Genomic DNA, 70,823 nt, shown 5'->3' with positions numbered 1-70,823 from the left:
TGCCGTTGGGATTTTGATTGGCATTGCATTAAACCTATAGAGAACTTTTGGTAATATCGCCATTTTGATGATGTTAGTTCTGCCTATCCATGAACAGGGTATATTTTTCCATCTTCTAAGATCTTCTTCTATTTCTCTCTTTAGGGTTCTGTAGTTTTCATTGTATAAGTCTTTCACCTCTTTTGTTAGGTTGATTCCCAAGTATTTTATTTTTTTTGAAGATATTGTGAATGGAGTGGTTGTCCTCATTTCCATTTCAGAGGATTTGTCGCTGATATACAGGAATGCCTTTGATTTATGCGTGTTGATTTTATATCCTGCCACTTTGCTGAATTCATTTATTAGCTCTAATAGTTTCTTTGTAGACCCTTTTGGGTCTGCTAGGTATAGAATCATGTCATCTGCAAATAGTGATAATTTAAGTTCTTCTTTTCCTATTTTGATGCCTTTAATTTCTTTCGTCTGTCTAATTGCTCTGGCCAGTGTTTCAAGAACTATGTTGAACAGAAGTGGTGAGAGAGGGCATCCCTGTCTTGTTCCAGATTTTAGAGGGAATGCCTTCAATTTTTCTCCATTCAGAATGATGCTAGCCTGAGGCTTAGCATAGATTGCTTTTACAATATTGAGGTATGTTCCTGTTATCCCTAGTTTTTCTAGAGTTTTGAACATAAAGGGATGCTGTACTTTGTCGAATGCTTTTTCCGCATCTATCGAGATGATCATATGGTTCTTATTTTTAAGTCTATTGATGTGGTGAATAATAGGGTTTTTTCCTTCACAGTCTTAAGAAAGTCATCTCGTGCTGCTATATCTCAATGAGGGAAAAATAAAATGATGGCCAAAAGTCTTCCTTTTATAAAAAATAACAACACCTTTCAATGTTACAACCAACATAACAGGACTAACCCAAATTTCTCCATGACAAAATCCCTAAATAGCATATATAGGCGTATCACTTATACTGTGATCATCTGTAGTACATCAAAAGTAAAATATTGAGCTCGGCCTGGCAGTATATACCTGTAATCCCAGCAACTCAGGAGGCCAAGGCAAAAGGATCGAAAGTTTGAGGCCAGTCTCTGCAACTTAGTAAGACCCTCAACAACTTAGTGAGACCTTGTCTCAAAATAAAAAACTGAAAAGGACTGGGTTGTGGCTCTATGTAAAGTGCCCCTGGGTTCAAGTCCCAATACCAAAAGGAAAGTACAGTATCAAATTATTTTATTTTTGAAGAAACATAGGCTAAGAAAACAGTCAAGTTAAATCACTAGTTCTCTAGTTGAATCATCTCATCAAGTAGAATTTTTAGGATAAGTTTAGAATTCACATTTGTTTTAAAATTTCATAAGAAAAAGAGATTTTAGGTAGGCTTAAAAGTATTCATAACAAGAATGGGCCCCTCCCCTCTACCTCAGAGCTAAGATTTTCAGACAGAAGAGTAAGGTGTATATTTTTATTCAATGCACCTTTGCTAATTTCAGTATGTCCTTAAGTAGCTCACAGTAAGAACTTTAATTTTTCAAATTGTTTGGGATTTTAGTATCACATTAACAAATACCACACAGATGAATTACTTAACAGATGCTGGCAATGGTGCTGAGATGCACTGGTGGACAACATGAGGCACTGTAAAGCTTAGACGTCTCACTCTACCAAGGAGAGGATTTCGGAAAACTAGTGATCTTGCCTCCTAGGAGGTGATACAGAATCTAGGACCATCTCTGGTAAAGTATTTTTTCTTCACTACCTCTCCAGCCCAGAATTTTTGCACAGTGGATTTCAATATAAACACACAGTATAGGCAGATGAGAGCAAAATGAAGTCAAAACAATACAGCATGAAACCTAAATTGTGTGCAGAAGGGAAAGAGGCAACTCCATTCCTCTTTACCTTGACAAATTGGCTGTACAGGAGCTTCAGTGCCTTGACATTTCTCCCATGCAATAGATATCCACTCCTTTTTTGCCCATTTTGATCACTCTAACATCAAAGGGCTCTCCAAGAACTATTGCTCCAACTCATTCGATCCCCATGGACTATGCTAGTAATTTATCTACTAGAATTTGGTGAGAAACTAGATTGACCACCAAACATTTTCTATCCACAGCAATGCAAAAAAAAAAAATTCTTTTTACTTCTCTTAGGCAAGAGTAATTATGTGTTGTTTTGTTTTGTTTTGTTTTGTTTTGTTTTGTTTTGTTTTGTTGGAGCTGGGGATTGGACCCAGGGCCAAGAATGAGATAAGCACACACTACTACTGAGCTAGAACTACAGTCCCTCTTTTTGATTAATGGAATTATTTGTCAGTGGGCTCTGAAAAACACAGTACAGTTTGGGTGGAAACAAAGGTTGACCTACTAAATTACTATGAGATTCAAATTGTCACTGGTACTTCATTTATGATGCCTATGCCATTCCTTACAGCTTGAATTGCATGAGAAAAGCTCAACAACATCTTACCTGTTCTCTTCAATCAGGAATCCACACTTCTAAATCCCAGAGGGAAATGCATGGATGTCTGAACGAATCTTTCTCAGATTCTATGACTACAGTTCTACGAATTCAGTAAAATTAGCCTATTTCTAACATTATGTTTGCAAATTGCTCTGCTATTAAAGTGTTACATGTAGCTAAAGATTTCCAAAACATCATATAACTTATTTTTCCCCCCTGATTTGGGGGATTGAACCCAGGGCTTTGTGCATGCTAGGCAAATGCTCTACCACTGGGCTACATCCCCATTTCTTATTTTTTAAACATTTATATTTTAGTTGTAGATTGACACAATACCTTTATTTTATTTTATTTATGTGGTGCTAAGGATTGGACCCACTGCCTCACACATGCTAGGCAAGCACTCTACCTCTGAACAACAACCCCAGCCCCCCATTTCTTATTTTATTTTGAAACAGGGTCTCCCTAAGTTGCTGAGGCTGGCCACAAACAATCCTACTGTCTTAGCCTTCCAATTAGCTGGGATTATAAATGTGCATCCAGTTTACCTCATAACTTTTTTGGGGCCATACATTGGATATAGCTGTAGGATCTTCTGCCATTCCAGAAATAGATCTGAGTCTGGAGAACCAATTTTCTTTAGAGATAAAAGATAACTTAAACCCAAAGTGTCATTAAGTACCAAATTGAATAGTGGGATCTAGGAGCTGGGCAAAATGGCACACACCTGTAATCCCAGAGGCTCTGGAAGCTGAGGCAGGAGGATTGCAAGTTCAAAGCCAGCCTCAGCAACTTAGTGAGATCCTAGGAAACTTAGCAACACCTTGTTTCAAAATAAAAATAAAAAGGGTTGGGTATGTGGTTCAGTGGCTAAGCACACCTAGGTTCAATCTCTGGTACCAAAAAATAAAAGAAGTGTGGGGTCTACAGAAAAATGGTAGCCTCCAATCTTTTGTTTCTACTTTTTTAGTTAACTTTATAAGTTTTTTAAAATCCACATAATTACTTTCTGAACCTATCATTTCCTGGATGTTTGATTTTTTTTTTTTTTTTTTTTGGTGGCGCTGGGGATTGAACCCAGGGACTTATGCATGCAAGGGAAGCACTCTACCAACTGAGCTATATCCCCAGCCCTTCCATCTGATTTTGATGATGATTGCATCTTTCTCAAATTATTCAATTGTTTGAACAATTTTATCATTGTCATCTCTGAATCACAATCTGTCATCTAAAAATGGCAAACCAAAGCTCCCAGAAGGTCTCTATCTACCAGTATAGGCTTTGTCATCAACTTCACCAATGTTTCTGCCTTATCCTTAAGAAGAAATCCATTTAAATAATTCTAGTCTATCTCTCCCCCGACATCTTTCTCTTGTCCACTACTTTTTCAGGAGTATAATCATCACAGTATTTAATAATCATGTTCTCAACAATGAATATTTTACTATGAATGAAGAAGAGGCTAAATTTAATCTAGATTCATCTGCTATCATAGCAGAATCAGATAAACTTTCTGAACCTATCATTTCCTGGATGTTTGATCTTGGGAAAATTATTTAAACTTCTCTAGGACTATTTTTTTCATCAATAAAAGGTAGCTAATAATACCTCCTTTGCTCAGTATGCTGTAAGGATTAATGACATGTAATAAAATGACTAGAATATTTTTGGCACATAAAAGATATTAAATTTTTTTAAGCAAAATTCAAATATATTTACATGTATGGATGTGTTATTCTTTTGTCAGAAATTTCTTCACTGTCAAATTATCTTTTTTCATCATTAAAAAAAATGGAAATAATAAAGCTTATTTAAAATTCACATATTAAGGGCTGATTTAAAATGGTTATGTAAATATAATGCTACATTGTTTCTACTTTTTAGTTAACTTATAAGTTAACTTAAAAATTTTTTAAAATACACATAATTACATATCTTTAGCATATTGATTTTGTGCATTCAATATTTCCATAGAGAGATGCCGCAGTCTGGCTGCAGCAAAATAACCGGGGGGTGACGAACAACTTGTGTACGTTGATACAGCAGGAGTGGGAGCCGTTTATTGCAGGACAGGAGCGGTATATATACATTCCACACAGCTTATCTAATTAACATAAACTTGATACAGCAGTCAACCAATCAGGAATCTCCACACTTAATGGCTCGCTTTTGTTACTTCTCAAACCACTCCCTCTGGCATTTTGCCAGGCACCATCCAGACTTGTTTACGAACTCTAACATTCCCCTGGCAAAATGCCAGGTGTTATTTTGACTTGTTTACAGACTCTAACAGAGAGATATACGATAATTCTTTTTTTCTGCTTTCTTTTTCTTTTTTGTGTGTGTTGGCTGGGGGGTCGGGGGGCGTGCTGGGGATCAAACCCAGGGCCTTGTACATGCAAGGCAAGCACTCTACCAACTAAGCCAAATCTCCAGCCCTTTTTCTTTTTGCTTTCTATTATTAGACATGTAGTTTGTTTCTTGTCTTCAGTGTTCACACCAATAATATTGGAAGGAAAGGGAAACTTTGTGCACAAGTTTATTCTAATTTGTTATTTGTTCATTTCTTAGGATATAGTTCCAGAAATGGATTACTGAATCAAAGAATAGGAACATAGTTTTATTCTTTTTTATTTTTTAAATTTCTTTAGTTGTCTATGGATCTTTTTATTTTTATTTATTTGTATGTGGTGCTGAGGATCAAACCCAAGGCCTCACACATGCCAGGCCAGCACTCTACCACTGAGCCACAACCCCAGCACGAAGAACATAGTTTTATGGTTTTGATCTATTTTGTTGATTTTAAATGCAGGAAAAGAGGAAGCTACTGTGAAGTAGTGTAATCAGAGATCGGAATTTGCAGATTTGGAAGATAAGGAAAGGAATATTTCAGGAAGGAAAAAAATGGCTGAAAAAAAAAAAAAGAACAGAACAAGGTAAGAGTTTACTATGAATAATAGGCAATAGGAAACTAACCAGACTGAAGTAGGAGGTTTGTTTTGGAAATAGAGGGAAATCAGTTTGGATATGTTGAACAGGTTCTCATTAGAGACACTGAGAGTGAGATCAAAGAGTCTGAGCTTGCTGTAGTATGCAGCCAGAGCAGCAGCACAACTTGGAGAGGGAGATGGTTCATGAGAATCACTGGCAACAGGATTTCAGCTGGATCAGATGAAAAGCACATTGAATCGTGGAAGCTTAGCTCTAATCAAAGATTCACATATGATGTGGAAGAAGAGGAAAATGGAAAACAATTCAGATAACTTGAGAGAAAAGTAAATAAAGGACTTAGAAAGTAGTTAGTGTCAGAGGATAAAGAAAAGTATACTTCCCAATGGTTCTCACCTGAGTGACTAGAAGGGAGAATTCGGTGCCACTCAAGTGCCAATCAGGCAATTGGAAAGGGTAATCAGTTGACTGGAGGTGTGAAATGGGCAAGGAATATTGATTTTTAACAGAGTGTAGAATATTCAGAAAGAAAGGCCAAGTATGTGTTGAAAGTGCTTACATATTTCAGGACTCCATCAGTTTAAGGAAGATTCCTTCAAAACAAGGAGTTCATATTGCACTACAAGATGTTTTACCAGAAAATTGGGAAGGAAGTATGGAGTTTCTGAGATGGTGAGATTAGCCAAGGCCTGGCAAATCGACCTATGGCTTCCTAGGACAAAAACATGAATTCATAATTTCTTTTCTTTTTCTTTTTTCAAGAGTGAAAGAAGTAGAGTTATTCAAGTGTGAAGAATAGAAATAACTCTTGCAGAGGCAAGAGGGGACCTGATAGCAGGTTACCTATATTTCAGAATTTCCTTAGAAATCATGTCCCATTGCCCAGGTATAGTGGCACATTCTAACTCCTAGGGAGGCTGAGGCAGGAGGATTGCAAGTTCAAGGCCAACCTGGGCAACTTAGCAAGATCCTGTCTCAAAATAAAACCTTAAAAAGTGACAGAATGTAGCTGTTTCAAAATAAATTTTTTTTAAAAAATGGTTGGGAATGTAGTTCTGTGATAGATTGCTTGCCTACCTGAGCAAGGAAACACTGGGCTCAAGTCCCAGTACCACAAAATAAATAAATAAGTGAATAATGGCTGAAAAAAAAAAAAAAGAACAGAACAAGGTAAGAGTTTACTAATGAATAATAGGCAATAGGAAACTAACCAGACTGAATAAATAAATAAATCATGTCCTTTTGCTATGTTCTTAATGTTTGGGTTCTCCCTAAAGATCATACATTGAAATTTTTATTTATTTTTGGTGCTGAGGATTGAACCCAGGGCCTTGTGCTTTCAAAACAAGCTCTCTACCAACTGAGCTACACTCCCAGCCCCATACATCGAAATTTAACACCCAGTATAATAGTATTAAGAGGTGGGGCCTTTGGGAGGTCATTAAAGTGATTCATGCTCTCATGAAAGAGACCCAAGGAAACTTGTTTGTCCCTTCCACCATATGAGGACACAGGAAAAAGGTACCATCTATGAGGAAAAGAACCTTTACCAGATACCAAATCTGCCAGTATCTTGATCTTGGACTTCCTAGCCTCCAGAACTATAAGAACTAACTTTTAATCATTTTGAAGTCACTCAGTTTATGGTATTTTTGTTACAGCAAACTGAATGGACTAAGACATCTGATGTCTAGTTCCCACATCAAACATGCAAACACAATTGTAAAACCATCAGGACATGAAGGAATAAAATTTTGAATTATTTATTAATTATTATTATTATTAAAATTATTATTATTATTATTAAAATTATTACTTAATTTTCTGTAACTCCAGTAGATACAAAATTTACAATGCTATTACAGACACAACTCATTTTATTTGGAGGTCAATGATATATAATTCATGGATGAGTTTTTATTTCAGAAGGTACCTGTGTGAAAAGACTTCTTTCAAATATATATAGAAAATCTTGTCTTAAGAGCAATATGAATAACTTTGAAGATATTACACTATAGTAAAAATCTGGCAGGCCTCATACCTGCAAAACTTGCAGATGGGCTCCAGTGTCCACCAGGCAGTCACAATTCTGAATTCATATTTTAACTACAGAAAATTCCACAAGAAGAAACTAATAATCCCCTGGGTCATCCCAACCACTGAACACATACCCTGTATTCTAAATATAATCCTTTGCATTTTTTCCTTAGAGGAATACTAATGACATGTGTGGACCATATGTTGCAGTCTAATATCTCCCTAACCAGCAAGGAATTTCCTTGGATTTTTTCATAGGATCCCTAAGGAACCAGAAATAGACAGCAAGAGAATTCAGTTTGAAGAAACCCTTAGATTGAATTAAATATAGTCGTATCTGTAATGGTATCAAGATTTGGTAGTAAAATTTGGGTGCAGTATATATTCTTGAACTTGCATTTTATTTATTCTTAATTATCATTTTTAGTTTATGGGGAAAATATCCCCTTAAAACATTTTATACAATTCAAAAACCACAAATAAGACCACCTGCTTGAATAAAGGCTGGTTGCTCACCTCAAAAAAAAAAAAATACTCACATCATCTTATAAATGAAGACAAAATGCATCAGAATAGTTCACAGCCAGTGGAACCATTTATAGCCCAAGAGGTCCCAAGCATAGTCTAATAGCTAAACATTTTCTTCTTTGCAGAGAAAGAAAGCTCTGGAAATTGCCATTGGTGAGTTACCCTAAAACCCTATGTCAAAATTAAATCATGAATGTGTTAGATACATGAATCTCCCAAGAGTTTTGAGCTATAGGTCTCCAAATCCTTTCGAGTACAAAAAATGATCTGACCCAGGATATTCTGCTTTCTCAAAATCTTCGGAGCTGGAGTGGGGAGAGAGGGAGGGGGAGTGGGATCACAAGGAAGTATACTTGCCTATTACCAGAGGTTGTTTTGATTCTTTAAAATTGATAGAAGATTCTAGACTACTTTTTTTCTTTTCTGTAACTCTAGTAAATATGTTCATTGCAATTAAATAAGATTTTGCAGTCCATTACCCCGTAATGATGTAGCCTTTGGGTATTTTTGAAAACTAAAATTAAAAGAAAAATGAGCAAGTAAGTGTGTTGATTAATGCATCTATGAGGAACTTACACTATCTTTTAAATAAGCTAATGAACATTTACAACAAAATAATAACATGAAAATAAATATACTGTGTACTTTTTAATGATAACCTGTTTTTCAAAACAACCACCAGTGATTTAATATTGTCTACCCCATTTCAAAGATGGAGACAATAATGCATAAAGAGACCCACCTGCTATTATAGCACACAATACTTTAATGGGAGCAGCAGCAGCCACTATCTGACCAGCTAGATGACAGTGATCACTGGAGATTCTTTCAAGAGTTTCAAAGTTGTTGCTGGGCATGGTGGTGCATGCCTATAATCCAGGCAGCTCAGGAGGCTGAGGCAGGAGGATCGAGAATTCAAAGCCATCCTCAGCAACTTAATGAGGCCATGAGCAACTTAGCAAGATCTTGTCTCAAAATTAAAAAATGAATAGGGGCTGGGGATGTGGCTCAAGTGGTGGTGCGCTCGCCTGGCATGCGTGCGGCCCGGGTTCGGTCCTCAGCACCACATGCAGACAAAGATGTTGTGTCTGCCGAGAACTAAAAAAATAAATAAATATTAAAATTCTCTCTCTCTCTCTCTCTCTCTCTCTCTCTCTCTCTCTCTCTCTCCCCTCTCCCTCTGTCTCTCTTTTAAAAAAAAGAAAAAAAATTAAAAAATGAATAAATTAAAAAGGGCTGGGGATGGGGCTCAATGGTTAAGATTGGTAGCTTCCTTCAGGGGTTGCTTCTACTTGATTCACACTGCCTTTCAGACCCTGTGGTAGGGTAGGAAAAGTTTGGTGAACCTCATTTGGGTCTTCTTACTTTCCCCATCAGGACCACTTCAAGGTTTCCCTTCAAACCCTACCTTGCCCCTGTATTTCTCCTATTCCTGGAGTATAACAGATTGGAACTAGGTGGGTGTGGTAGCCAGCCTCCAACATGGCCACCACTATTCCTAGTCTTCACATTCTTGTCTAGATCCTTGTCTAATCTAGACTCTGGTCTTCTAGACCATGCATTGTCTAGACTCTTCCTACACTGAATCAGATTTTGCCAGTTCAGTCATTAGGTCAGAAAAGTATGGCAGCTTCTACATTAGTTTATTGGATTGCTCATTTTGGAGAAAACCAGTAGCCATATTATAAGTGTACTCAAGCAGCCCCATAAAGAGGTCAGAGAGCTGACCTGCCAGACTTGTGAATGAACCACCTTGGAAGTGACTCCTCCAGGTGCAGTCAAGTTGTCAGCTCAGCTGCATCACAAGTTGCATCACAGCTGATATGACTGTAACTTATTTCAAGATCCTAAGCCAGAACCACCCAGCCAAGCCATTCCAGAATTTTTTTACCCACAAAAACTGTGAGATGTCAGTTGGTATTAGAGCTCAGTGGTAGAGCACTCACCTAGAACATGTGAAGCACTGGGTTCAATCCGTAGCACCACATAGATAAATAAAGGTATTACATCCGTATATTATTAAAAGAAATAAAAATAAAAACTCTTAGATGTAACAAATAATTGTTGTTGTTTTAAACCATAGTTTTGGGGTGATTTGTTACATGGCAATAGATTAATAGTACAGGAGGTAAATATATAACCCCTCTAAAGGGACATTTATACTTTAACCAGGTTTTCTTACTAAAACAAACAAAACCAAAAATAATGGAATAACAAAGTATGAATGTAGGTGAAGATATTCCCCTGGCAGTCTGTCCCTCCCTACTCTCCCTCCCCCCGTCCCCCCCCACCACAGCCATTCCTCTAGTTCTGCCTTCTCATAAAATTCACCTTTCTTCCTACTGTGGGGAAATAAAATGCAGAACTTTCGGATCAGGTGACATTTTTCTTTTTCCCCTCAGACTCTGTCAGAGAGATTCTTGATTATAACCTGGTGTTCTCCCCCCCCCCCTTCTGGTTTTAAGAAACCCAGAGGAATAAAAAGCACATTTAAGTTCTGGCATCTCCAGTCTTGGCTTTACACTGAGCCAGCAGTAAAATGTCTCTTGGTCTCATTTTTTTTTTTCAAAACTAAAATGAGCCAGGCATGGTAGCATGTGCCTATAATCCCAGAAACTCAGGAGGCCGAGGTAAGAGGAATGCAAATTCAACTTATCAAGACCTTCATCAACTTATGAAGACCCTATCTCAAAATAAGAAAATTAAAAGTTCTGGATATAGTTCAGTGGTAAAGCACCCCAGCTTTAACCCCCAATGTCAAAAACAAAAAGACTAAAATGAAGGATGATTTACATATATTAAATGTGTACTATATTCTAAAAACTATACTTAAACAGTTTTTAAATCTTGTTTTATTTAATAATTATAACAACCCAATAAGGTAGATACCATTTTGTCCTTTTCCCCTGTGGAAACCAAAGCACAGAAGTTAAATGACCTGTCCAAGCCAGATGTCGTGGAGCACACCTGCAATCCCAGAGACACAGGAGGCTGAGATAGGAGGATTACAAATTCAAGGTCAGCCTGGGCAACAGATTGAGACCTTCAACAATTTAGCAAAACCCTATCTCAAAATAAAATGTAAAAATAGACTGAGGATGTAGCTCAGTGATAAAGTACCCCTGGATTAAATCCGAAGTTCCACGAAAAAATTTAAAAATTACCTTCCCAACATCACACAATAATTTAAACCCTGACCCTCTGGCTTCCAAACTCATGCTCCATGAGTAAACTAGAAAATCTCTTTTCAACCCAAACAGTTAGGATTCTGGACAAGAAGCTCTACTTTGTCTCTCTCCCTGCCTATTGCCACATAAGCACCATTCACCTTTAGCAAGGTATGATGGACCATTTAGCCACCTCACAGTGCTCATAGCCAATCTAGGTAAAGAGGAAGTTTGGTAGAACCCAAGTCTGCACTGACCCATATATGCCTCAATTCTTCCTTCATCAACCTGCTGTTTTCCTGAAGTTTCTGTTTCTACCTTGACTCCAGAACGCATTTGTGGTCTATTTTGTTTTTAATCCCTGGCTAAAAAGTTACATCCCCAGCCTGTTTTTAAATTTTATTTTGCGATAGGGTTTTGCTAAGTTGTTGAGGGTCTCACTAAGTTGCCCAGGCTGACGTTGAATTTGCAGTCTTCCTGTCTCAGCCTCCTGTGTCTCTGAGAAATGCACAACAACCTCTTGTCACCATCTTTGATCTGTTAGCAGAGAACACAGTTCAAAGAAAATAGGAGACTTGATAAACACATGTCAATCTAGGGGGAATTTAAGGAAGACCTGAAAATATAATATTTATGGGTGTTGAGAGGCAACTTTTACAGTGTAAGAATACCCAACAAGTGGGCTGAGAGTCTCTCTCTCCATACACACACACACATACATACACACACACAAACTCACACCATGCACACTCTGGACACAAAAGAAAAATTTAACTTCAATTATCCATAGTTTGCAATTAGAAATCACAGAAAAATCCTATTTTTATTTAAGTATGTACTAATTTGGTGTCATCTTGAAAAATATAGATTTATTTTAAGCAATTTGTAGAAGGCACAACACAATAATTTTTGTTTTGAAAATATTATGCTAAGTGAAAAAAGCTAAACACAAAAGAATAGGTAAATTATTCCACTTATGTGAAGTACCTAATGTAGTCAAATTCATAGAGTGGTGGTTACCAGAAATTGGAAGGAGAAAGTAATGGGAGATATCACTTAGTGATACTGGATTTCAGTTTGGGATGATAAAAAGGTGCTACCATTGGACAGTCGTGATGTTGCACAACAATGTGAACATATTGAATACGTGAACATATTCAATGCCACTAAAGTGTAGTTAAAATGGCAAAAATAATACATTTTATTTTACGGATATTTTCCTATGATTAAAAAAATTTTTTCAATCATTTGTGAAGGTTGAAGTCTGATTCTTGTCTTATCCTCTTATTCCTCAGTCACCAACTCCCTCCCATTTCTCCTCCAAAGTGCCTGTTTTATGTTTTTCTGTCTTCATTGTCTCAAGCCCTCGTCATCTCTCATCAAGGCTATTGAAATTAATCCCTAAATGGCCTTGCTGACTCTCACCTCTTCCCCTCTAATCCATCTTACAATGTTGCTTTCTATGTCATCCTGGTGTTTAACACTCTCAGTGCCTCTCTCTTGCCTCTAGAAGAAGCTTAAAACATAGTAAAACAACATCTTTCATTCAAAAGTAAATCCAGTATATGTAGGGATGAACATACTTTAAACATGTACATTGTTTCACTTCCTTTGATTGTGAAATATAGCATGACCAGAGAAGAATGAATTAAATGTGCCCATACAGTTTTAAAAACAATCATAAACTACCACTTGCCACAACCAGGTTAAGATAGAGCATGGCTGGTTAGTGCTCAGAACTCACTTAATCCACCACTGGCCAGAAAGTATGGATAGGTCTACAAAGAACAGCAGCAGAATAAACCTCAGACAAAGAAGAAACAGAGATAGACTTTCACACTTCATCATTTTAATCCAAGCATGGGTTGCAGTACCTTCTAGCAGGACCAGAGTGGGGCCCAAAGACAATTCTTTAAGAAAAACAATCTGTTCAGTGATTATGATGTGTAAAAATCAACATCATACTAAACAAAGCAAAAAGAAATATGGTAGAGAATTCAGTTAGAACAATTAATATGTTACAGCTTTTTCCTTGGAAGAGATAGACATGGATGCAGAAAACTGCAATAAACAGCACTCATTCCAGAACAAAGATGTGTACAAAATGTAATGTAGAACCCGGAAGGGTTTGAAAATGAAATTAATATTAATCAACCATGAAACAAAGCCAGAAGCAACTGGTACTGGGATCTTTGTCATCACTTAGTCCAAAATTCCCACTTTGAGCTGAGAAGGTTCTTGAGAAACAAAACTGATGGAAGGAAAAAACATAGACTCCACTTCTCCAGTCTAAGAAGCAACCAGCAGTAAGCTCCCAGTGGCACTAGTGGAATTCCCTTCTCCAGAGATCCTTATGATCGACTGAAGCCCTATGTATTCAAGGGCTGCCAAATTTGTTAAAGCAACTGGAGGCTGGCCAGACTGCCACTCCATTTTGTGCTGGGTAGACAGAGTCTTAAGCATGTGAAGCTCCCATAAAGCACTTAATGTTATTTTTGGACTTGTCCAATCTTCCTTACTACTGCTTTTATAAGTTCCTTGAGGGCAGTGCAGTACACTGGGTTCTGAGTACAAATACGAAACCCACTAAAGCTAGTTTAAGCAGGAAAAAAGGTGCTGGGAGTGTAGCTGAGTGGAAGAGTATGTGCTTAGCCTGTGCGAGGCCCTGGGTTCCATTCTCAGCACCAATAAATAAACCAACAGAAAAAACTAATTAAGTTTTGTTATTTCTAAGAGGACTAGGCTTGGAGGAAACTCCACAGCCAGAGTCGGCAACACTCTAAATTTAATGCCGACACTGCCTCAGAGCTGGTACCACTGGCAAGAGAGTCAGTTATTCTTTGTCAAACTGAAAAAGTGAACGGCCGTTGGGAAGAATAAATACTGTACAAGCTAAAAGAGTGCAGCCATGGAGCAGATGCTCCACAAAATTTTAATCATTTTGGCCCAAATGAAGATATTTAATACAGTTAGAAAAACACATGTGTTTTTTTTAAATCTCCTCAGTTTTACTGAGCATTATTAAGCTGATAATGAAATAAGTCAACTTCAAAATAAAACCAGTGAAAGAACCAGGATTTTCTCATCACAGTTAACCAATTCTTACTAGCTTCTGTGAGGCTTAACTTACAGACCACTGTTGAACTTTATGGGTCTTTGCACAATGGAAACGAAATTGAGATCATATATATATATATATATATATATATATATATATATATATATATATATATATACACACACATACATATATATATATATATATATATATATATATATATATATATTTTTTTTTTTTTTTTTTTTTTTTTTTTTTTTGCTGTTGCTGGGTATTAGAACCCAGGACCTTGGGCATGCAAGGCAATCAATCTATCAACTGAGCTCTATCCCAGGCCTTGCACAATGGAAATAAAAGAATATTTTTATATTATTTTCCAGAAGAAAAAAAAAGCAAAGCTTATTATGAATAGTTTTCTTCCAGGCATGGTGGTGTACACCTGTAATCCCAGCAACTCAGGAGGCTGAGGCAGGAGGCTTACAAGTTTGAGGTCAGCCTTGGCAAATTAGTGAGGCCCTAAGCAACTTAGTGAGGCCCTGTCTCAAAATTAATAATAAAAAAGGAGTGGTGATATGGCTCAGTGGTAAAGCATACATGGATTCAATTCTTAGTATCAAATATATATATATATATATATATATATATATATATATGTATGTATATGTATATATATATATATTCTGATAAAAGGGTTACCTATATTTTTATAAACTTGCTTTTAACATTAAAGGTTTCATTTCTTAAGATTAGGGTTATAGCTCAGTGGCAAATGGCTTGCCTAGCATGCACAGGCATTTCTTTAGTTTTCCATTGTAAATATGGAAAAATGATCATTTGAAGCATAATTTTCCATATCTCAAAGAAATTTTGAAATGGCTTCTCCATTTGAATGAAGCTAAAGGTGTACTTTTCTTATTCCTTTGCTAATCATGAATTCTGCTTTTATAAACACAATTCAGAACTTGTTTCCAACTGGTAGGATGAAAATGGAACATATGTGACACCCAAATGCTGAATTCCCTGTTGAAGAAATGAATGATAGACCTTATCTATCATTTATTTGACTCATGTGTACACCCATGTATGTTACAGACATTTTTATTTAATTATTCAAGAATTGGCACATGAGATGCATTATCTAATTCCTCTGAGGCTTTCCATTGGCAAAAATAAATGCAAGGGCTGTGGCTACCAAATGCATTTTTCTCCTTTTTTATATTTGAAAGTAATGACTTTATTACCTCTACACTTAATGATGCACTATTTTAAAATTTTTGAGCAATACAGAAAGACACCACAAAGAAAAATATCAACAGAATCCTCCTGTGTAGAAATAACCATCAGTAACATTAGGTGAATATCTTTCTTGATATCTCTATGGAGACACTCAGATGTGAGGAGTGATAGATGAACACAGTTAAATTTGTACACAGAAATAATTTTTATAAAGTAGGTACACAGATTGTGTGCTGTTTTTAAATTAAAATATTAAACTTGCATCTACTGAAATTCAACGAGAGAACCAGATGAAACTAACAGATAATGATTCCTTTTTTAATTTTTATAAAAGTGTCTCTCACACTATATAATCTTAGTCAAGGAAGTTAACTTTATTTGTCCTGTGTTTCAAAGGATAATTTTTTTTTTTTGGTAACTAAAATTGAAAGGGGAAGAACTGGGAAGTCTGAAACCTTTATTCTTTATTTACGAATAACCTGGAGCTATATTCGTCATTGTGTTAGAGACATTGTGTTAGAGACAGGTATAAAATAGTACTCTTTATCATTTTTATTCATGAAGCTCATTGATGTGATGAAATATATAAGTTGCTATTGTTTGAAATTTTATGAAACCAGTTTTTATAATCCTATAATATCTTTTTAGAAAATATGTAAATTTTTCAAATCAAAAACCAAGCCAAAATTTACAAATCTTCCAAAAAAGTGGACTTTGATAATTCTCAGATAACTTCCCTATGTAACAAATTCTGAAGCATCTTCAGAGATACTAACACAGTTGTTTTTGAAGTGTGAAAAAGAACCATATGCTGCTAAGAAAAATTATTATTCTGGTTGCATATATTCTTTTATTTGCAGTCAATAATAGAAGAACAAATTGGACTTCTTGGCGAATTAATCCCAGGAAGTTTAAATTGCTTTTTAAACTCAGTTTAAGATTTTTCCCTGATTGAACCCAGTGGCACTCTACCACTGAGCTACCGCCTCAACCCTTTTTTATTTTTTTATTTTTATTTTGAGACATTGTTTTGCAAGTTGCCCTGAGAAGCTGGCCTCAAACTTATGATCCTCTCTCCCCAGTTTCCCAAGTAGCTGAGTTTACAAGTATGTACCCACTTCCCTAGCCTCAATTTAAGATTTATAGAGACAAACAATATACTATCCTTGTCTGAATGAGAAATATTATAATTTTAATTTGTCCTTTGGAGTTCATTTTATTTATTTACATTGAATCTATCTTTTCTACTAGTTTCACAAGCTCATAGTTTCTTTTCCTGTCCCATATTTAAAACCAACACACTTCATTGTTTGAAACATGTCTCAGGTTTCAAATGTAAGAGGAAGTGTCAGCATTTGTCTATGAATAGAGTAATCTCTCATACAGTCAACTAAGTGCTAATACTATTTTGACAATTTGGTCATAGGTAGTTAGGAAATAAGTAATATTTTTATTTACATAGAACTGTTCTTTGGCCATTAATTAGACTTTGAAGTGTTCTTTTTGCACCAAACTTTTATTTATTTCAGTTTAAGGGAAATCTTTCATAAACCTGCAATGGAAATAATTGTGGTTTTGTACATAGTTCAGAAAATTCATACTTCTCTACTGTCACAGTGTGTAGAAGAAAGCATTTCTTTTTCCTGTGGAAACAGAGTTGAAAATGTGATGGATTGTTCTTGATTTAACTTTGATGTCTACAGACTACAACAAACATAGTCTGTATTCTTAAGAATGATAAATTCAACCCTGGGAAGTGCTACAATGTTGGAAACTGATGTAAATCATCACTGCATTTTATTTTATGACACCTGACCCCCAAAATACCACATATGTAAATTCACATGTCCTTTTGCATGAAAGAAAACTGAACAGAGGTGTGATGGATTTATCTTTTCTCATTGCCTGAAATGACCCAGTATACTAGAAGCAGTGTTTAATGGTATAACATCCCTTTCATCCTTTATTTCTCCCAAGCTTCTTCTAAGGTCTTAGACTCTTAATTCAGTGAGTGTTCACCCATTGCATTCGTGAAATATTATATTAGTTTTCTATCACTGTAACAAAATACCTGAGGCAATTAACTTAGAAAGAGGAAAGTTTGTTTTGGGTTACAGTTTTAGAAATTTCAATCCCTGGGGTTGTGGTGAGGCAGTACATCATAGCAAGGAACAAGTAGTTAAGCAAAGCTGCATACCTCATGGTCAGAAAATGAGACTGAGAGAAGGAAGAAACCAGGGTTCCAAAATCCCCTTCAAAGGAACACCCCCATTGATCTTATTTCCTGTTGATAAGCCCTACCTTCTGAAGGATCCACCACCTTCATTCATATAGGGCCATAGGTTGCCAACCAAGCCACTAACACATGGGCCTTTTGAGAGACACTTATCTGAACCATGGTAAGTATCCATTAACTGCCATTTCACTTTCTTCTGTTACCATGTACCACAAATATTTTGCCAACATCATCAATAACCCTAGACGTTTTTCTCTCCAGATTCATATCCTAAAATTCTTGTTTCTTTCTCAATATCACTTTAATCCAGTTGTTAGTGGCCTATTCATGGCACTTGGGAACTCAGTAAATATTTTTTGATATATATTTTTCTCTCTGATTCCTTGTCTTTCCATGCTAGATGTCTATTGCAAGGTTTATCACCTATCCTGTCTTAAGCCATCCACAAGTATTATCTCTGTTCATCCTCATAGACCAATGAAGTAGAGGCGCTATTGTCCCCATTTTTAGAGAAGTACAGCTGAATGACACTGAGTTATTTTCTTCCAGGGTTTGTACTCAAGCCTGTCTGTTTCCAAGGTTTACTCTCGTAACCACTACATTTACTTGTCTCCAGACCTCTATTAAAGAACCTCACACTGGGGACAGAGATGTAGCTCAGTGACAGAGCACTTTGCCTATCATGTGCCAGACCTTGGGTTCAATCCCCTGTACTGAGAGAAGGAAAAGGAGAAGACAAAACCTTAAACTTGACCTCATTTGTTTAATGTCTTCTGAAAGTTCTGTTCCCATGAGGTACTCCAGCCACTGTAGCAAGTAACAAATGCAATATATGAAAAGCTGTTAACAACAACCAAAGTGCATTGTTAATTATACTCTGTAAGGATAAAAGTGATAATTTTAGATAACATTTATACTCTTTGTTGGTTTGCAATATATTCAATCAAAAGAATGTGCCATAAGTACAAGGAGGAAAATCTACAATTATCCCTCTTTTGGCTTCCTAGCCTCCTACTTGTATTTTATAGTGTAATCAAGAATCGCTTATTTAAATGATGAAATATAAAGAAGAGTTAACAAATAAGTCCTTATAGTTTTCTGAACCCTTAGAAGAGACCATTATAGAACAGTAAGCCTTGATCTAAAAATCAGGTTCAACATTCAACAAATAGTGTAGGTCCATTATTATGTATGATATCCACAATGAGAGATCAATTGTATATGCATAGAAATACAATTAGTTAAGAGGTGAAGGGAGAAGGAAAGAGGGCAACAGATCTCATAATGTGGCAGGAGATTCTGAGTGCTGAACAAGTAATACAAATAATAAATACTACAAAATGTTACTTAGAAGAGTTCACTTTAAATTTGGATGGTACAAAAAGATTTTACAGAGGTGATGGAATTAGAGCCAAGTAGTAAAAAATGAATTTGGGCTAGAGATGAAGCTTAGTGGTAGTGTCCTTCTCTATTATGTAAAAGGCTCTGGTTTCAATTTCCAATACCACAAAAATGAAAAAACAAAATAAATAAGTAAAATAAAGGATGACTTTGGATACACAGGGAAAAGGTGGGAGTAATAATGAGAGACAAGAATATATTAGAAAATGTTCAAAAACAGAAAGGCCCAAGTTTCTGCAGGAAGAGAATGAACAGACCCCAATAAGAGTGGGGAAGATTGTTTGTCAGGCAATGATGTAAGATTAACAGGGAAAAGATGATTGCATACAGTGAGTTTCTTGTCCTGGCATCCAGGAGCTACTGAAAGGTTGAATTGAACAAAAATGAAGGCACAGCTTTCAAATGGATTGATTTGGGAAAAAAATAGAGGCAAGAAAACTGGAGGCAAGGAGACAAGTAAGGCCATCAGTTGCATTCCTGACTAAGAGATGATAAAACTGGGGCCAATGGAGAAAGTAAAATGGTGTAAGACATTGTGAAGAAAAAATAGACAGGACTTGATGACTAATGAAAAGGAGGAGAAATCTGATTATTCACACCTCTTTTTTTTTTTCAATAGCACAGAGCATTCACTTTGGAGTGTGTGTGTCTGTGTATATGTGTATTGAACCCATGGTCTTGCACATGCTAGGTAGCTGCTCTATCACTGAGCTATATCCCCGTCCAGAGTCACATATGTTTTAAAGAAAGAGAAAGAATTCAGAGTTATCTATCTTGAAAATTTTCATCTTTAAAATATAAAATTAAAGGCAAGAAGTTTGAAAATCCAAGTGTGGAATACTTATATCCATTTGAAAGGTCTCTTACTAGACTCAGTTTATCTTGTGAAGAGCAGTGGTAACTTTGGTTGCGGGGGAGGTTATCACCATAGGTAACATTTTGTTCATCAGGTCAACAGATCAACATGACCTTGTTCACATACACACTGTATAGCCAGATAGATTATTTTCTAAATCCATGAATATAACCTTAATAACAGCTTTTTGTTGGTGTTCATCTTACAGAGCAATAGTATTATTAAGTAATCTTTTCAGTAATAACCAGCAGAATAAAGGACTGTGGAGGAATTCTAAGGTGATGAGGATATTTAATGATGATCCAGAACAGTCCCCTTTGTTGGTGGGAGAAACTGAGACCAGAGAATTTATTTTTCCTCTTAATTAGAAAATACAACAGGGTGAGTCATATTCTTTGCTTGAAGTCCTTTACTTCAGCCTCAGTGATTTCATGCTTCTGAGAAACACTCAGAAGCTAACAGTCTAGCTATGTTGTCTCCATTTAAATCTTTTTTTTTTTTTTTTTTAAACATATAATTGACACTGTATTGCAAAGACAGGAGAGGCTTAATGGAAGAGATATATGCAATGTAACCTGGAAGGACAAGGAGTCATTTGATAGGTAAGAGATTTCTGTTTTTTTTTTTTTTTTATTTAAAGAGTGGGAGAGAGAGAGGAAATTTTTTTAATATTTATTTTTTAGTATTTGGCGGACACAACATCTTTGTATGTGGGTGCTGAGGATCGAACCCAGGCCGCGCGCTTGCCAGGCGAGCGTGCTACCACTTGAGCCACATCCCCAGCCCCATTTAAATCTTTTTCTTCTGTTTGTACCTATGGGGACCTCCAGGATGAGGTGGAACTCCCATTCTCAGACAGTGGCCCAGAAAACCATAGTGGTGTTCAAATGCTTTGAGAGTGTAACAGGGCATCAACCTGCTCTTGTCCCCATTATCTACTATATGATGCATTTGAAGAAAGCAAGCAGTGGCTCTGGCTCCATAATGTTGGAGAAAAGCAATTATTGCTATCAATTTATAGGCAATGACTGGGCAGTAGGGATAAGGCAACTGTTTCAGAGAAGGAGCTAAGATGGATTATCATGAACCCAAGGAAAGTTGAAATTCACCTTTTTTTTTTTTTTGAAACGTGGATGCTGAGGCTGGCCTCAAGCTCCCACAATCCTCCTGCCTCAGCTTCATTTGCACCTACAATCTAATAGAGTTGAAATAAAATTATCAGCTGGGATTACAGGGTAGGACACCATGCCTCTCAGGGCCTTGAGCATGCTAGGAAAGCTCTCTACCATTAAGGTATATGAGCAATATCCCCTTCCATAAACTTCATTAACCTGGGCTGTTCCAGGTCCTCAGAGATGCTTTAGTAATTTGTATTCATGATTTTGTATTTGTTTTATTAAAGAGGTCTCCCAAATTATGTAAGATTAAGCTTTGCAAAACCCCTGAGAATGTGATATGCTAAATGGTCTAGTGTGCTCTCTGGAAATGCCTCAAAAGTGTCTGTTACAAATCCAAATTACCACTGTTTGGCCCTCTGTGTTAGCTTTTCCTCACTATGACAAAACACCTAAGATAAATAAATGAGGAAGGCTCACAATTTTAGAAGTTTCAGTCCATGGTCACTTGGCACTGTTTTTGTTTTGTTTTGTTTTGTTTTGTTTTGTTTTTGTTTGTTTGTTTGTTTGTTTGTTTTTGTTTTTTGTTTTGTTTTGTTTTTGATGAGGCAGAACATCATGGTGGAGAACATGTGGTGGAGCAAAGGTTTTCACCTTGTGGCAGACAGAAAGAAAGAGAGAAAGGGGGCAGGTGTCCCAATATACTCTTCAAAGGCACACCCACAGTGACTTATTTCCTCCAACTAAGTCCCACCTAAAGGTTGTACCACTTCCCAATAGTGCCTTAGGCTGATGACCAACCCTTTTGCACATGACCTTTGGGGAACACTTCAGATCCAAATCATAACACCTTCCTTTCCAAATTATATCAATTAAATTATAAAATGTAGAAGAGGTAATGCTAAATTCTTTGAAGCTAAGTAATAAAACTTTCTTTTTATATCAATATTAAGGATTTCTTTTCTGTGTCACAGTAGATTGGGTAGAGAAGTGATGGGAGGAGAGGAAAGGAGAGGGGGGATACGGAAGACAGCAGAATACAACAAACACTAGTATTGCTGTATGTATATACGTAGCTGTATAACCAATGTGATTCTGCAATCTGTACACGTGGAAAAATGAGAATTCATACCCCATTTGAATCAAATGTATGATATGTCAAGATCATTGTATTGTCTTGAGCAACTATTAAAAAATAAAAAATTTTAAAAAAGGATTTCTTTTCTATTGGCTTGTTATTTAATTTAGAGTTTCTGTTGAAATTATATTTTTGAATAACAAGTATAACTTAAGAAACAAATTACAAATGGCATGTTGAATTGGACTATTTTGCATATTTGTTTCATTTTCATGCGTTGGAAACATGATAGAGGTAAAAACCATGAAAATCTTTATTTCTACTTAGATAGAGATGTATCATTATTTGTGAGATATGTCCACCATGGTTTTACTTTAAAACCACAAATAAAGTTTTAACAATGGGCATTTTTCTTGTTGAGAGGTCTGTGGTCAGACTCAACATCTCTCTGAACTGATTAGATCCTGAGGTTTTCAAATTCAATATTCAGCAAATACAGGGCATTTATTTGGCCATAAGAATAATTAAGAACTTCAGAGCTAATGCAACTCTCTTGAGCCTGCTTCTTTTTTCTGATGACATAGCCAGATGTAACCTAGTCTAGTACTGGTTCTCACCATATTTGAGTTGGAGGCAGAATAAATCACACATAATTAATCTTTTGGATATCTAGGTGACATTGCTTTAGGTTTTTACATCAGCAAAGCTTTCACTTGCTAGTACTCAAGTAATGGAAATTTTGTTATTAAAGATTTTCTTTTTCCTCACTCCCAATTATCCTGAATCCAGAAAAGTAGACACATGGTCATTATGTGAAGACAAAGGGAACATTGAATAGTTAATTACATAACAGCCAAAACTGTCCACTGTGTATTCATTCTTGTAACAGATCGCTGGAGAGTGAATTAGCATATTTAGTTTAAAATCTTGTAAAATAGAAATGAGTTTGTTTTAGCAGCTTAACAGTTTGCATAATAACCTCACACTGCATGGAGATCTTATGCAAAATAACACAAAGCTCTGAATAATGGGAAGGGGAATGTTCTGTAAAGGATCCATGTGACAAGATGAATTTGATAATGTCTAAAATCCACTTTTCTTGCATAAACGCAGTATCAATGTAATCCTAGAGACTATGTTTGCTTTCCTACAACCCAACTCTCTTCCAATGATAGGCCTAAAATAAAATATGTAGAAGTCATTAAATTGTTTGTGTAGCATTTTCATTGCTGAAAGGGACCTCCAAAGGTCACCTAGTTCCTCCCAATCTCCAGCCAGGACTCTTCTTAATACTGAATATAGCTGTATAGTGATCTGCATTAAGAAAGCTTTTAAGGTTCCCTGGGGTTGGTCAAAAAATAGCTAATATTGGCCTGATTCACAGAACAGCATTATACGTACATCTAAATAGCCACCTTCCTCAAGGAAGACAACCATCAGGGCTGGTAAGTGCTAGTACTGGCTTCAAAAGGAAAAGCTTTATTTTCTCAGAGAAAGGGTGGTAGATTAAGGAAATGACCAAGCATGCTGGTATTTTTTTTGTTTAGGTGTACATTTGAATGCTTATCAAAAAGGAAACATTGTCATGTCAAACACCACTGCAGGGGAAGCCCAGGAGGTGGCTGGAAAGGAGCAGATCACAGGTCTTTAAACAAGTCTTTTCAAATAGTTGCAGAGCTCAGAGGGGAGTTGTTGTTTTAAACCAGATCTGATTAGCATGAAGTTACTGAGGGACAGATAATGGAACAGAAGAATAATATTGGCAGACTTACATTTTAAGTGATGTCTTTCCATTTAAACAGCTGAGTTTGTTAGAGCTGATAATTTTATTTCAACTCTATTAGATTGTGGGTACAGATGACAAGAATTTAAATATAATTTCAAACTTCTAAGACAACTAACTAATCATGTTACTGTTTTATAGGAAAAGTCATCCTCCACTATTCTGTAGACATCTAAAGTATTAGATTTGAGGCACTGCTCTGGAGTCTAGAAATCTAGCTAAAAGGAGAACTGAGGTTTTTATCTCCCTTGTTTGGGCCTTTAAGCCTTTCTGTTGAATTAACTATTCAGAATTTAAAGATACAAACTGGTGAAAATGACCTAACAATCATCTCAAGTATCCACTTGCTTTTGGGTATTGGCATTGTTGTTTCTTCTTTCTTTCTTTTCTCCTTCTTCTTCATATTTCTGTGATGTTACACAAAAGTCTGGTCAACAAAAGTCTGGTTAGGGATGAGAACTGTGGGGCCAACTTAAAATAAGACTAGAGGTTTTTTTGGTTTGCTTATTGATATACCCTCCTGTCAAGTTTCAGATTCTGTTTGTACCTCTTGCAAAAAAAATTGAAAGTATTTCATTTTTAAAAAATAGAAAGGCACCCCCTGTGCTCTCTCTTAACCTGGCTTACAGGAAGTAGAAAGTGCTAACTACTGGCCTCTCTCAGCCTTCTTTCTAATTCTTGACTTTGGAAATGGGAATTCAGCTACTGAGTACTTTTTGATGTGCAGCTGTCTCTCTCAGAGAGCATTAACCAAGACAGTGTCTTCAGGTCTCCTTTCTTCTTCCTCTGTGAGGATAGAAGACAAAGGAACAGAGCTCCCTGAAGTATCTCCCTTGCTTCACAACATCCCCATAGTGGGTACCTAACCTTTGAGTTAGTGTGCAGTCCAGATGCCTGCCATGAAAACTAAGGTACTTAAGCAAAGTATTTCCTTATTTACTTGGATAGTTGGCAGAGTTTTCTCCCTTAATTAATAATTTACCATAATTTGCTGTGTGTGCTCCACGTGTAAGCATGGTTATTTTAAAAAGCTGTCAACATAAACATTCCCATAGCAGAATCAAGGAATTACAAATAGAAGAAATTGAATCGACTTCAAAGAAAAAATCAGGATGAAAAGGGTGTAAAGAAAAGCAGAGTAGTTGGTTCTGTAATTTTTATTACAAAACAAAGTTCAAACCCTTTACATGCTGACATTAAATGTCAAATAGAAGTTCATCACAAGCAAACCTTTTAAAAAATATACATACTGTATATATTTACATTCAAGTTTGAATAAATGATGTCAAGGTGTAGTTCAGGTTCTAATCTTCACCCACTGTGTAGATTTGTTCAACTACAAACTAAATAGCGATTGTATCTTCACTCAGGCACATGGAGAGGTAGAAACTGCTTTTTAAAAGAAAAAAAAAACTGGAGTGCAAATGTAAAGATCATCATTGAAGCAGCTGAGCTACAACAAGGAGACCCTAACTGGCTTTGGTCATTCAAGAAGCTGAATATATGTAGCCTGTCCTTTAAATTAAACTAGAAAAACATTAGGAAGATGCACTTCTGAGTACATCAAAGGGTTGACAGAACTCAACAATTGAATGGCCTGCCACCCTGCACCCAAACCTTTCATATGATTAATTTAGGCAACATAGCAGTGGAGCTGAGCTGGCAGCTGGGCATCTTTTCCCTGATAAGATACAAATAAGATGCAAACAAGTTGCTTAAGAGACATCAAATATCTGTATACACACCACCTGGAATTCAGAAGCCAACTAAGGTATTTCCTTTCCCAAGCGAAATCTCTATTAATTTTTGCCCATACCTGCCTCCATCCCAAACTGAGCTCTAAGTCTATATAGAGGTGGGGGCACCCCATGACTTCTGCTGGCCAAGACTCCTCAGACTCAAGACTGGACCTCATGAAGGCTCTTGGGCCTGAGAAGGGCTCCCCGGGCTCCTGCCAGACTTTGTGGGGCTTGTTCCGGTTCTTGAGAGGGGGAGTTGGAGGGAGGCCACAGAGGTGGCTGTGGCCAGAAGCCCTTCTCGTTCCCTTTTCTTCTGTTTCATCCTGCGGTTCTGAAACCAGATTTTGACTTGAGTGTCATTCAGCTGCAAGCAGTTGGCTATCTCGATGCGTCGGGCTCGAGTTAAGTATTTATTGAAATGAAACTCTTTCTCCAGTTCTGTCAGTTGTTTGGTGCTGAAATTCGTGCGGACAGCGCTGGAGGGGCTAGCGGCTCCGTACTCTGCGAGTTTGCCTGCAACGTAAAGACAAGGCATTAGCGGGGAGGGCAGAGGATGCAAAGACTCCGGCTAGCAGTGGGGCTAGAGTTAGAATTCAAAGTCATAGTGCACTCCTCCTCGGTCTCTATGAACACAGTTGTGCCAGGAGAAATGCTCCACAAAGAGCTCCTTCCTCTAATATTCTCAAAGCCCGGCACATTTTCTGAGCCTGGGCACTCTTAATGAAATTGGCCCGTTTTAGTGAGGCATCAGAACGTATTTCCGATGGGAGGCACCGCCGCAAAACACTCCCAAAGCAGTTCCCCGGGGGAGGCTCCTATCCCAGCCCCAAGTGCCTCCATCCAGCGTCCAGCGACTTACTTTTCTTAGGGGCGTTCCTCTTCACTTTCATCCACTCGAACGTGCTGAAGGCGGCCGGGAGGCCAGAGGTAGGAGAGACGGACTTGGGATAGGCGCCCTGGGCTGGGGACGCAGAGTGGAAGGCCCTAGGGTGGCCATCGGCTGGCTCTTTGAGACAGGCGGGAAAGGCGCCAGGCTCGCTGAAGGGCGCGTAATCCACCTGTCCGCTGAGGAGAAGGGAGCCTCCACGGGAGAACACCGCCGAGGTGGCGTAGTGGACGTGCGCCCCGCCATCGTCGGCCGTCCGCCCGAGAGCGCCTGGGAAGTCATAGGCGGGCCCGGGCCCCAGGAAGCCGTAGTCCGCGCCCCCGGCCGTCGCAGCGGCAGGTGCAGTGCCAGGCTCGTAAGCACCCTCCAAGGTGCACGGCGCGTACCTGGGCGCAGTAGGGGACGGCGCGGGAGGCTGAGCTGGGGCGGCTGGGGGAGAAGGCGTCAGTCGGGCAGCGGCCAGGGGCAAGCAGCTGACAAACGCACGGTCGCCGCTGCTCAGCGGGAAAGCGGGCTGCAGGGCCATGGGTCGGGCGTCGGCGCGGCAGAACTTGGGTGCGAAAGTGAGCACGTCGCTACCGACCCCACCGCCGCCGCACGACACGTACTCCAGGTAGGAGTTCATGGTTCCAGCACACTGTCCTGAGGAGTCAGACCAGGATCCGGGTGAGGAACCCAGCAGACGCCGGGCAGGACCGCCGCCGTCTGCGCCTCTCCGCCTCTTCTTTCTACCCGAGCTGCCCTCGCCGAACCATGGCGAGCGAATCGGAGGTAAATAGTGGCCTAATATACTAGCCGGGGCGGCCACGTGGCACTAGCTGGCCAATGGGCGCCTTCTCCGCACGGCTTGGGTTCCGACAGGCGCGGCTCCCTGCGCCTGCCCTGCATCCAACTTAGCCCAACCAGCCAGGGGCCGCCGCCCATCGCCCCCAGCCCCAGGAAGAGCGGGCAAGGCCCTGGGGCTGCTTGTGGAAGGGCGGGGCGCCTGCTCCCAGACAGGTATTGGGCGAGGTAGGGGGAGGGAGGCAGGACTGGCCGCTCTGGAGAGGGCCAGGGTTGGTGCGGGTGAGAGCTTGTTCTTCTGGATTGTGGAAGGCTCTACTCTCGGATGTGGATTGTAGGTGCCGCGGTGTGGAAGGGGTTAAATGGGAGCGTGACTTTCGGTCTGTGGGACTGCTCTCAGCCCTTCCCCAAGAAAGGTAAAGTTACTTTCTACCCCTTTTCCTCGTCCCACGCTCTTTCGATTTTCTGGACACTGGTGTTATCCCTCTCCAAAACCTGGAGCAGATGTTTGGTTTTCCCTCTTTTTCGCCTTGGTGCGACTCACGGGACTTCCAGCTGTAGGTGCAGAGCACCTAGAGCCAGACGAAATCTTCACTTTTTGACTAAGATTTCTTTTCACGTTGCCGTTGCAGCATTCCCTTCAGCTTCCTCCATCCCTTTCAACTTATGACAGCCTGATAAGGGCACATATAGTAGTGCCAGGTTTGGGTATGGACAGAAAATAAAGTTTCTGCCTTGTAGGTCATCACAATAAAGAATCACCCTTGTGGGGGACCGCTTCTTGTGCACCTCTTTGGGAGGCTGGCACATGCACCTCTTTGGGAGGCTGCTCACGCTTTCAATAAGGCTCTTGGCTCAAGGGCGTAAAGGTTTCCCAGGGACAGGTCAGAGCTCAGAGGTTTGGATGGGCTTGTATCTTGAAGCAATTAAAGCTTCTGTTCCATCAGATAAGTGCTGCGTCGTCTCTTGCGAGTGAAATCTGAGGGCTCGCAATGTTAATGGGCTCACATCTTTCCCTTGATAATATGGTTTTGTTTACTGAGTGTAGAGAGACGGGAAATAAAAGTGCAATTGGCACAGGAAACCAAGAGTAGAAGAGTTACAAAGAGAAGCTTTACATTGACAAACTTTCCAACTTCCTTGAGCATTTTTTAAAATGTGTTCTTCTTTGGGGCTGTGGGAAATTAAGTTAAATAAACAAATAAAGGTTACTTGCACACATTACTAATGAAAGAGGATGGTTTCTTAAAACCTTGAATGAATGAGAACTCTAAAGAGCCTACTCTTAGCTTACTCAAGTACCCTTGAGTAATTGATCTATTATAGCCTCTAAGTTATGGTGACCGAGGTTTTATTATTGTTTTACTGATCCACTTGTCATCAAAGAGTGATTTACCCTTGCCCAAAATTCCATTTTGAGGCAGTTTGAAGAATTGAAGCCATGACAATCCAGGGAGCGAGCTCCTTACAAGTCTACAGGATGAAAGACTTGTGAATAAACAAAACCACACCAAAATGTAGATGCTGGTGAGGTTGAAGGGTCTCCAGGTTAAGTGCAGGATGGACAGACACCCAAGGGTGAGCACAAAACTTAAGGGATCTGGGTTCCTGCAGTGCTGTAGTTCTTGGGTTTGATTGAAAAATGGAGTCCTATGCTGAAAAATAGCTTTCAACCTTGAACTAGCCACACTATTTCCCTGAAGAAAGCACAATTTTGGAGATTTAGTGAGTAGAAAGTGTACTAAAAGAGTTTTTTTAAAAAAAAAAAAAACTTTTTTGTTTTCACAGCTGTGGTGGGAGTAGGGAGTCAGGAGTGGGGGTTAAAGTAAGAGTTGATATTTGTTCAGACCCAGTTAGCAGTTCCCAGATAATCCCATACAAACAGTTACATTCTGATTATCATTCTTGCTACTCTCTTTAATCTCTGAGTCCCTGGCATGTCTGACACCTCAGGGCTCAGAGTTGCCATCTCCATTCCTGGACAGGTTCTTGACTTGCTCAAGAAGTCCAGATGCTAGTCCTCTCATACCATGATTCAATACATGTTTGCCAACTAAGGTTAGGCAGGAAGTGGGGTGGGAGGAAATACTCTCAAACCAAAGAATCAAAAGATTCATTTCTGATATAGGTCTTACCTCTACTATAAATCTACTCCAGAAGAATCTCTTTTGTGTGTGTTCTGGGAATTGAACCTGGGGTTTCACACATGCTGGTCAAGTGCTCTACCATGGAGCTATGTCTCCAGCCCATATTCCAGAAGAAACAATCTTTAATTCTCTCAAAAGAGATTGGGAGATAGTATTGGGGAAAATGTATATAGGAATGTGAATATAGGGTATTTTGAGTAACTTTAAAGTTTGTCTTAGATGTTCACAGTGTATGAGGAAAATGTCTTATTAATTTTAATACTTGTTCAAGCCATGATTTCCCAAGGGTTACTTCTCTTCTGGGTCCTAACGGTGTGAGTTCTCTGTGGGAGGTGATAGCAGAGGAGCCTGACTGCCAGGTTGTGTTTGATGCAGGAATGCTTTGAAATCTCTCCTATCCTGCTCATCAGAGCAGCCACACCTTACTCATTACATACCCTACTCCATGCCTACATTTCTCTCATTCTAATAGCAAACTTCTTTTCCACAGACAGAAGTGATGGAAGGTGGCAACCTAGTCTCATGTGTGTTTAAAGTTGTTCCTAACCAGCCCCTGGCAATTCCCTTCCACAAGACTACTGGGCTACCCCTTGGAGTCATGAGCACAAACCCTTGGCTCCACAACCCCAAAGCATAGAAGGTCTTTTGCCTGTTGGGGTAAATATGGGTGGAGGGTCTTTTATCTTCTGACAGATAAAAGGAAATGAGATTAAGATGCAGTTCTCTGTAGCACTTTTCAGACATCTGAGGATAGAGGTGGGGATAAAAGAAGTCCTAAAGACAAGAATTCTAACCCAATTAGAAGTTTATTAATAACACAACCTTCTTTAGAGTGATGTGCCTTTATAGAGCTTTATAGATGAAAGACTCAAGGGTCAAGCTAGTGTTTGACATACGGTAAGCATTCAATGAGTGTTTCTTGGACAGAAATAAAGAATGGACACAGTGGTATGCTTTACCATGACTGAAACTGGCTAAAGGATATCCTTGGATTATTGACTCCTAAAACCACTTTAGTGGGTAGGTATCACCATAGAAGCTTGTTTAAAAGTGCAGATTCCTTGGCCACTCCCAGAGATTTTAATCCAATAGGTCTGACTCAGGAATCTTTATTTTTAACAAGCCTCTTGAATGATATTCAGCAAGGTTATTTGGAACCACATTTTGCAATTTTCTGCTTTGGGAGTTGGAGGGATGCAGTATGGTGAGAAAGGAGATGTTTGTGTGGGAAGAACCATGAATAGTGAAAACTCATGGCTAGCTAATGCATGAGTATATCTGTAAAGTATTCAGAAAGCTGTAGAATGGCAGGGCAGAGAGAGAGGTCAATGTGAAGGGTAAACTTTGATCCAAATGGGCTAAGGTTTCAGAAAATGTATCCTGAAGTTGCAGTCTGTAGGTATTTCCCAAGTTTTACTGACCAAACAGTGCTTTGCAGAGACTGGGCTCACTTCTGCTTCTTGCCATGTCTCTGGCTTGGCTTTGATAATACCAGTGGTGGGGGGGAAGTAAAAAAAAAATGTCTCTTTCAGTCTCACCAGAGAAAAATTAGAGATTCTGAAGCAATGGCAAGAGGGAAGGAGTGAGAATGGTGGTCTTCTACTCTCATTTTCTTTCATTTCTCACTCATTTCTTCCATCTCTCTCATCTGGCAGGTACATTTGAGCCCCAGGGATACAGAAGGGGTAAAATGTCTTTGGGCCTAAGCATTAATTCTTGTTCTGGTTAAAGGCTCATCTTTCACAGTCTAAGGTGGCAAAGGTAAAAGGCACATTAAAGATAAACTACATCAAACTCTTGATTTTAGAGAGGCAGTCACTTTACTCAGAAGTTAGAAGGCACTGCCATCCTGCCAAAAATAAGGGAGTTTTGACTCTCCACAATCTATTGCCTTTCTACATCCTGCAAAAAGGAAGAAGTAAGGCAGGCATTCCTCTGTTCTGTGGCAGGCCTCAATCTGAGCAAACAGGACAGTATTAAAGGAGTCATCCTTATTTCTGGGAGACCACACAGTAGGGCTGACTGAGAGGCCTACTGCCCTCCCTTTGGGATTTGTTTGCTAAACCCCCACCCTAGACTTCAGTACTTCTACCCTGAGTCTTCTACAAGACAAGTTAGACATAGACCTGGGTCTCTACCCTCTCCACCACCAAGCAAGGGTAAAATAGATCCCCTTTTCTATTGAGTTTGACCAGCATCAGGGACCTGGAAGGACAAAACAAGAGGTGTCCCAAGATTAATTTCAATGAATAGAGCAAGTACAGAAAAGACATATATGAAAATGCACAGGCATACCCAAGTCAGTTATACTTGTACTAATCATTTACAATTGTTCTTGTGTTTTTAAAATAGGTAATAAATCCACATTTATATGGTTCAAAATTCAAAGGCGAATGCTGTAAAAAGTCGTTCTCCCACCCTTGACCCTAGCTGTCTAGTTCACCTTCACATCAGTAACCAATTGTCTTAATTTCATGTGTATCTTTCCAGAGATACTTTACACCTGAACAGTTCATCTCCCCACAGTTTTTTACACAAATGTAACATGATAAACAGATTCTATAACACATGCTTTTTCCCCTATAGTATCTTGAAGATCCCATATAAATACATACAGAACTTCCTGGCTGATTTTACGACTTCATACTTTTCTACTATACACCTGCCACAATTTATTTAGCCAGTCCCTACTGATGGGCACTTAGCTTGTTTTCAACCTTTCACTATCACAAGCACATATTCAAGCTTCTACCTATTAGAAAAATTCCCATAAGTGAAATTACTAAGTCAAAGGGTATGTACACTAGCAACTCATTTTGCCAAACTGTTCTCCTTTAAAATGAATCAGTATATATTTCTAACAGTAACTTGTGAGAGTTGGTTTCTTAACACCCTTACCTAACAGTGGAATATTAAGGTTTATTTTTTATAACCTGATAACTGGAAAAGAGTAACTTTTAGGCACTCTTAGAGCACTCCCAAAATGTCATTCTTCCTTATCTTTTTAGTTCTGTTTTACCAATGGTAGTATATTGACACAGAAAAGGTAAACAACATGTCACATCCAATGTAAATAGTCAAGGCCAGATGTCCAAAACTATTTCCTACACTATTCTGTTCCATATAGGGATTAAGGAGGTTCAAAGAGAGGGGGTGACTTCTAGTATCACCTCTAGACATATGACATAAAAAGCACAAAAGCTTTTTGACATTGGCTAAGAGGTCTCCTCTTAGTGGTCTGATACCAAGAACAAATTTCTGTTGGAATCCTCCTAAGAATACCCTTGTGGAAGCAGAGGGACTCTGATTAGCAGTCCAATGTGATCTAGCCCTAACCATTATCTTAGATTCAATATCTGGGAAGCAGTAGGGTGGTGGTATAGTTTTTAATTTCCCTGAGACTTATTTATATCTGGCCACCCAGGATCTAAGTATTGATCAGCATGAAGTAGGATGTTTCCCCTAGGTTTTAGCTTTATATAGGATACTCACTTGGACCTGGTAAAGATGATAACCCCCACCACACATACACTTCTAATAATAAACCTATGAGGTTAGATATCTTTATTGACTGCTTCACTGATGAATCTGAAGTCCAGAAAGATTAAGTGGATTGCTTAGGGTCACACTATGTATCAGTAGCAAGGCCAAAAATACAATGTAGACCTGAAACTGAACTCCTTAGATTCCCTTGCAGTCTCTTCCCCCTCTGTTCATTCTGGTGAATATCCTGACTTCCAAATCAGACCCTCAAAACAGAAAACTAGGAATTAACGTCTACAGCTCCTCTTTTACTCCTCCAACTGATCACCAAGCCCTGTGAGTTCTATCTCCCTTCAGTTTTATTACATTAATTCCTCTGTACTGGAATATATCAACAGCATCCTTATTTGTTCTTCTTGCCTTCTGTCCTTTTTCCAATCAAATACAATACCCCCAAAGAGTTAGCTTTCAAAATAGATAACATGTCCCAGCTTAAAACCTTCCCTGGTTCCCCGTTATCTAGAGTAGATCCAGACTCCTCTAATGAACCTCTTTTCAAACAGAACTACTCTCCTTGTTCTAAGTCCAGATCCTGTTCTTTTTTTTCCCTCTTCATTTTTGCATGAGTTGCTTTCTCTGCCTAGCATGCTCTTCCCTCCTAGGCCTGAAAAACTCAGTCTTTAAGGGGAACCTCAATTCACCTCTTCTGAGTAGTCTTTTTGACACTACAGTACTGTTAGTGGTTTCTTTATTTCAGGAACAGTTTGAGCACATTTGTTAAAGCACCTATTACATTGGTTTGTTTTGTTTGGGTGGGTTTTTTTTGAGGTTCTGTGGTAATGGGGATCTAACTTAGGACCTTGTGCATGCTAGGTAAATGCTCTACCACTATGCTACACCCCCAGCCCTATGACATTATTGTAGGATTATTTCTCTGTTACTAGACTGAGGGGTGCAAACCATTAATGACTCAACTTTGTATTGCAGAGCCCAGCACAGGGCACACAAGAGCTGTTCAGTGGTTTTGCTGAAAGGCAGGGGGAAAGAGACAGACTGAACCAAGAACTGCAAGACCAGTGTTTTCATTGCTCAGTGATATCCGGATACTGTGTAAAGCTTAATGCTTCAGATAGTCAGATGTGACAGGAATGGTGGTTCATGACTATACTCCCAGTTACTCAAGAGGCTGAGGGAGGAGGATGGAAAGTTTAGGCCAGCCTTGGTGACTTAATGAGGCCCTAAGCAACTTAGCAAGACCCTGTCTCAAAATTTTAAAAAAGGGTGTGTGTGTGTGTGTGTATGTGTGTGTGTCTGTGCGCTCTAGGGAAGTAGCTCCACTGTAAAGCCCCCTGGATTCAATCCCAAGTACCCCCCCCCCAAAAAAAAAAAAAGCTGTTGTCACCCAGCAAAAAGAGTGACTTGGCCAGAAGTTTTGTATCTTTTACAAAGATGACATGTGGCACTCTATAAGGGGTATAAGAATACTTCACCACCTACTCCCCCTAGACCCTCCTTCTTGCAAACAGCTGTAAAGTTAATGACTGCCCCCTGAAATGTCCAGTCAATTTGTATATGGTGCTTCTAAAATGAACCTAAGAGAACTGAACTAAAAATACTCAAGAGTCTTTCCCTTAGTGTAGAAAAAGGAGACCTTTCATCGTACCTGGTGTTGTAAGTATTTTTATTGTTATTTTAAATGGCATTCAAGTTTATCCCAAGTTCAGCATTGGTCTTGTTACCCTACTTCTTCCCACCCAAGTACTCCTACAAGCAAACAGAAACTTTTAAACAAGAGTCTGCAAAAAACCTTCTGACCCTTTGGGATTTTTCTTGTACTGCCTTCAGAGATGGTTTCGTCCCTTTCTTGGGAGAAAGCAGCTTGTAAGGGCTTCTGTCACTGGGGCAAGCAGTGGGTGGAGAGGAGCTAGGGGAATGCAGGGTGTGAGGGGGTGTGCGAATAAGTCGCCAGGCGCCCGGAGTAGCTCGAGGGCGGGGCTGGCGGGCGGTAGCTCGGGTCCCCGGAGTGCAGATCCCGCTGCCCCGTCTGCACCGCTCCCCGGTGGGCGGGCGCGATGGGTCGCGCCCTCCGTTAGCGCTCACCCCGCGCGCCTGCGTCTCCCCAGCTTGCGGTTTCTGGTCGGCTCCCAGCTGGCCCAGACTTGCTCAGAAATAGGAGGAACCGCTGTCTAGCGAAAAGTGCACACCGGGTGATTGATGAACTCTTAATAGGACTAACCTCTCCCGCCCCCCACCCTGGAGACACACACACACACACACACACACACACACACACACACACACACTCTGAAATCCACCCAGCCCCTTCCCGGGCCTCATCACGGGCGATAGGGGACGCGGCCGCCAGCGGGTAGGGTGATTAACTCACCGTTTGTCTTTCTGAAAGTGTTCCAGGTGGATTCAGGACCTCCACCCCCAGCCCCCGCGCGCGCGCACGTCACGTGGCAGCGCGGTCCAAGCGGGCTTTGTGCGGCGCGAGGGCCAAACCGCCCAGCCACCCCGGCCCGCTGCGCCTATTGTTCCCCGCGGGGGACCGAGGAATGCTCTGACTCGGGGTCCGCACCAGTCCCCTCCCTTGTGATGTCTCCAGGTCCAGAGAATGGGTCGGGGCTTCCTTTGTGTGTTCTCTGCGGCCACTGGCACGGCGTCGTCACTGCCCCAAGGGAGCAGGGATGTTGGTGCCAGCTCCCTAGAGCACCGCTTGTCCGACCCCGTCCCCTCGTGGCCCTGGTGAAGGAGATAGGGAGGGCTATGGGATTTGTAGGGCGGCGCTGTGAACAATAGAGCCATTAGAAGGCCTTCTCCCATCTCCTCACAAGCCAGAGACGCTCTTCTCCCCACCTAGCCCAACAAGCCCTCCTGGCCTGGATTTAAGCCCTGATTCTCGGGCAAAAACATTCCATCTACCAGAGCTTTCCATGAATCCTGATTTAAACTAAGATCTCCTCCTCCCCTGGCCCTCACTTATATTAAAACCGCACTTCTTTTGTGCTTTTCCCATATCTTTTTCTTACATAAAAATGAGCCAGATAGCTATGGCAACTTGTCAAGTATATTTTGTTATGGGCTTTGAGTGTAACGCAGTGTCAAAATGCAACCTGGGTTTAATCCCCACAACCAATAAATGAAAAAATATATATTTTGTCACAAAATCTAGACCAAGAGGACACATGTTCCTACCTCATAGATGTCCTGGGAACCCCTCACCCACCTCTGCTACTGCAAGGTACTGAACATTTGGCTACCTTGGCTCTTTCTTCATGTGTGGAAACCTTTTGTTTTTCTTCACACTGGATCTGTCTTAAAAATGGATCTTTGAACTTTACAACTTGCCAAGGTGGGTGTGAGACCTGAGAGAACTGTTTAAAAATAGGCTTCATGCCATTTATATAAGTTCATTTGACACCAACCTTGAACCCCACGAAATATGGACATTTGTAGCTAGAGTAGAAAACAAGGTTACAATAGAAATAAGGTTCCATCCTCCAGGATGACCTTTCTGTTCACCATCCTCCACAGCACCAGGAATGCAGTAAATGCAGGGGATTCATCTGCCCAGTCTTTCTCTCTCCATCTGGGCTTTCTCCAATTGAAATCTATGAGAGCCAACACTCAAAGATGGGAAGGACTGGGCTGTGGACAACCCAATCTCAGTTTCCTAAGTGTCTCACTGCGTCTAGGAATAGGTATGCTTACCAAGGCCCTAAATATATCCTCTGAGAAGTTGCTGTGCCCAGGAGTAATTGGGCTATAACTCTCTGGGGACTGGGGCTTTTTACCTTTCATCTTGCCTACTCATAAACTTCTCTTCTCTCCCTTTTTTTTTCTTTCAGTTCCTGAAAGAAGGATCAAATGCCAAGAACTCCCACATGAAGAGGACCTTCCTAGATCTGTAACTGGGATTAGCCACTTCTTGACTTCAGCAAGAAGTTTCAGCTAACTCTCAGGATACAGCCAAAACATGCCTGGGACTGTCCCCCAGGTCAGGCAGAGGAGCACTTGTTACTAGAAAGAAAGCTTACTTCTTTGTTATTCAAACACACACCCACACACATCCTCTTCATCACTAATGAAAAGTCTCAACAGATGGAAAGCCTAAGCTCCCAAACCTGCAGGCTGAGATGATGCACTTCACTCAAGGGCACGTCAGCTGGTCCAGACTGGGGAAGGAGAAGGGAGAAGTAGCTAGTATAGGTAATCACTATCTCTTAATACTTCTTACAGATAGAAATTCGAAAAATCTTGTTCAGCAAGGTTAGCAGCTTCTGGAGCCTTGGAAACCAATTTGGCTGACGTGTCTCTGATAGGGACTGGGCTTCAGGCTGCACCAAGGGGAACATACTTGTTATGTATTCTCTTTTCTTCCTCTCATTTGAAATCCTGTACAAAGAAATGGTACAAATGGATAGTTAGCTTAATGGTTCCATCAGAGGTGGATTTTTCTCTGTCAGTTCCCTGGATGAGGCTGAGGTCTGAAAGCCAAAAAACAGAGTATGTTCCTAATCACTCTTTCTTACCTCCTTACCAATGGCCTGGAGAGTAATCCTGGCCACTTTCCTCTGCAACTTCCCCAAACTCCTGAATAGATCAGTAAGGTCTGGACACACCACTCCAAACTGAGTACTGATTCCGCCCCCCCCCCCACCCGTGGTTGCAAGGAAAGCTCTCCCTCCACCTAAGTCTCTTCCTCCACTCCCATTGGTAACAAGCCTTTCCATCTGCTTCATTTCTACCCGGCCTTAATTTACACTTGATTGCCTGGACAGAACAACCAGGGAGCTCAAACGACTGCCACCCTTCATCTACACCCGTAGGCCTAGGCTTGTAGCCCTGATCTCTTCCGATCTCAAGAAATCCCACAACCTCCCTGACTCCACCTTTCTCAATACGTTCTCTACAGTCAAAAGCAGAGCTGGCCAAGACCTCAGCGAAACACACGTATCCTCCCCTTGGGCAAACGAGGTATACCCCCCAGAGGCCAATGCCCCGAGCAAACCCAACCCTTCCCCGCCTCCAGGCGTCGGCCAGCGCCGCTAACGTATGGCCTCCTTCGCAGCAGAACCTGTAGGGAAGCTGCGCTCATAATGGCGCGCCTGCTCCCCGCGGACGGAGCTGCTCAGGACATTCTCAACACAGTGCTGGTCGGTGACGCCTCCAACAACCTCAATCCTTGGTGCGCTCCCCTTTGCTCCTAGTCCTCTCGTATCTGGAGAGACAGGAACTGGGGTGGAGATTTCCTTCCCTGCCAACTTCCTCCTGCAGGTCCCGTTGCCGGTCCTCGGCAAGAGGAGAGGCCAGGGCCCAGGGCGCCATCGCCGGCCGAGCTCCCCTCCCCCACTATTCTTTCTTTGCTTTTGAGACCCGGGTGGGAGGAGGCAGGCGCCTCCGCGGATAGAGCAGCTATTGTGACCTTCCCTCTCAGAGCGGGAACCCAGCCGAGTGTGCACCGCCGGCGGTGGCGGGGGAGGAGGCTACTGTGTGCAAACCTGGGATGCAGAAAGGGTGGCACTGAGAAATGAATGAAGGTTTGCAACTCGGGCAATTGGGCCCTTCAGAGAGCGTACGGTTTTGTTTAGATTTGGGTCTTTCCTAACACTAATTGCAGGTTCAAGAGGAGCGGAATTTATGGCGAAGGCCAAGGCGGCTTGTTTATAATTTATGAAGTTTTAAATGGTTGTGCCGCGGGCCCAGCTCTAACCCGGGCGGGCGGCCGCATGGGAGCGCGCCCTCCCAGGACTCAACGCCTCCCCCAGCCGCTCGGAGCGACCGAGTGTTCCCCATCACATGACTCACACCAAGAACAGGAAAGGATGGAGTCTCAGGAACCTCCAGAGCCTGGAGATGGCCGCAGATTTAGTGCAAGGGAACCCCTGCACCCCCACCCCACATACTCAAAAGGAGGGCCTCGGGAGGCTGTGGCTGCCTGGAGAGGGAGCCCGTATGTACCCCGCACTTCCTTGGAGCTTGAGTATGAGAGGAAGCTGTTGTCAGCCCAGCTAGACACCTTTTAAAGTCTAATCCATGAAACCCTAAGCCACAGATGACGCTTGGGGCTTTGCAGACACCCGCAGACTCAGCAGATACTCCTGCGGTAACACACCGCGCTGGAAAACGCCTGGAGCCATGATGCATTATGTATTTTTATTATTATTTATGGTAGGAAGAGGAGATGAGGGAAAACCGGGCTGAATCTAAACAGCCTGACAATTCATCTATTTAATATTTAGCCAGTTAAGAAAGGTGGTTGTAATCCCTGCAAGGCAGCGAGCTTTTCTTTGATTTCCCTAATAGCTTAAAAAATAATTTCTTACAAGACAATTAGAAATTTTGCCTATGGATGCAAATTTCATATAAAACAATGTTAAATCTTGAAAATGGGTAAAATATGCCTTCGTTTGAAGTCATTTATTCTGTTGATACACTTCTACAACATATATACTTTAAACCCCGCTCAGATAAAGTGAAATTTAGCAAAAAGATATCCCCTCCCACCACAACCTAACATGCCATTTTAAAAACAGCACAAAGGAACAAAAAAACCTAAATATTTTGAACCATCATTACTTAGCGAAACACAAACATCCAAATAGAAACGATTGTTGTTCCACCAGAAGAAGTTAAATTATTTCCACACGATAGGAATTTCACCTCCTGTCACAGGGGATGTAGTAGGAGTTGCATTATTTGTCAAATCAAACAGAGATGCGTGGGCCGACTTTGCTGAAATACAAAAGAATTAAACCTTATCTGAATGCATTTTCCAAGTGCCCCCCTCCCATGGAATTGGGTGCAAGTTGTCTGTCCCTAGCTTGAGCCACGCTAATATTTACAAAAACGGTTATAAATCTTTGAAGACATTTTGCCCCTTTTGTACAAAGAAACAGGAGTAAACAAGGTGTTTATACGTGTTATGTTCCATTAATGAAACTTTTATTACTTTACATCGTGGAGAACATTTGTTTTTCTTTAGAAATGAACTACAAACTACCACAAAGGAAAAATTTATGACAACGCTTCCTAGAGAAAAAGCTTGGGTGCCTGTCTCCAAATGATCAGACTTTTCCCCCATGCACCTTAGCTTTTTCAAAGCACAATTCTTCTTACAACTTCTCTTGTATCTTGTCTTTGATTGTCAGTTTTCTTTCAAAGTTTATTTTTTATTACTTAATGCAGAAAAATGAGCTCTGGCCTCTCTAATGTAACATTAGATTGTATCTAGAAAGAAGGTGGTAGAAACAGCAAAGCAGGCTCTGCTTTAGCAAAACCCTATCCCAGTCATCCCACCCAGAACATTTCTAGGTTTGCATCCTCAGATCCCCCCACCATATCAATAGCTAGAATGAAATAATGGAGTACCTCCCAGACCAACTGGTGCAGCAGATTCCAAATTAATAGAATGATGTTTTTCAAAGAGTCAATCTTTCATAAAGCCTTCCACTGGGATTGTGTGAAAGATATAGGCAAAGTGATCTGCTTGCAAGTGTGTGTGATTAACACAGATACACTTCCAACCGAGAAAATTTTTTATTCTAAATATTTGTTCAAATAGTACCAGACAATTTGACATCATTAAACTGTGTCGAGTGGTGAGGGCTGCGGCTGTTGAGAAATGACTAACGGGTGTCATGCCATGCCACTGGGCTGCCTGACTCTACCCATGAAGGACAATTTGTGGTCTTAATCCTTTACATCAACTACAAACATCAGCCACGGTTACAACTGTTCAAAACTACTCTCTCAACTAATTCAGACCAAGGGACTAAAGAGGTGAAATGTGGCCCCCATGGCCTGGGAGCGCGTTCCTAAGCTCGGCTGGAGAATTCTACAAATATACATATAAATACATTAAGACGAGGATAAATAATCAGGGAAACGAAATGACTCGCTTCAAATAATAAATACAGATCGTTTAGTCCGATGCAATCCTTACAGGATGGGAAGGAGCATATAAATTAAGGTCTCAGAAACTAAGCTAGACGCGGGCCAGGCCCAGGACTCTCCAGGCTCTAGTGCCTCTGCAGGGCGCGCCGCCGATGGGTCTCAGACTTACCTTCGGGGCACTATTACCAGATTAGAGTCCCTCGGTCCGCAGTATATGGCACTGTCAGGCTTATGGGGGGAGTATTCTTGCGGCTGATTTATGGCGAGTCACCCAAAGGAGGACGCGCACGGAGGGGAGGCCCGGTCACCTATGCCTCTGGCCGCTGATGGTTGGGCCAGAGCGGGAAAGGGGGATCTCCGAACTGCCCCGCGGGCCCCACTCGCCACCCCTCCCCACCACCACCAAAGCAAAAGAGGTAATTGCGCCGCGAATTCGGGCCCACGGCGACCGCTACAGATGTGTCAGTTTGGGGGCCTCGGGCAGGCGTCCCTGAGACGAGTGGTGGGCGGAGAGATCTGTGTAGGTGGGATGAGGGTCGCATGGTCCATGGTGGTGGTTGCCAGGAATTTGCGCGGCACAACTGTAGTCCACGCTGGCCGAAGATGGGTGCGAGAGGTGACCCAGATTGAAGACCGGCCCGGACGCGGGCGCCATGGAGTCGACGAAGTTGCCTCCCACATACACTGGGCTGCCCTGCAGGTTGGCGCTGGCAAAGCCGCCGCCGTTGCTCGCCATGGGGTGGGGCTCGAACTCGGGCGCAGCGTAGCGCTTCTGCTGTGGCAGGCAGCTGCTGAGCGGCGCCGTGTAGGCGGCCAGGCCATACATGTTGGGCTGCGATTTGGCGAAAGCGGGCGGGGAGGGTGCGTCGTAGGCCAGGCCAGGCACCGGCGGCAGCTGGCCAGAGTATGCCACATGGCCCGCGGCGCCGCCGAGCGGCGGGCTGCGCTCTGGGGACTGGCCGGCTGGCGAGTGCAGGATGCCCTTGGCCTTCTGGTCCTTCTTGTACTTCATGCGCCTGTTCTGGAACCAGATCTTGATCTGGCGTTCGGTGAGATTCAGCAGGTTGGCCATCTCCACGCGACGCGGCCGACACAAGTAGCGGTTGAAGTGGAATTCCTTTTCCAACTCCACCAGCTGAGCACTAGTATATGCCGTGCGCACCCGCTTGGACGCTGGGCCCGGCGGGCTCTTGTCCTCGCAGCTCTCTCCTAGACAAGGGAGGGAAAGAGAGTGGGCGCTGAGCGAGGGGATAAGAACCCTTAGGAATGGAGAGGGGTGCTTCCCTGGCTTCATTTTCCTCCACTACTTCCTTCACTTCCAATCCTGGGGCGAATAAAGGGCTGTGAGATTCCGAGGGGGAACTCGCTTTTCCGCACCCCAGGCCTACCTATTAGTCGCACCTGAAACCTCCATCCGCCTTCTGAAGTCCTATTCACTGTGCCCTCCCTTCCCACTCCATTCTAACCCATCATCTCATCTCCACCCAAAGGCCATGAAGGACTTTAATGAGAGATTAGGAGCAGCTGGTAAGGCCTCCCCCGTGCTGAAGAAAGGCCAGACTTCTTTGAACACTCCTCCCACCCTCTGCTGCTCCTGGAGGTGGGGGGATCTCCAGCCTGCCTTGCTTAGAGGCTGGCTCCTGGGCAAAGCACCCTGCAGGAGTAAATAATGGGAGTGGTATCTTAATACCTCACTGTATCCCAGCTGCACCCAGAGATAAGGAGGTGATAATCCCACCCCCAAAAGTACTAACATACTGCCCCGGAGTTTTAGAGGTCCCAAGACCAGGCTGGAAGCATTTTGAGCATGGCAGTGCTAGGTGCAGTGCCTGGACACTGGCTTCCACCACCCCTGACACCTCTCAGCTGCTTGTCTACTCCCTCACTGGGAAGACAAATGGATTTCTCCTGGGAGGGAGGGCCTGAGCCTGAGCCTGAGCTGAGGAGGGAGGAGCAGAAGAAGAAGCTTACAGGCAGGAAGACACCTTCCCCCTAGCAGTAGCAGCCCTAGGGAGCAGGAGACCAACCAGAGACCTGATAACAAGCCACATCCCAGGGTTCAAACTAGCCCTGGACCTGGAAGCATGTTCATCTATCTAAAAATAAACCCTGTTAGAGAACACAAGGCCAGAACATTTCAGGAACCAATCAGTCTGAGCAGAGAAAAGGAGCAGGTGTCAGAACTCCTGGCCATGCCCATCTTCTACATGCCCTGGATGGACCTAGAGAAAACCTTCTCAGTTCCAGGGTCTTCCCTTTTAAGGAGTGAAATCCAAGGCTGCTCCTGTTTCCCAGAATATCCTCTCCCCCTAGGACATGAGCTTCCTCATAATGGATTTGCTGGAATAGGAGAATTGGGCTGGGATAAGCCAAGTAGAGTCTCTTGGCTTTGCCTTATAGGCCTAGAAATCAAGTGGATTCAAATCCACCGCTTTACAGTTTTGTGGTCTTGGGCAAGTTGCATTTTGTCTAATGATTTCTTTATCTATAAAATGAGAATGTTATCACATACCTACCCTCAAAGTATTCTTTGAAAAAATTAGAGAATGCTTGCAAAGTTCTTGGTGTGGTTCTTAATACTCCTTAGACATTAACTCATGTTAATTTAAAGGAGTAGGATTCATAGGATATGGGCTACATAAACACCTGGACTTAGGAATCATATTACCTGTCTACAATTTTTAATTTTATTTTCTTCCTTCCTTCCTTTCTTTTTTTTTTTTTTTTTTTTTTTTTTTTTTTTTTGTACCAGGGATTGGACACAGGAGTACATAACCCCTGATCCACATTACCAACCCTTTTAATTTTGAGGCAGATCTTGCTAAGTTGCTGAGGCTGGCTTTGAACTCTCAATCCTCCTGCCTCATTCTCTCAAATGGGATTACAGTGCCACCATGCTCAGCCCTTCCTTTCTTTTAAAATTGAGGCAGAGTCTCACTGTTGCCCAGGCTGGCCTCAAACTCCTGGGCTTAAGTGATTCTCCTGCCTCAGCCTCCCCAGTAGCTGGAACCTCAGGCAGGTGCCACTGCACCAGGCTCTGTCTTCAAAATTTAAAGAGATGTTGGATGGAAGTGGGTGGGAGCTGAGTTATAACCAGAAGCTCAGGAAAGCAGATAATTTGTCAGTATAAGAAAAAGCTCTTATTAATAAATATGAGACCTGTCCAGCAATGGCACTAGCAGCCCAGAGTGGAAGTGAGCACCTTGTCACTGCAAGGGTATGATCCCAATCATAAACATTAAAAGGAGTAGGATTTTGGACCTTGACCTCCATGGTTGCACTTAAAAGTTCTGAGTCTCCTGGTTCCTGAGTGACTGGGGCTTCCTGGGGCCATTCTACAGGGGACCTGGTCTAGGGGTGGTCCCCTCAGAGAGCTACCTGCAGTGGCACAGCTGTTCTTCTGCTTGGAGTTCTGTCGAGACTCTTTCATCCAGGGGAAGATCTGCTTGCTGATGGTGGCTGAGGAACTAGAAGCATTGGGCCCACCCTTGGCCTTCTTAGCAGGAACTCCTCCTCCAGGATTGGTGGGTGAGGAAGGGGGCAGGGTGGGTGGTGGAGGTGGGGGCTGTGGGGGCTGCTGCTCTGAGTTCAGACCAGGAGGCTGGCTGCCACCACCCCCACTCTGGCTGTTCCCAGTGCCAGGTCTCATGCAGCTGCCATTGAGTTCAGCCCCCTTGTGGCCTGGGCCTCGAAGAGGTGCAGAGTTCTGGATGGAGCAGGCAGAACCTGGATAATCAGTGTCCAGGGAGTTGGCAGCAGTAGGGGGTGGATAGGGCTGATGAGGGTTGCTGTAGCCATAAGTATCAGTGGCTTTGCTGTAGCCATAGCTGCTGAAGAGTCCTGGGTTTTCATAGTATGCAGCCTTCTGCATGGTGCACTCCAGAAGCTCCAGGGCCTGCTGACCCTGCTCAAATAACATTGACTACCACTGTGTCCTTGGCCACCACCTCCAGTGTCTGCTGAATCCTGAGAGAGCTGGGCCAGGCCCCGAACTCCAGGTGACCTGACAAGAAGAAAAGTGAGAGGGCCCAGAGGAACTGTCATTGGCAAGACCAGTCAATATAGAAGGACTAGCCCAGGTTCTCTGCCTCCTACCCACTTTGTGTTGGAGGAATGGGTAAGGTTCTAAATCTGGGATTTACTTATTTGAGCCCTGGAAAAGTCTAAAGGAATTTCACCTAAATGTAAGAAAAGACCTTTTCTTCCCTTTAGTTCAACTCTAATCTAGGGAAGGGGCTTCCTCCCACCCCCAGATACAATTTTCTTTCTTCAACACTGTCAATTCAGGGGCTGGAGTTGTGGCTCAATTCAGCCTTTGAGCCTTCATGAAAATAAACCTATGGCCTCATACATTTTACTACCTCATTTAAACCCCTAAATTGTGAGCTTCTTGCAGGCAGGGACTGTGTCTCATTTATCTATGTAGTTATAACATCATCTCAATGCCTTGCATATGCTAACTGCAATAGATGCTTGTTGAATGAATGAGTGAATGAATGGGTAAATCAATCAGTCATTGGGTAATCTCTCTCTTTGTATGTTTGGTGCTAGGGATTAAACCCAGGGCCTCCTGCATGCTAAACAGGGCCCAACCACCAAACTACACCCCAAACCCATAATCCTAGTGTTTTAATGCACAAAAGAAGCCCTACAACACACTCAGAACTGTCAAAACCCTCCCCCAAAGTATGTTACCCACCTAGTTTCAAAATCACCACATCTTTCATGAAGACGCAGATAATTCACTTTTTAATGACAGGGTGAGAATTCGCTCAATTAATTCTGTGGGTCAGCTCTGTGAGATCTACAATGCAGAAAGCTAGAAGATAAAAACCAAGAAGAGCACTTAAAGATTCCCAGACTTATTTTGAGGTTAAAAAACATTTATTTCCTTTTATCTACATTTTTCTAGACCTGATACAGTATGTTCCTACTACTTTTAAAGGGACACCATGGAAATGGTTAAAGGGTTTTAGAATTTTAAATGGATGTAGCATGGGTAAATGGAGAATAATTTATATTATAACTTTATCATATTTACCCTGGATCTATTCTATAAATAGATATAATTGACCTCTGCCCTGGATTATCTATTCCACCTACTTTCCACCCAGTCCACAACCAATAAGAGAACCTGTCATGGCATAATTGAATGGACCCAGGATTAGAAGAAGAAGAAGAAAAAGGGAAAACACAAAACAAGAAAAAGTCTACCCCTTTTGTATCCCCTGACTTTTGATGGGAGATTTCTCTCCTAGATCCCCCCTCCCTTCTTCTTGAAAGACCCCTGAGGAGTTAAAGTATAACTAATACCATTCAAATACTTTTGTCTGTTTGATAAAGAAAACTCACAGGTCAGCTCCCTGGTCTTAATTCTTGATCTCATCCTTCAGACAACTTTCCAGAAACTCCCCCTGGTTTCATCATGATAGACCACATTCTGGAGACAGCTTATGTGGCTGAAGTGATTTGACCATATTACCAACATCACTTCTCCATGCACTCATTTTCCATCCACTTTCACCAAAAAGCCTAACCAATTTGAAAAGTTCTTCAAATAAGCTGTTTTAAGTAGTATTGTCCCCCATTTTGTTTTAGAATCTAAATGAATGTGCCATTTGTCTTGATGTGAGACAAGATTTTTCTCAATGGGATTCTAAAACACTAAGACATAACTGTTGTAGGAATTGTTTCCATTAGTGTTTGTAAATATACACAGTTAGGCTATCTATTTAACAAAGCTAGATTTAATTTTTTGATGAATTTTCTTAGTCTCTGACTGTTAAAGTTACTGAATATCAAATGGATGCTAACTCCTCATCCTGTGACTAATATTTTCATGTGTTTTCCCCCAGGGCCAAAAGACTAGACTGGTTACATGTCAGGACTTTCCTAGGATGCTGCTTCCAGTCTTAACTCTCTGGAAGTCTAAATGGTCACATCAGACACCACCAGAACTTGTTACTGCTTCTGTCATTCCACTGACAACTTTGGAACCAAAACATCCCCCTCCTACCTCCCAACTTGACCAAGTTTGCCTTAATACGTGGAGCAGTCACATCAAAATAGCTTATTTATGAACTGAGCAGGTCTATGGATAGGTAACTGTGTTCATATTTCTTCCTGTAACATATGCCTGGAGAAAACTCTGTGTACAGACCTCAAAAGTACAAGCCCTGGGTAGCTTCCTGAGTAACCATAGTCTGTTCTTCTGCCTGTTTGCATGATCCACTACCTTACGTCCATGTCCATTTCCCCATAAGGGCACAAGTTGTGCTGTTCTCACTGGGAAAAGACTATTCAGTGTCCCAAAGAACTCCCCTCTCCTAAAGCAAAACCTGAGATTATTGTTATGAAACTGGTTGAAGGGCTTATTTCTTTCCAGAAATCACTACTCCTTGTGAACTCTGCTTGAACCTAAAAAGCAGGAACGGGTCATAAATCACTTGGACAATGGTCAACTGTTCAGTGGCTCATCTTTTCCATCACCCACCCCCCAGCCGTTTTTTAAAGGCTTTCTTTTCTCGCCCTTTGGTACCTTTGCTCATTTGGGATCCAAGACCCAAATGCCTTGGGGGTAAAGACAAGCCCCTGGGGGGAGGGGTGGATGAACCGGGATTGGTATTTTTCCCAAAGTCCTCAGTTATCCTTTCCTCTCCCTCTTCCTCCTCCTTCTCTCTCCACCCCTCCCCCAGCCCAAGGAATGGGACGTAGCAGTCGCCCCAATCCCTTCCCGCTCAATCCCCTGTCCCTGTTGGGGAAGAATGCCAAATGGGTTTGGCTAGTCCTTTCTCCAGGTCCCTGGAAATTGCTCAATTCAGTTGGGAGACCTAACCGCAGGCCCGGAACCCAGGGCCAAACCGTCTCCAGCCAGAAGAATGGCGTCTTCAAAGCCACCATCACCCGCTCCCTGGCCGCGCTGTCCTGCAGTTTCCGCCGCTATTCCGAAGCAGCAGAGCCCCGATACTTGCTCACTGCACTTAATTCTGCCCAGGATCAATACCTAATATGATACCGAATAAATAAAAGGCGCTCACAGCGGCCAGGGGACGGGGTTATTAAGCAGCTGGAGCTCTCACGGTGCATATCAATGCACCTGTCATTGTGGTTTGTAACAAAATTTATGACTGCGACCACGGCGGCAGTAAACGCTTCAGTAAGGAATGAAAAGAAAAACACTTCCCAAGGCCGGACACTTTTCAGAAGTGGAAAGCAGGCTCCGCGTAGGAGGCAGCGCAGCAAAAGAATTCCCTACTCCGCACTTTTCCCGCTCATGCATCCTACGAGCAGCGGGATTATATAAAGTAGCCGGCGCCGGCCTCTGCGAGCAGCTCTGCTCCTCGGCCGGAGTCGGGATGGGACGCGCAGCTTCGCAGAGGACCAAAGACCTGCTGCCCGCCATGGCCTCGGACACCGGGAGGCACCACCGACACGCAGAGGCCTGCTGGCGATCGCTCGCCCGCGGTGGCCGCGGGAAGGCAGGGGGAGGAGGAGGTTTGAGAAGGGAGGGGATGACATACAGTCGCCGGTTTTGTCTCCTGTTGCAACCTAGTAAATTCGGACGGGTACACTCAATCTGTGCAAGCCGAAAGAGAAGGAGGAGGTGATGGTGTGCTGGTTGAGTCAGTTTCTCTCAAAATTCTTTAAGGTTCGAGTTGGCCTCCGGCTTCTCTCCCTGCTCTGCCTATCCCAGGGCCTCAGAAGCCCGCGGATCTCTTTCTGACAGCCAGTACTCTTGATGGACATCCCTGTTAAATTCACTGGAACCGAGCAACGATTCTCCTCTCCCCGATGGCCTGGCCACTTCAGGTTTTTGGAAACCACTCCTTTTCAGGTTTGCTCAGAAGGGGGTTTGTTTATGTTTTGTCCAAGTTCTCCCTCTCTTTCAGCCCAAGCCTCTTCTGTACTATGGAATGCACATTCTAAATCACTCTTATATAGCCCAGATAACTTAATACTGTACTATACCCTGCATTTAAGGCACTGTGCTCACCCCATTAAAGTGCCATAAATTTGAAGGCGGATGATCAGTTATCATGTAACAGGCGACAGTTCACACTGAGGTGATCCACTTCAAAGCTGCCCTTTGTTTTATGTCTTGATGTATGAATCCTGAGATGGCTACTTGAGTTGTAGGACAAATGAAAATGTAGTGGAAATTATTTTTAAAAATCATCCCCACTCACCACAAATTTGTATGTGTGTTTTCTTGAATTTTGTTTCTAACTCTTTTTGTAGGCTCTTCAGTTTCTTTTGATATTCTGTGGAGGCAGATCTGGAACAAAATGGAAAACTCAATAGCAGCCGTTTCTTTCTTAGAAACACGCGGAGAAGCTTTACCCCCTTTAAGAGTGCCATAATCAATGTGACTATTGTATGTGGTGCCTGCAGCCATTCCTGAAGCCTTTTCCCCAGCAGAAAGAAGACTCAGTTGGCTCCTGGGGAGCTAGAGGCCTTAAACACCAAAGTCCTTGGCTGAATGGGGGACAGCTTGGACCTGAGGAAAGTGCCAGGCTCTCTGTCAGGGGGTGACCCTAGTGGGTCAGAGGTGTGCCATGGAGTGGTGGGGGAAGCAGTCAGCTCTCCTCCTGCCCCCACCAAGCTAAATGCTCCTGCTTCCAAACCCAGAGACCAAGCCAACCCTCTAACGAGCAGAAGAGGACTGTGCAGAATCATGGAGGGAGAGAGCCAGGCGACAGCTTAGGACAGCAGGAAAGGAGAGTAATTATGTAGATGTATCTGGGAGCATCCTAGTCAGGGGCTACACTGTTGAGAAGGAGCTGCACACTGTTTCCCACTTTTTACATTTTAACTTTATCTTAAATGGTTTTCCAGACATTTTTCCAGTAAGTACCCACCACATGCTTGGTCTGGGCTGCTCACTCCAGTGTTGGGATTAGGCTGCAAACCACCAAAGATACAAACATCCTTTCCACCTACACTCTCAACACAAGAACAGTCTAACCACCACCGCCGCTGCTCAGCGGGTGTTGGCCCCCTGTCAGGTGAAAGGAGAGAGACTCGATCTCCCTCTTGCATCTGCCCTGTGCAATTTGTCGACTCAGTAGTTTGCAAACACTAAACTGCACCCGGGAAAGCCCCCACACAAAGCGTTCAGGGCGCTCTAAAGACCAGAGCGCGCAGCCATAAGCCTTTGAAGTGACCTTTGGCTCGCACCGCAATAACTCACCCCTTAATGAACACCCAACGGAAGCGCCTCGGAGAGATCCCAGCCCGGTAGGACTCCTAACTTCACGCCCCGGCTTCAGCTTCCCAGACGACCCGGGCCCAAGGGCACAAGTCACTGGATCGCTCCCCACCCCCAGGTGGTTCGGCTGGGTCAGGCCCTGAGGTCGCCGAGGCAGAGGTGCAAAGTATCAGGGCTCTCAAGCCCGCGGGTCCTGGAGCCGCTTTATATAATACATTCACGTGGGCGGACGTCAACTCTCGACGCTTGATTATTTTTTATTTATTTTTGAAAAAAGGGTTCTTTAGAAGTAGGAGCGTCCCCTCAGAAGAGCTAAGTTGGGAGGCCACCTAGGGCGGTGATCCCCCTGCGCCTCTAGCTAGATTGTTTTCCAGCTGCAGTGGAACAGGGTAAGTTTGCGCCTGGGTGTTGGGGGATGCGCCGGTATGCTCTGAGCTCCGAGCGCAGAAGGTTTGGGAAGGGGAAGGGAAAGAGGACCCTAAGTTAGTCAAAGTTGAGCCTCCAGACGAACCCCCAGCGCCTTCTTCAGCGCTTCTTCCCATGCCCACTTACCACCCAGCGTTGACCCAACTTTGGCTTCTGTCGTGCCCCAAATCCCGAGCTTAACCCAGCTGGCTCTGGGCCACCAGTTGTAATACCTTTTTCATAGCCAGAAACTTGGAGAACGGGAGGGAGCCCTGTCCTCCAGTTGTCAACCAAAAGCTAGCTCCAGGCAACCCCGGGCTCCATAACCCCACCCCCCAGCAGCACCCCGGGAAAACACTTTAGGATAGGGCCAGCGTGGAGCCTTGGTGGGGATTATTGAAATTTTCGGGGAAGTTATAAGTGAGTGCTCCATGGGGCCAAATGAAATGCTGCTCGCAGTAATTGGATTCAGCTGACTAAGCTGGCAGGCACGCAGCTCCAAGGCAGTGAACGAAGAAAAATGTTCACCGACTTTAAGTTCTGATGGAGCCAAGCTCAAGCAATTGACAAAACAACTTTACTGCTCTCCTTTGATGGTGAGGCTCCTGGAAATCAGTCCTCCCAATGGGGCCTGTCCCAAAATAGGCTTTGGGAGTGCTCCTAGCTTTGGGGGTCCCTTCTCCTTAAGGTTCAGTCTGGTTTGGCCCAGTGGCCTTCTCTTGAGTACACAGCAACTCACTGGATCTCATGAAGCAACTCAGTCTGGCCTTAACAGGGTAAGACCTGGGATGGGTTGTCCTGTCCTCCCCCAGCAAGAAGCCTCAAGGAACAAGTAAACAAAAGGATAGGTGGGATGCGGGAATCAATACATGATTTAGCTTTCACTCGGGGTTCCTTGGGGAAAAGGACCCAGAAACACTAAACCTTTTCTCTTCCACTGTTGCAGTCAAACCCCTAGATTGGTGAGAAGGAGAGTGGAGAAGCCTCCCAAACTCTTTAGGGTAGTTTGGGGGTTCTTTCAAATTTGCAGGGAGAAGGTTGGGAGCATTTTACTCCCAAGGGGGAAAATACTAAGCCAACAGCAAGAGGCAAAGAATGAGTGTGTGGAGCTGGATTCCAGAACAATGCAGGGAGCTGGCTGGCTGGCCACTGAGTTTATTTTAAATACATATAAATCAACCGGCCTGCACCCAGCCCGGCAGCCCAAGACACAGAATTAATGTGATGCTCCATCTTACTTTGGCAGTGACAGTGTAAAAAAAAAAAAGTTTCTTTTTATTAATTTCATTTTCAGCTCATTCTCATAACTGCATGTTACCTTCAAAATACTAACTCCGGCCCCCAACCCCCTCACAGAAACCCCTCCTCAAATTGCCTCCACAACCCCCAGTACTGCCAGCCACCCTCCAAGCCTGGCAAGGTAGTGTCCTCCTAACCTTTTGGTAGGCGGGGAACGTCCCCACAAAGCTCACCTCCTTACGATTAATCACAGTCCTCGATGTATATGTAGAAGTGTATCTAGGTCTACGCATGCTGCCTCACCAATTGGCAATAATCAAGATCACAGATTACACAGAATAAATCATATTTAGTATCCCGCTCAGGGCAGCAAGCAGCCCCGTGCCCAAAGATTTCCATTTTGTCATGCAATTGCTTACCTGTATCCCAATTTATCATAAACCTGGTGTCCTCGGCCTCAGACTGGGCGCCAGTGGGGGGCAGAGCTAGCCTTCCCCCTTTGTCTGCAGACAACACTGTCCCAACCCTCGTCTTGCGCTCTCGCAGACGCGGCCATATACCCGAGCTCACGGAATTCCCGGTAGAACGGAACCAGTCTGAGGTTCAACTACCAATAAACGCAGGAGGAACGAGTTCGCAGTCCCCGAGCTGGCTTCGCCTGCGCTGCGCTCCGGTCGGTCCACCCACCCGCCGGTCAGCTCTCGGGCCCAAGCGGTGGCCACTCGCACCCCCACCCACTCCTAGGTTCCTGCCCAGCCCTCCCAGGCCCCCCAGAGCTCAGGGTTTGTTTTGCTTTCGGAACGTAGTCCTTTCTGGATTTGGAGAGAGCCCCGGAAACCCCCTCATAGTCGGGAAATACAGACGCTGCCTTCAAATGTGAGCATATTTGTTCACGTGACCCCAAGGGAAGATTGTACTGATTGAGGCTGAAACTTTCACGCCATCCAGCCCCGGAGCGCAGCCAGGCCTGGGGGGATAGGAGGAGGGGCGCAGGAGGCGTGGGACACGGGCTTCTTCTTAACGGCAGACTCGAGTGGGTGTGGGACGAAGGGAAAGTCTCTCTCTCTCAGGTTGGGGCTTACCCGGCCACAGCCTGGCTGCATGCAATGGGATGGGAACTTGATAGTCTCCCCTCAACGACAAATGACTCTGGCTCGGCGTTCCGCCAGACTAGTTCGGGGGTTGGAAATTTAAAAAAAAAAATATCTTCCTTAGAGGCATCTATGGAAAGGGCTGTGAAGCAGCATTAATTTAGGGTTCCCTTAGCTCCCCGGTCGCCTTGCCCGGTATTTGGTATTCGGTATCCAAATGCACCGGGGCAAGACTCTCTCCCGTCGCCTAGGAGGACGCTTGGATCTTCCCAATGCCTTGGTGAGGCACTGAAGTTGTGGCACAGCACAGGCTGTGGGATTCGGTGGCTCTCATCCCTGGCCGGTCACCCCGGGGAACCTTGCTACCAGCACTATTCCCTGGGGCCTTGGCTGCTTCCTCGGACTCCGCAGGCAAACCACCACTTCGGAGACAGAAAAGTCCCCTAGCAGCTGGCCAGGACCCTCTCTGAACCTTGAGCACCCCACCCGGGTCCTTCGAGGCCTGGAGTTGCCTAGGCGCTGAGCCGCAGCCCGTGGTGACCTGTATACATCTCCAGATCTGAGCAAGGCCTACGGATCCCTCAGGCCCAGCGACAGCCAGGCCGCGACTTCCCCGCTTCCTGCGGTGCCTCCGGGAAGGCAAGAGGGTTTGCGGAATTAGTCCCTGCTGGGCTTACCTGGGGGACAAGGAAACTTCTATTTTATAAATATTAAATCATAACAGAATCCCACCACGCTCCAAGAGGTTGGGTGGGATTCACCGTACCCATTCTGATTGTAGAAAGAAGAATTAAGCACACCTGGGCCAGCGGCCAGCCTCCAGTCTCCACCTCCTGGATTGTAGCTAGCTCCCAGGGATCTCCATTCTGCCCGATCCACATCCCAGATCCCTCACTAAGAAAAGCTCTTCACCCCATCCCCGAAAGGGATTTTCATTGCCAATGTTGCTTCTCAGCGGCATCAGCCATGGAGCCCAGTTGCTGCTTAGAAGGTCTCAGACAAGGGAAAGTGCCCAAAAAGCCGTAGATGAGCACAGGAACAAGGGAAGAAGATCCTCCGCATCCCTATCCCAGAGACTCTGGGATGTCCTTGAGGATGAGTAAGGGTCCCAGCCTCCAGACCTGTTGGCGAGCCCCTCCTTTTGTTCACCTGTCCCAGCCAGGGCGGAGACCCACTCGGGGTGTCTCTCCCAGTCCGACCGTGTGTGTCCCACTCCACTCCCACTCGGAGGACCCCGCCCCCAAACCTCCCGCTAGGGGCCAAGCCTGAAGCCCGCGGCAAGTGTTAATCCCCAGCCAAAGAGGGGGGCTGCTTTGCGGGAATTTGTCTCCAGGAAAGGATCTAAGCCTTCTTCAATCGGAGCATATGTTCATAGAGCAATAAACCGGAAAGATTTACAGTCCTCGCCCGGCCCCCAACAGCCTCACACCCTTTCAGGAATTACTTACGATGATTTATCACACCAACTCGGGCAATTGTCACACTGATAAAATAGCCCAGGCCGGTGCCCGCCAAGCCCAGGCCTTGGGAGGCTGTGGGCTGCCGGGCTGCCCGGCCAGGGAAGCTTTTTCTGGGTTTCTTTCTGGGACTACAAGGGGATGTCTGGGTGCGTTGAAGTGGGTGGGGGTGGGAGGGGAGACCATTCTCATTGAGAAAAATGCAAGCAGCTCAGAGAAAGCGCCCGGAATCTGCGCTGGAGTCACTTGCTAAGCACATAAACATTTGTCATCTTTGAATAATTGAATTAATGTGTTATTGTTTGAATGTATAATTCATAACGGAGGAAACTTTGTTTCTTTCCTGACGCGAAAATACACACACACCAAAAAAGAATGAAAACACCTATAGTCCCAAAACAACCACCGCAGACAGCCAGTCCCAGCTTGCTGAAATCATCCTCAAAGCCAATGGAGGCATCTCAGGAGGAAAGGAGCCGAATAAAGAGACTGTTCTTTGGGACACACAGGTCAGAGCTGAGAGTTAGAGGAAGAGAACCTTTGCTGCTGCCCCCAGCCCAGGTCCTCAGCAAGCTGGGAGTGGGGTGTGGCGGAAGCAGAGGACTCCCAAATTTTGGAGTGCGGGTGGAAAAAAGAAGGCTGAAATGGGAGCAAGCGAAAGAGATGGCCTTTTGCAGTTCTCCCCTGCCTCCCCCGCATATCCCTTTCCTGGAGGAGCCCTTCTCGCCCGGCTCTCGCACTCAAGCTTTCTTTTGCTTTTATTTTAGATCATAAAAAAAAAAAGTAAAAATACAGGGAAAATAAGGAGAAACTCCTCTCTGGGAGAAGGAGCAGAGCTTGGGAGAGGAAAGGGGAGAGTGGGAGAAGCAACTCGGAAATCATTATCTGTTGGTTAAAACCTGCCTGGGGTAAAATTTCAACTCAATTTTATAGCCTTCTATTATGACGCAAAGAAAAATTTACGACCCTCGCTTGAAAAGAGGGCCGGGGCCTTTTCTCGCCGGTTTAAGAATAGGCGGCAGATGCCGTGACAGCGACCATTGTTCCCGGTAGACACAGGCGACCGGGCAACCTCAGCCCGCGTGCGCCAGGCGTGTCCCGAGCCAGGCCGGTTTTTTACAACTCTTGTTGTCTCGGAGCAGCCTGCGCGCACCCTCTCCCTCACCCCTCGCACCCTCGCCCTTTGCACACCCTCACATCCTCTCTCTCTCTCTCTCTCTCTCTCTCTCTCTCTCTCTCACACACACACACACACACACACACACACACACACACTCGGCCGCTCTCAGTAATTTTTCATAAGTGCAAAGCTTTGCTGAACCAAGGGTCACTATCCAAGCCACAGACAACTTCTCGTCGGCGCGCGGTTCCAAATCAGGAAGCAAAGGGAACTATTTGTCAGCGGCCCTGACAGCTAAGTTCATTAAGGATTTAAATCTGATGAAATAAAAGTCGCCAAATATTTACCTGCCGGCCGCGCTCCCGCGCCCGCCGCCTGGGGCCGGGGGTGGAGGGCCGGGGGGCGCCGCGCGGGGCCCCCCTCAGCGGGTGATATTCTTGGGATCCCTGCACTTTCCAAGTCGGAGAGAGCCCTTTGCGTGGCAGATTAATGACGACTCCTTGTTTCTTAAGGGACGTGCTGAATTAATTATTTCGCCAATCACGTGGTCGGGACTTGTAGAAATCTATTCTTATCATCTTCCTTGCACTTTGAAAATTCTCCGGGTTATGAAAGGCCCTCCCCCGGCTGCCTGCGAGCCCCGGCCGCTCAGCCCGGCGCGGGGGGCAGGGAGGGCTCCCCAACATGGCGGGCGGGCGGGAAGCGCCTTCTGCTGAGGGTCCCGATTTACTGTACTGTACTCAGCGGGCTTGGCTATGGACTCGCTTCCTTCTCGTCCCTGCCGGTGATTCAATAGACACAACGGTATTGATGTATTGGTGGGCACAGGAGGAGCCATTAACCAGAAGACGGGCAGAGGACAATCATAAAATGTGTCTGAATATTTAAACTTCTGTCTAAGCACTTATAAATACACATGTCCACGCGTCTGGAGCGAGTCCTTCCATATATTAAGGACACATGTCTGATTTTATGCATTCTATTCATTTCCTGTCTCTATTAAGACCCCCATCTATTTTGGGACTCCTGTCTTGGCCCCCTTTTCAAGACTGAGGCCAAGATGAGGAAAAGCCCTGGCGATAAAAATAGTGCACAGTACTTTTTTTTTTTTTTTTTTAATAGTGGGAGTGTTTATTGTTGTCTGAGGGGTGGAGAGGTGCCGAGAAGGAGGGGCAGGTGCTGAAGGCCCCAGGTGGAGCTGAGCAGCACCAGAAAAGTAGAGGGAGCCCAGGATTGGAGGCCAGCTCGGTCAGATCAGAGGCGCTACAAGACAGCCTCAGCTCAGATCAGCCCAGGACCAACACTCTCTCCCAGCTTCTGGACAGCTGGAAGTTTTCTTATACAAATTACAAAGACTTCCTCTGAGGTCCTAGACTGAAGGGGTCTGGGGCTGGCTTGCACCAAGCAGAAAGCCAACATGGAGTCCCCTAATAGCCCAGGCAGTTACTTCTTTTCCTTTTAATAAATAATGCCCAACACCCTGCAACCTGAATTCAATCCCAGACTTTCCCATGCTCACAAAATAATGGTGGCCAAACTGGGAGTGTGTTTATACTAGGAGGGGGTAATAATAATTGCTAAGCCTTATACCCCTTAACAATCACACCTTAACACCAAGTAAATTGGTGCCATTTTTTTTTACAGGAAATAATAAGTTGTTTATCTTGAATGTTAGCTTTTAAAAGACTTAAAGAATGCTTCTGTCGAGGCATCAAACAGGAGGGAGATTTTGCTACACCTTTTATTATTTCAAATATAGATCAATGGATTACATCAAAACTACAGGCAACAATTAGTATAAATAATACTTTAATCAGTGGCAGCAAAACATTGGTCAATTCTATTAAAAAAGCATCTCATGTGAACAGACTCCATGGGGCTGACTGACAATGTCATCTCACAACAAAGGCTGCAATGGACAAAGTGAGATGGGAGTCTGAGGAGCAGTGTCCTCAGCAAACACTTCACCTCCCCCTGTCATGACCCCAACACAGGTTTAAAAAAGTAACACCACAAAACCAAATACTACTGGCCCATATATGGGGGGAACAAACTGGAAATAAATAATAGCAAAAGGGTTCTGGAGCTTTCCACACAGAGCATATTCCCAGATGGAAACTGATTTCCTTCCCTGCCCTAGGTGGTTGGAGGGCCTTTCCCCTTTCCTGGCCCACTCCTGTGGGGCCCAAATGGATACTGAGGTCTGAGTGGGACATCAGGGTTGGGAGCTACCCTCTGGGTCAGCCAGGCTCCATTAACATTTCAAAAGACAATCCCTGGAAGCTGAGAAGAAGAGCTGAGACTTATAAACAAAGAAGTTGTTTCTCTGATGAAATTACTTTCCAAAGTAGTGGGACCATGTTTAAGAAGAATCTGGGGTTTTCTTCAGGAAAACATGACTCTTGGCTTTCCTTTGAGACAGGGGAAAAGGCAGTTAAGCAGTGTGGCATTTGGTCTGAAGTTAGGTGAGTGACCAAAACTTTTTGGGAAAGGAAGATCTACATGATAATTCTCCATAATAGATTTGTAGTTAGATGTTGTGAAAATATATACTTTTTTACTTCTCCACAGGGGAAGGTTCTATGTTTGCACAGATTAGGGTTTTAGGAAAGAATCTTAGCAACTCCCCAATTTGCCTAAGGATAGTGGCTCTTTTCAAATGCTACATCCAAAGACTGCTCTCTATGTTAAAGAGGGGGGGGGGGCGGAGAAGGGTAGTTAGAGTCCAAAAGGTTAAGGGTTTAGAGGTCAGTCCTCCTGGCTGAAATACAGCTAATCGAATAGAAAATTTGTCCTCTGGATGAACCTGATTCTGTAATTTAGCCGAACTTCAGTAAAATACCTTTTCAGCCTCTCAACGTGGGGCATCAGAAAAAAAGACGTCTTGACTATGTATGAACTCTGTGCTTTTTGTCATAGAAACAATGATGCGAATAATGCAGGAATATCCATCTTTAATATCCCGACGTGGCGATATTCAAGTATTGCCATGTGCAAGTCTGAGAGCCAGGCTCACCCCAAAGAGGAACAAAGAGCTATCCCTAGGGTCTAATACAAAAGACCAAGGCTTGGAAGACACTTTAGAGAAGCGGAATTTTAGCCTAGGGACCTCAGTGAATACCTGCCCTCAGCTCTCAGGAGACACAGCACCAAAGAACACGCCTCTTTTTCCCTCTTCACTTAAGTGTATTTTAAGAATTACTACTAAAAGCTAAAACATTCTAAAGTACTAGGGAAAAGTAACTTCATTATGGATCTTAATATTAAGTTTTTAGCTTACCCTTTCTGCTTTCCCACTTGGGTCACTTATAACTAGGGGTTTCTTTTTTGGAGGCTTTTGGTTTTTGAAGGCTTTGGGATTCAAACTTTTGAAAACTTGTTTCATTTGAGTATATGAACTCTGAACATTACCTTTGACTCTTTCTCACTTATCCTTAAGGGTCAACATTTTTAGAAAAATGAGCTTTAAATTCTTCCCAAACATGACATTTAAAAAAGTGACTAAAGAACATCTCTTCTGTGGTTCAAGACTGATTTTTTAAAAGCACTATTCTCAAGGCAAAGAAGAGGGTCTGTAAACTTTTGTACTTTTGCAATTTCTGCTTCTAATTAATGGATTGAGAAAAACTTCCTTAAGGTTTTTTTTTTCCCCTTAAATTAAAACTTCAGGGGGAAAACTCCCTAAGACCAACTTTTGTACACTTCTAGATTCAATTAGTTTCTTTCTTAAAGCAATACTTCCTCACCTACCCACTGTTCCCAACTGCACAAACCTCCACCATATAGGCCATAACACCAATTCCTATGAAATCCTGCTATGCAGGATTTGGGAGCTATTTGGAACCCAGTTGGAACAGAAAATTCAGTCATTATCTGATGGCCCAGGGCATAGAGGTTTTGTTTTCCTTCCCCAGAAGGAAAATGTTGAACCATTTGTTTCCCTCACCACCACCCCTTTCCTTTAATTACTCAGAACTGCTTATAAGCACTGTGCTGGAAAACAAGCACATGTGGAAATATATTTTTCAAGAACTCAACTTCCAGTGGATCCTTTGCTTTTTCTAGAAGGGTTAAGGGTCCCCTATATTTCTTTCCAAGGAATGGGGAGGGAGTGGAGTTCCAAAGGCAGGTATCCGCCAGGAGTGAGTCCACACATATCTGTTCCAGCTCTCTGAAGCTCAGCCCCTTTGGCCATCTAAAGATTTTTGGCATGATGGTGTTAGTTATTTCTGTACCCATTTCCAACAAATAAATATTTAAGCAAATATAATCTAAACATAAAATAACCCGTTTCCTTTCCTTCTTACACTATTTCTTTGGGCATGGGACCATTGGGAGCAAAACACTTTCTTTTTAATCACACTGGAAGTATGACAACCCAGAAAGTTCAGAAATCCTGGCCCAGCTTTCCTGCTCCCATTGAAAGCACCTAGCACAGGGGTGGCCAACCTTCTGCCTCAACTCCCCCACATTACTAAACCACAAAGCTCCCTGGAGGGGTGGAGTGGGGGAGGGTGTCCAAATTCATACTGGGATAAAGCATCCAACCTTCATTTGCAAAGTCAAAATCCAACAGCTGAGATTTTCATGAGTTTAATGACTCGCCAAGGTTTTATGTTCTCAGTAGCTCCTGCCATATAATATACGTAGAGAGAATCCCGCCCATCCCTCCCACCCCCTTCCCCACTCTAGGGAGGGGGCTGCCCTCGGGCGGGATGCTAACCTAGTCCGAGGGCGGCCTGCAAGTCCCAGGTCCACCCCACAGTACCTTAGAGCCCAGTGAGGTGACAGCAGGCCCGGCCTGCCCCCGCAGCTTCGGCTCAGCCTGGAGCGAAGGGAGGGTTGGGCCCAGAGTCCCCACTTCTATAAAGTCGTCAGGTCCGTGTGGTGGTCCTTGGTCATGGGCTGCAAATGCTGGCCTGGGGTGGCTGAGGAGGAGCAGGAGGAGGAAGAAGAAGAAGATGATGACCTGCCTTTGGTGTTGGGCAGCTTATGGTCTTTTTTCCACTTCATCCTCCGGTTCTGGAACCAGATCTTGATCTGGCGCTCCGAAAGACACAGGGTGTGAGCGATTTCAATCCGACGGCGCCGCGTCAGATACCTGTTAAAATGAAATTCCTTTTCCAGTTCTAGGACTTGCTGCCGGGTGTAGGCCGTCCGGGAACGCTTGGGCTCCCCGCCGGTGTAGTTGGGGTTCACTGCGAGACAAAAAACGGACAGGACAGCCAGGTCAGCGCCAGGCCACTAGTTAGGCCCCTGGCCTCTGCGGCTCACTTCCTGGAGCGCCCGAGGCCGAGGTCCTCCCGCGCGCGCTCCCAGGCTCCCGGCTTCCTCCCTCCTGTCCTCTCCCCGGCGCGCACACTCCCACCCACCGCCTCACACCCACTCACTCCCCCCAGCGCCTCACAAAATCCCCCCAAAATGCTCCCTTCTCCCTGCTCCATCAAGAGCTCCGGAATTCCTAAAACATTTTGGAAATGCCCTTCTCCACTGCGTTCCCTCTCCTCTGAAAATGGAGTCCTCCCCCACCCCACCCCATCCCCACCCCCTTTTGCTCCCACAGCTAAGCATCCAGCCACATGGTCCCGGCCTGCTCCCTCAGCTATAAAAATTTATGGAGAGAGTAATTGCAGCGCCCAAGGAAGCTCCACCCGTCCCCATCCACACACACCCTCTCCCGGGGGCCCAGGCCAATGGGCTGTGGTGGGGGCCGTGGGGACACTGGGCCCCTGCCTTACCCGAATTCACGTGCACCTTCTTCATCCAGGGGTAGACCACAGCAGGCTGTTTGAGTGCCGTCCCGGGGGCCGGCTGCTTGGGGCCGCCGGGCTGGCTGCAGGCCCGGGCGCCAGGCAGGGGTGCGGGCGGAGGCGCCGGGCACGGCTCTCCTGGGGCGCTGTAGTGACCACCAGGGCCGCTGGGTTCTTGTCCGTGACCCCGCGCAGGCAGTGCTGAGCCGGGACCGGGGCCGCCTCCTCCGAAGGGCTGCTCACCGAAGTCGGGACGCGGGTAGAGCCCCGGGGGCTGGAACTCGGCGCCCTGTGCGCTGCTGTAGTAGTCGGCGCCCTGCTCGCCTAGGTAGCCGCCCTGCAAATATTCCTCGCACGGAGGAAACTTGGGGTCCACATACTTAGAGTTCACCATATACGAACTCATGGCCATTAATTTCAGAAGGTAGAAAATACTAATTTTTCTCGTGTTGTCTTTTTTTCTCCTTCCATAGGGCCCTCCTACTTGCTGTCAACTGAATAAAGTTGGGCAGCCATGTGACCAGGCCAACCAATGGGGAGGGAGGGAGTTTATCACTGGGTTGGTGAGCATCTCATAATTTTCACAAATTTAACTAAATAACATACATGTAATCAAGTGACTTGCCATGCCACATTTGAGGGCCCCTGCCAGATGTTAATGTAGTTACAAATCCCCAGCACCCCTATCCCCAGCAGGTAATCTCAGCTTTTGTCTGCCACTGACTTTGCTAATCTTCTATGCCCTCTCTACTCACCCTCTCCTGAAAGCAGCTCCTCCAAAGTGGGCACAGTTCAAGGAAGAATGAATCCTTCTATTCAGATACAGGACAACGAAGTGTGGGTAGGCAAGGTGACCTCTGAGTTGGGCAAAATGTCCCAGGCAGGCAGACTGCCTGCCCAACCCGCGGGAGCCGGGACTCTGCCATACAAAGACGGAGTCGGGCTTTGTCTTCATCAGGGTCACCCAAAAGTTACCAGAATCCGGCAGGCCTGAATTAAGTTAGGCAATGAGTAACTGCCATGCTTTTCTACCAGTGCTCAGGATGGGCTATTCCTAGCCAAAAAGTTGGGCCCTGCTGATAAGACAGGAGGTCCTCAATGCCCAGGTTCTTACAGCTGAAGGTTGTAGTGGGACTGTGGCAAGGGGACCTTCACCTCACCCAAAAGCACCCCAGAAGTGACCACTATCCTTCCTCTCAGCTTGCTTTCTTCCCACATAGGGCTCTAAAAGCCACTGAGTCTCTATTTGGGTACCTACATCTCTTTTCCCTGGAGGAGAGAGCAGGGACTAGAGCCAGCTGGCCATTCACTTTACTCCTCAATACTCCAAAACTAGCCCTCTAGCCCTGCATTTGTACAACCGATCAGGGTTTCTTTCTGTAGCAATATCCACCGGAGTCTCCATTTAAAGGTGAGGAACTTCTTGAGGAAAAGCCTGCATGATATCACCAGGCACAGTCCATCCTCCTGGAGTCCAAGGTAATGAAACAGAAAAAGGGAGCCGACCCATACCAGCTGCTTCCGTCTTTGGTCTTTGGCTATTTCAGAGAAACTTGAAGTTTTTGCATCGACCATATATTCCCCTAGAATCGAATCTGTGACTATGTGGATACCACACAAATTCGGTTCTACAGGGTATATATAGACAACGTTACAACCTCGGGTCCTACCCAGGGAGAAACTCAGACGGCTGCCAGCTCTGGCCTCTTCCTCTGCATCACCACCAGCCCAATGCAGCCACCAGCATTTTCGGAGACAATTTAAGTAGACTGACAGGTTTGGTGGCAATTTGCAGCAACCAGTTCCTTAATTCTTTGCCAGGGATGGGGTTATTGAGCAGCAAGAAACCAGGGCATTCTTCTTAAAAAAAAGAAAGAAAAGAAGAAAAAGATAAAGCATCCTAGAGATGGCGGCTTTATTACCCCCTCATGGGATCCAAAATACCCTTCTCCTTCCTCATCAAGTGATATTTTCCAGAAAGGAGTAAATGCCCTCAGCAGCAAAAGCAAAAGAGGCAAGAAGGAAATATCTTTTGCCTGTTCCTTCCCCCACTGCTTGGCTAATTCAGGTTGGTGGCCAAGCTAATTGTCCCAGAAGCCACACATTTACCTTCCTGGGCCCTCAGCCCGGCTGGCCTCTCCGTCCCTGCTGCTCCTGCAGACCCCAAGGCAAGGCACTGCTCACAGGCACCGAGCTGACCTGAGCTGAGGCCGGAGTGCTAATGGTGAAGGGTAGGGTGAGGGGTCATTCAAAATCATTTACAAACATATCACAAAGTTTCATTATTTTTGCTTTGCCGACAGCAGCACACAAGAGTACAAAAGTTCACGAATTTTGCCCGCCCCAGCGCCTCTGTGCTGTCCGGGGCTTGCCCCTCAGTTCAGGGCATCAGGAACGAAGACACATTTAGAAGCCAGGCAGAGTTCAGAGACAGAGAGATTTCCTGGCTTGAATGAGGTTTTTAGATGCATGATAGTAGGCCAAGGGTATCCAAATTTTTAATATTGTTTTGATCCACCCCACCTATAATTCAAAAATTAGTTTTTCAGTCTCAGACCTGGGTCTGTGGGGCAGGGATACCCCCACCCCCATCACGCCTGGCAAATTCGGCTGCTTACTTCTATTCTGCACTTGGTACATGCACAACTGCCTCCAACTCTTTGGTTCTACTGCTTTAGTTACTTTACAGGAATTTCCTCTGTGTCTCTTTTAACAAGGGCTTTAAGGCTACTGAATCTCTTTGTCCCAAGAGAGTATCACCAATTTCCCCTAATACCAAGTGCTTTCCTCTACCTGGTTTCCTAGAATAGTGGGCCTACCTAGGTATTGCCCAGGCAAATTGGGGGAGTCTGATGAGGTGGGTGAGGACTTGGGCCAGCGTACACATTTTCATATTTGTTAGACGCTGTGACCTGCATTTCACCTTATTGCTCGACTTGTTCAGACAGGTCAAAGCCAACGAGTTATTGATGAACAAAAGCGTTAAATATTCACCTCTCGCTCAACTGCCCATACTAATGCTTTTGATCTCTCGGGCTTTTTGTGCTGTGTTCAGCTACCAGGCACCAAATGTGAGTTTGAAAGTGAGCAGCATTGGCAAAGATAAGCACCTAGAACGAGGGCAGCAGGAGAAGGGCGGCAAGACCAGGAGGTTCTGAGGACACTCTCAGCCTGGAGCCCAGTGCCCTATTTTACTTGAGCCAGACTGGGTCAGAGAGGAACTAGGTGAAGTGCTGGGTAGATCTCAACATCTCAGGGTGAGCACAGCCCCAGGGAGTCAACTACTACCCAGCCTAGCAGGGCAAAGAAACTCATCCCTGAGACCAGCACTAGTTTCTCCAACCATGAATAGAGGATGCCTGGTTCCTGCAGTCCTAGCGCATCCCATTTTCCATTATAAGAAAATCACCTTCGTTTTGCAGTGAGGGAGGGGTCATTATTGTTTTCTTGACCTTCCCACCACTACCACAATCTTAATGAGATGGTCCTCCTGGAGACTCCACAGACCTCCTCAGAAGTGTACCTGTCTTTCATATCCCAGGCAGCTCAGAGAGATCCAGACTTCCGAACCAAGGAACCCAAGAGTCTCTGGCCCCACTCCACCCCACCCCTACTGTTTCCTTAGGGCACCAGCAACTCTGGCCCAGAAATTCTTAAACTGCTGTTATAGAAAAGCAGAGGTGAACAAGAGGAATCTGTACTCTCCTCACCCAGCTCGTGTAGGAAACCCAGAGCCCACACAGCTCAAGTTGGATCAGGGGGAGGGGGTGGGAGAAGGATGTCCGTGTAAAGCTCCAAATTCTCAGCCCTTCCCAGAAGCGGGCCAGCTGAAAACATGCCAGCCCATTGAGGGTTTTTTGTTTGTTTGTTTGTTTTAATTAATGTATTTAAATAGAGGGGGAAGGAGAAGTCTGGGCGAGATTGGGCCAGATTAAGCTGGACTGGGCTGAGGAGGGGGATCACTTGCTGTTTACTGTGTTGTTGGAGCTGGAGGGGATGCTCCCCGCTACTTAATAGGGTGGGCTGCTAATTAGCTGCATGCTTCTTGACCCAAGCGACCGCTCCAGCGGAGCTGCACCTGTGCGAGAGGCGAAGCCTGAGAAGGCCGGGAAGAGCCAGGGAGGCCCAAAGAGACCAGGGCGAGACCCCGCGGCAAGTTCCCTTAGGCAGGTGACTGTGAACTAGGCCCCGGAAAAGCTGCCCAGGAGCTCAACTTGGAACCTCCACCTCCCAAAGCGAGCTCTTCTCCACCGGCCAGGCCCGGGGAGGCAGGGCCGTTCTTCCACCCGCCCACTGAGCTGGCCCTTCACCCACCATCTCCCAGGATCAGGACCGCCTCTTCGCAATTCGGAAGAAACGGGAAGGTACTTACAGCGGCGCTTTCTCAGGTCCTGAACCTGTTGCAATGAAAACGGAGCTCACTTAAATTCCACAGAATAATAAAAAAGAAATAGATGACACAGAAGAATGACAAGGCCCAGACCGCCTCACCCCAGGCCATACTCAGACCTTCCTGCTTTGGGCGCGGGTCCCTGGGAATTGCGCAAAGTTCTCCTCGGACCGCAGCGCCCAAGGGCAGACCCACAGAGAACAGGAGAGTTTGGTCCCCACCACCTCCCCCACTCCCCGCACCCTTGGGCAAAACCCTACTGGTTGTTTGGCCCGCCTCAGACTGTCTTTAACAGGGTTTCCGCAGTGGGAAATCGGGAAGCAAGGAGAAAATGGGCCTTTGTGTCTTGTCTTCAGCATAAACAGCCGGGTGGGTGCAGGTTTACAGGAGGGGATGACCGGTCCATCTGTCCCCTAACCCAGCTCCCCTTCTCTCTCTCTCTCTCTCTCTGGAAGTAATTCAGCTTTCTTTTCTAGTTTCAGATCCGTTTCAAATTCCTCAACCCCAACCAGTGACCCTCCCAAACCTGCCTTCTCTTCCTCCCTAAAAAAAGGATCAGGCATAACTGGGACTTGCCTTTTCTCTTCTTCTCCAATCTAACACAAAGAGCAATTTCCAGGGGAAATGAAGACCCAAATGATAATCAGGGAGGAAGAAAATCAATGGGTTTTAAGGTAAATGGCAATTCTTTAGATTGTTACCTAGCTCTCTGGGTATGACATCAATGTTTCAGAATTGCTGCTGGAGAACCCACAAACCATCTTACAAAGCAGCGGTCCTTTCAGGGATTGGTGTTCAGCTTTAAGTATTTAGTCTTTTCCAGTTTTATTCTAGGATAGCAATCTTCTCTGAGAAATCTGAGGGGCAAAGCCCACACTCATTTTCTCTCCCCACCCAGAATACCACTGTTTTACTCCACTTATGAAGTAGATGCTCCATCTTGGGGAGGGGAAAGGCAGTAAGTTCCCCTTGTGAGTTAGAAGCCTTCAATTCCTAACTTTCCATGTTCAGAAGAGAAGGAAAGAAAACTTAGATTCCCATTCTATATGTCAATTTAGGGTTTAGGCTTAAATTAGAATTAACTTCAATGAGACTCCCTAAGCAGCAAAGTCAGGGCAGAGCAATCCTCCCCCCACCTCCAGTTGTTGTGGAAAAAGTAAGTGACTTACTGTTTTTCTTTCCTAGTGGGCAGGGGAACTGGGAGTAGAACTGTCTCCTTCTGAGCCCGGCGCTGGCTGGAGCCTCTCACTTTCCTATCGCTGCTCCAGGAATCAAGCATCTGCACTTGTATGCTCTTAACCTAATTTATGGTGGGAATTATATTTTGGCTTGTCAACTCTCAAGCCATAAAACAAAGTTTATTGGAATCACGTGCTTGTAAATAGCCACTCAGGTCCCATCTCTGCAGAACCATAAATAACCTTTGCCTTTAAACTTTTATTCACTAAATAAAGGTTCACTGCAACTGTTCCCTCAGATTTAAATAGTTCCAAATATCCAGAATGCAAGGGAGGTCATATTCATATCAATACCCCAGGCTTTTCAAATAGCATCTTTTCAGAGAAGGCTGTTTAAATTGGGAGATAGTGCTATTTGGAAAAGGCTGGTTGGTGGGCATGTCTTATGATTCTTTGGCTGCATTCGCTGTGAGTACCATCAACTCCTTTATTTCAATCGTTTTCTAGCTTTAGATGTGGTAAAGAGGAAAGTCAAAGGCCACTTCTTATTTGCTTAATGAAAGAATTTGGAAATTATTTGAGATTTTGTTCAAGTTTCAATAGAGAAAGAGTGGTTAGGGAGAGGCTGGGTGGGCTTTGGGTGGGGATGGCAATTGGCTTCCTCTGTATTGTTGTGGATGGGCTTGGAGAATGTTGAAGATAGCCACATGCCTAGAGCTTTCTATAATTTCCTTAGATCTGAAAGAGAAGACTTTGCAAGTGACCAAACTGCTTAAAACAGCAAGACTTGGGGTTTGGCAAAGTGAGAAAGTGGAGAATAGCCCCATCGGAATCTTTGGCAACTGAAGCTCTAAAGAAGGTTATAAAACAATAAAAAGGTCCTGGTGTGAAGGGGAGAGGGTGTGAGGAAGCAAATGAGGCTCTCAAGGAACTCAAGCACAGGAAGTCAGATGTCCCCACTCCCACCAGGCCCCCAATCACAGGGCTCAGGGCTCACTGATCCCAGAAGGTCCAAATTTGAGTGGGATCTTCAGGAGAGCTCCCCTATCCTCAGCTCCCACCTGGACATTGCTGTCCCCACCACAGGGACAGCCTAAGAGAGGAGGAGGGAGTGTGAGGCAGTGCTGCTGAGAAAGCCTGGGAAAGGCAGAGGCACTTGGGCCCCAGTGCTTGGGGGAGGCAGGAGAGGTAAGAGTGAGAGGAGGCAGTGGGGAAGATGCACACAACTCCAATTAGGGATACACAAAAAGAGAATTGATTCCCCCTCCCCCAGCATCCTTCAATGACCTGCTAGAGTTGCCTTCAAACAGTGTGAAAACACATGATTTTGGCTATTTTAATAAGGTTATTTGTGTTCCTTTAGATTTGTAGAGCACACATCATACTATACAGATTTCTAAATCAAATTAGTTGCAACAGTTCCATTTGAAAGTCACCTCTTTACAACTTCATTTCCACCCCATTCCACATGCATTTCCAAACTTATTTCCTGATTTGGCTTTTATTAGCAGAAAATAGGGGGCTGGCTATTAGCCCAGACAGTAGGACATCCATTCCTCACCCTTTTATATTCCATTATCCACATAGGTAAATTTTATTTTGTTTGCAGTATGTGGCATCTGTTATCAAAATAATGAGTATAGATAACCCTTCAAAAAGTTGTTTCCAATTCCATTAGCACCAGGTGAGCAGCTTTGAAATTAATCTTTATTTATCACCTGTTTAAAAAAATAAAAGTTTGAATATTGAGAAAAGTTTGTTTTTGAGTTAATAACAAATTAATGAAAGGATTAATCATGACTTTTTAGGCAATTGTGATGAGATTTTTATGGGACTGAGGTAAGAAGAAGGCAAGCTGAGGAGAAACAGTGCTTGGAACAGTGCCTGCACCTAATCAGGGCTCAGTAGATATTTTTGGGTGAATAGTGATGAAGGATGGCAATTGAGACTTGCTTGCAACCTTCACTGTAGCTTACACCAGAAGATAACATTTTACAGTCTACTGTGTGTATTTATACAATGACAGAAAAGGAGTAAGAAAAAGGAGGAAAGAATAGGATATATTGAGACAAACATCTTCTATCATTTTCTGATCTTAGGACACTCAGGCAAAGTTATTAAAGAGAAAGTGTCCACTTCCTACAATTGTCCTTTGTCTCCCCCACCCCCAATGTCCTGGGCTTCTGTAGATGAAAGAGAGAGTGAGGGAACTAGAAAGACAAGCTGAGCATGAATGGAAAGAGCACAGCTAGCAATGTGCAAGCTTGGGAGGTTCCCAAAGACTCAATGGTGGGAGTGGTGGTAATGGTCTGTATGTGTTAGGGGGAGAATTAGCGTTTTTAAAAATCTTTAAGGAATTAGTTTCTGAGTAAAGTAGAACTTTGGTATTGTCCCTTCCCACATACCTAGAAAGAGCAAGTCTTGGGAATTTCTGCCTGGTGAGCTTCCATAAGACAGGGCCCCTTGTATGACTTCTCCAACATGGAAGCCACAGCAGTTCCCAGGGGGAGAGAGGAAGGGATTCAGGAGGCTGCAGCTCTATTGAAATGTAATGCAGGCCAGCCCTCTGCTATGTGGCCCCAGGGAAGGATATTTTGATCTTGACAGTAGGAGGCCTCTTGCCTGGAGGTGGTGTTGAGTTCTCCTCTTAAACTAAATGTTTGAACAACCTGAAAGGACAGGTAGAGACTGGGGCTTTGAATGAACTCCATGAACTTCCTGGGAAAAGGCAGAAGGAGTAAGGAGAATGCCCAGAGTTAGTACTTTAGGCACAGGCTGGGTTAAAGCCAGAGAAGGGATGAGCAGGGAGTCCCAAGCAGGAGAAAAATGTGGTTCAGGTACTATTATTATATATTACCAGTACATTACTGGTACTGTACTATTCGAAGCATAACACCTTCCTCCCCTCTCCTCCACAATGGAATCACTGGAGCTTGTTTGGAGTCCTATGGGAAGAAAAGTTGATCCCAGCAGAAAAGGCCAACTGTGGGATATAAGACCCCTTCCCAAAGAAAAGGATGTCTGACTCAGGGTCAGGGCCAGAAAGGGTTCCAGTGGTCCCAAGAAGGGCAGGAGTTACAGTAGCCATCTAAATTATAATAAGAATACTGGGGTTAGATGGCACAGAATTTGGAAGTGGCTAGGGAATTTGAGTGCTCTCACCCAAGGCCATGGACAGACTCCACCTGACAGGGCTTATAGGTGAAAAGACTCTTTTCAGAGAACATCTTGCCTACATGGACTTCTAATGAAGTCAAGAGAAGCAGCTCAGCCACAGTTGTGGAGGAGGCCTTATGTAAAAAAACCTATAGGGAGATGTCATGAAGCCAGAGCTAAGGAGATACACCTGGTTGCAGATGTATGCATATGTATGCACTGAAGTAGTATTTATATAACTCTGCATAAAAGATATAAAAAATCATGTGAGGATCTCATGTTTGAGGTCAGCCAGGGCAACTTAGTGAGACCCTGTCTCAAAATAAAAAATAAATGCCAGGCTTGATTGTGCACACCTGTTATCCCAGCAGCTCAAGAAGCTGAAGCAGGAGGATCACAAGTTCAAAACCAGCCTCAGCAACTTAGTGAGGTCCTAGGCAACTTAGTGAGACCCTGTCTTTAAATAAAATATAAAAAGGGGCTGGGGATGTGACTCAGTGGTTAAGTGCCCCTGAGTTCAATCCCTAATACCTAAATAAATAAATAAAGGGCTGGGGATATAGCTCAGTGGTAAAAGCACTCCATTCAATCCCCAGTACCAGGAAATAAAGTAAATAAATAAAAAGATACAAAGAATTGGAAGAGCCAATAGAGATTCTGAAGAATAAAGTCCCTCTAAGACACACCTTGGCATAACTCTGGCCTGAGTTGTGATCTGGGGCTCAGCCATATCATAGTGCACAAGCAGATTAAGGGATGGGGTGGATGGAAGTGGGTGGTCCCTAGTTTCCTCTGCTGTTGCCCATTGGCCTTCTGTGTTCCTTCCCCACCTCAGATTTCAAGAGACTAAAGAAGGTCCTTCCTCTGGGGCTACAGAAGAGTAAGAGAACCAGCCAGGTGGGTGTGACTGATAGGAGAAATGGTAGTGATGAAGAAGATGACTGTGGGGGCTAGGAAATGGGACCTGCTCTCAGGAAGGACCTGAAGCCCTCTG

General features: G+C 44.0%; 3 protein-coding genes and 1 long non-coding RNA gene across 8 annotated transcripts; all 4 read right to left on the bottom strand.

Moving 5' to 3' along the window:
• Positions 1-25,083: 25,083 nt before the first annotated feature.
• Positions 25,084-27,266, bottom strand: Hoxd1 (homeobox D1). Its single transcript, XM_046447600.2, has 2 exons — positions 26,497-27,266; positions 25,084-26,150 (listed from the first exon to the last, which is right to left on the bottom strand). Exons 1-2 carry the CDS (start codon positions 27,146-27,148, stop codon positions 25,810-25,812), a joined length of 993 nt encoding a protein of 330 aa, XP_046303556.1. The 5' UTR covers positions 27,149-27,266; the 3' UTR covers positions 25,084-25,809.
• Positions 27,267-34,558: 7,292 nt separating this feature from the next.
• LOC131424273 (uncharacterized) lies at positions 34,559-38,738 on the bottom strand. Its single transcript, XR_009227020.1, has 4 exons — positions 38,117-38,738; positions 37,177-37,334; positions 35,323-35,681; positions 34,559-35,118 (listed from the first exon to the last, which is right to left on the bottom strand). It is a non-coding gene; the product is annotated as an uncharacterized LOC131424273 (long non-coding RNA).
• Positions 38,739-39,081: 343 nt separating this feature from the next.
• Hoxd3 (homeobox D3) lies at positions 39,082-56,945 on the bottom strand. Its single transcript, XM_046447187.2, has 4 exons — positions 55,703-56,945; positions 45,535-45,654; positions 44,214-44,838; positions 39,082-42,044 (listed from the first exon to the last, which is right to left on the bottom strand). Exons 3-4 carry the CDS (start codon positions 44,752-44,754, stop codon positions 41,287-41,289), a joined length of 1,299 nt encoding a protein of 432 aa, XP_046303143.1. The 5' UTR covers positions 44,755-44,838; positions 45,535-45,654; positions 55,703-56,945; the 3' UTR covers positions 39,082-41,286.
• Hoxd4 (homeobox D4) lies at positions 45,535-62,665 on the bottom strand. Of its 5 annotated transcripts, none has more exons than XR_009227017.1 (3): positions 61,094-62,665; positions 60,124-60,553; positions 45,535-45,639 (listed from the first exon to the last, which is right to left on the bottom strand). XR_009227017.1 is itself a non-coding variant. In XM_046447195.1 (3 exons), exons 1-3 carry the CDS (start codon positions 61,515-61,517, stop codon positions 60,079-60,081), a joined length of 726 nt encoding a protein of 241 aa, XP_046303151.1. In that variant the 5' UTR covers positions 61,518-62,665; the 3' UTR covers positions 57,148-60,078. The 5 variants fall into 5 exon arrangements, 2 of the variants coding, with proteins under 2 accessions (XP_046303151.1, XP_046303150.1); XR_006852252.2 differs by having other exon boundaries at positions 45,538-45,654; XR_006852253.1 differs by lacking the exon at positions 45,535-45,639 and adding an exon at positions 49,022-49,110.
• Between the last annotated feature and the right edge of the window lie 8,158 nt (positions 62,666-70,823).

The sequence above is a fragment of the Marmota monax genome, unplaced genomic scaffold (genome assembly GCF_021218885.2).
Source record: "Marmota monax isolate L192 unplaced genomic scaffold, Marmota_monax_Labrador192_F-V1.1 WCK01_AAM20220418_F8-fsc00007, whole genome shotgun sequence".
In the NCBI taxonomy this organism is placed as follows: Eukaryota; Metazoa; Chordata; class Mammalia; order Rodentia; family Sciuridae; genus Marmota; species Marmota monax.
This window is presented reverse-complemented; position numbering and strand designations above follow the sequence as displayed.

Excerpts from the sequence above, each read along its gene's own strand:
- Hoxd1 (XM_046447600.2), bottom strand. The coding sequence starts at position 27,148 with ATGAACTCCTACCTGGAGTACGTGTCGTGCGGCGGCGGTGGGGTCGGT. Across the intron at positions 26,151-26,496 it reads GAGGAACGCCCCTAAGAAAA|GCAAACTCGCAGAGTACGGA; the intron begins GTAAGTCGCTGG and ends TTTACGTTGCAG.
- Hoxd3 (XM_046447187.2), bottom strand. The coding sequence starts at position 44,754 with ATGTTATTTGAGCAGGGTCAGCAGGCCCTGGAGCTTCTGGAGTGCACC. Across the intron at positions 42,045-44,213 it reads GAACAGCTGTGCCACTGCAG|GAGAGAGCTGCGAGGACAAG; the intron begins GTAGCTCTCTGA and ends TCCCTTGTCTAG.
- Hoxd4 (XM_046447194.1), bottom strand. The coding sequence starts at position 61,517 with ATGGCCATGAGTTCGTATATGGTGAACTCTAAGTATGTGGACCCCAAG. Across the intron at positions 60,554-61,093 it reads GAAGGTGCACGTGAATTCGG|TGAACCCCAACTACACCGGC; the intron begins GTAAGGCAGGGG and ends TTTGTCTCGCAG.